The sequence below is a fragment of the Electrona antarctica genome, assembly GCF_951216825.1.
Source record: "Electrona antarctica genome assembly, contig: scaffold_112, whole genome shotgun sequence".
Classification (NCBI taxonomy): domain Eukaryota; kingdom Metazoa; phylum Chordata; class Actinopteri; order Myctophiformes; family Myctophidae; genus Electrona; species Electrona antarctica.
In genome coordinates, this window is record NW_027637690.1 from 160,001 (window position 1) to 227,500 (window position 67,500).

General features: G+C 47.4%; 1 protein-coding gene across 1 annotated transcript; it reads left to right on the top strand.

The window, feature by feature from the left end:
• Positions 1-5,056: 5,056 nt before the first annotated feature.
• On the top strand, positions 5,057-22,402 carry LOC306918233 (uncharacterized protein; the record flags this gene model as incomplete). The annotated part of the gene is made up of 3 exons (XM_079531104.1): positions 5,057-5,917; positions 21,712-22,291; positions 22,393-22,402. The coding sequence occupies exons 1-3, from the start codon at positions 5,716-5,718 to the stop codon at positions 22,400-22,402; spliced, it is 792 nt and encodes a 263-aa protein (XP_079387230.1). The 5' UTR covers positions 5,057-5,715.
• Between the last annotated feature and the right edge of the window lie 45,098 nt (positions 22,403-67,500).

Consider the following 67,500-nt stretch of genomic DNA (forward strand, 5'->3'; position numbering starts at 1 on the left):
GAGGAAACAGACCTAATGAACAGAGGTGTGTAGGGAGGAAACAGACCAGATGAACAGAGGTGTGTAGGGAGGAAACAGACCTAATGAACAGAGGTGTGTAGGGAGGAAACAGACCTAATGAACAGAGGTGTGTAGGGAGGAAACAGACCTAATGAACAGAGGTGTGTAGGGAGGAAACAGACCAGATGAACAGAGGTGTGTAGGGAGGAAACAGACCTAATGAACAGAGGTGTGTAGGGAGGAAACAGACCAGATGAACAGAGGTGTGTAGGGAGGAAACAGACCTAATGAACAGAGGTGCGTAGGGAGGAAACAAAGCTCAACATAGCTTGCTTCAACCTCTTGAAGCCCAGCATGCTTATTCTGTGAGAAGCATTCACCAAAAATATTACCGATCGGCTTTTTGTGGTGGAGCGATTTGGTGTAGAAGGAAACGAGGTGTCAGTGTGTAGTTTTAAATCAAGTCCAGTTATCTGAAGCCCAAACCACACGATGGGTCGAGAGACGCAACTAAAGGGTTTTAAAGGACCACTTCACCACTTTCCAACCTATCTTCATATAATAGGTCCTCACTAATAATCATGAAAAAAATGGCGCAATCTTTTTCTACTCGGTCTGTGTCTCATAGGAGGGATGTGGGCAGTTCAGAAACCGTCCTCCAGTGACATCATCGATGGGGAATACAAGCTATAATTCAGTATTTTAGCTGTGATGTGAGCGCCCCCTCCTGAGGGGCCTACTTCCGGGTCCTACTTTTGTGTCCCCATAGAGGGGTCAGGACGCACGTCGAACCAAATTGTGCCATTTCATCATGATTATTAGTGAGGACCTATTATATGAAGATAGGTTGACGAGTGGTGAAGTGGTCCTTTAATGTTCGTTGCAACTACATGCGTCTACTCAACCGTTTGGTTGCATGGCGACCCATTGGTGTGAAAACGCCATTTCTCTAAACTATATATACCCCCTCCATGGCCCCTCCCACATACCCATGACCCCTCCCACTAGACAGGACCTTAATGAAAAGGGATCGACATACACATGTCAGAATTTGGCAAGAAATACATTTACACACATTTGAATTCCACACTCACTCCAGAGGGCCACTATAGTTCCACACTCACTCCAGAGGGCCACTATAATTCCACACTCACTCCAGAGGGCCACTATAGTTCCACACTCACTCCAGAGGGCCATTATAGTTCCACACTCACTCCAGAGGGCCACTATAGTTCCACACTCACTCCAGAGGGCCACTATTTTTATTTATTTATTTATTTATTTGACAGGGACAAAGCTCATTAATCAACATGTCAGTTTTCACATCAATGTAAATGGGCCAGAGTTAGCCAAAGCTAAATTTCATCTGTAGTCCCTGGGCAGGCTCTTAAGAAATGAATGATAAAAAGAAAGACATAGTGTAGTGTGCCAGCACACAACACCATGCGTTGATGCCATGTGGGCATATGTGCCAGCACCCAACACTATGTCCAGACAAAAACACAATACAAAACAGATAAAAGAAAGACATAGTGTAGTGTGCCAGCACACAACACCATGCGTTGATGCCATGTGTGCATATGTGCCAGCACCCAACACTATGTCCAGACAAAAACACAATACAAAACAGATAAAAGAAAGACATAGTGTAGTGTGCCAGCACACAACACCATGCGTTGATGCCATGTGTGCATATGTGCCAGCACCCAACACTATGTCCATACAAAAACACAATACAAAACAGATAAAAGAAAGACATAGTGTAGTGTGCCAGCACACAACACCATGCGTTGATGCCATGTGTGCATATGTGCCAGCACCCAACACTATGTCCAGACAAAAACACAATACAAAACAGATAAAAGAAAGACATAGTGTAGTGTGCCAGCACACAACACCATGCGTTGATGCCATGTGGGCATATGTGCCAGCACCCAACACTATGTCCAGACAAAAACACAATACAAAACAGATAAAAGAAAGACATAGTGTAGTGTGCCAGCACACAACACCATGCGTTGATGCCATGTGGGCATATGTGCCAGCACCCAACACTATGTCCAGACAAAAACACAATACAAAACAGATAAAAGAAAGACATAGTGTAGTGTGCCAGCACACAACACCATGCGTTGATGCCATGTGTGCATATGTGCCAGCACCCAACACTATGTCCAGACAAAAACACAATACAAAACAGATAAAAGAAAGACATAGTGTAGTGTGCCAGCACACAACACCATGCGTTGATGCCATGTGTGCATATGTGCCAGCACCCAACACTATGTCCAGACAAAAACACAATACAAAACAGATAAAAGAAAGACATAGTGTAGTGTGCCAGCACACAACACCATGCGTTGATGCCATGTGTGCATATGTGCCAGCACCCAACACTATGTCCAGACAAAAACACAATACAAAACAGATAAAAGAAAGACAGAGTGTGTGTGCCGGCACACAGCACCATGCGTTGATGCCATGTGTGCATATGTGCCAGCACCCAACACCATGTCCATACGAAAACACAGTACAATACAGTAAAATACAGGAACAGATCAACATGGTACAGGGGACAGAACAACAGCAACTCCACAAGAAATGACACCGGTTGTAAATACTAAATAGTGCTGATAGTTACTCATGATTACAGATTTGAATCGTTTTTAGCCACCTTTTCAGGTTGAATTTGAAGGTCAGATAGTTGGAAGTCTATCTTACTTCTGTGGGGAGACTGTTCCAGTGATGGGAGGCTCTAACAGAGAAGACTGTTTTACCAAACACACTACGTCTGATTGGCACTTCACAGTCTCCTCTGGTAGTTGCCCTTGTTGCTCTGTCACCACTGTCCCTTCGACCTATGAACTGTTTCAGTGGTGGAGGTGCAAGTCCATTTAAGATCTTAAAAATGAGGCAGTCATCTGCAAAATGTTTAAAGCTGACAAAATTAAACAAGTTGTACTTTAGAACTATATGGCAATGGTGGTAACGGTTGGGCTTTTGATCCAGTGTTTTTAATGTCTGTTTGTAAAGTGATTCTATGGGTTTTAAAGTTGTCTGATTTGTCTGTGACCAGGTTGTGAAACAATAGGTTATGTGTGAAAAAAGCATAGCATGCATGAAGAGTTTAGCTGCATCTGTTGTTAGATATGGTCTTATGTGTCTGAAATTGGATAAATTGAATTTGATTTTATTGGCTACATTTTTAACATGCTTTTTGAATGTCAAGTTTGAGTCTAGTGTAATTCCAAGATATTTAAATTCTGATACTACCTGAATACTACTACCTTCAATAAGAATGTCAGTGTCACTATAGTTCCACACTCACTCCAGAGGGCCACTATAGTTCCACACTCACTCCAGAGGGCCACTATAGTTCCACACTCACTCCAGAGGGCCACTATAGTTCCACACTCACTCCAGAGGGCCACTATAGTTCCACACTCACTCCAGAGGGCCGCTATAGTTCCACACTCACTCCAGAGGGCCGCTATAGTTCCACACTCACTCCAGAGGGCCACTATAGTTCCACACTCACTCCAGAGGGCCACTATAGTTCCACACTCACTCCAGAGGGTCACTATAGTTCCACACTCACTCCAGAGGGCCACTATAGTTCCACACTCACTCCAGAGGGCCACTATAGTTCCACACTCACTCCAGAGGGTCACTATAGTTCCACACTCACTCCAGAGGGCCACTACAGTTCCACACTCACTCCAGAGGGCCGCTATAGTTCCACACTCACTCCAGAGGGCCACTATAGTTCCACACTCACTCCAGAGGGCCACTATAGTTCCACACTCACTCCAGAGGGCCACTATAGTTCCACACTCACTCCAGAGGGCCACTACAGTTCCACACTCACTCCAGAGGGCCACTATAGTTCCACACTCACTCCAGAGGGCCACTATAGTTCCACACTCACTCCAGAGGGCCACAACAGTTCCACACTCACTCCAGAGGGCCACTATAGTTCCACACTCACTCCAGAGGGCCACTATAGTTCCACACTCACTCCAGAGGGCCGCTATAGTTCCACACTCACTCCAGAGGGCCGCTATAGTTCCACACTCACTCCAGAGGGCCACTATAGTTCCACACTCACTCCAGAGGGCCACTATAGTTCCACACTCACTCCAGAGGGTCACTATAGTTCCACACTCACTCCAGAGGGCCACTATAGTTCCACACTCACTCCAGAGGGCCACTATAGTTCCACACTCACTCCAGAGGGTCACTATAGTTCCACACTCACTCCAGAGGGCCACTACAGTTCCACACTCACTCCAGAGGGCCGCTATAGTTCCACACTCACTCCAGAGGGCCACTATAGTTCCACACTCACTCCAGAGGGCCACTATAGTTCCACACTCACTCCAGAGGGCCACTACAGTTCCACACTCACTCCAGAGGGCCACTATAGTTCCACACTCACTCCAGAGGGCCACTATAGTTCCACACTCACTCCAGAGGGCCACTACAGTTCCACACTCACTCCAGAGGGCCACATTGCATATTAGCAAAAATTGCCGATCTACAAGCTTTTGAGCTTGTAGATCTGCTATTTCTTTCTATATTTGAATTGAAAACCTGATTTTTTTGGTATTGCTATTTTTGAATTGGAATTCTGAAAAGTAACATTTGTATTTAATTTCAAATGCCTTTAAAAAAACAAGACAATAACATTTTAATACTCGTTAAGCTCATTAAGCTACTAATTTAGAATTCTGACAGCTGAAATCAATAATGTATCAGTATTCTGATATTAACCTGAGGGCCACCAGTTGCCCATACGGTTTACATCACACTTGTAAATGATCTAAAACACAGCATGAGCCACTTGTTGTGTTCAGGTTACTTCTGGACCAAGTGGGGATCGAACCAACTGGCCAGTGATCCTAGATCTATATCAGCGACAGTTACACACCTCCTCCACCAGGGGGCGGCAGGCATTAAGGCTAACGGTGCTCCGCTGGATCCTGTGTTGTTGCGCATGCTTGACCAGTCACGTTGACCAGGAAGTAGAAGTGGTGATTGTAGTTATTCCTTCCTGTTGACGGACGCGACGCGGCGAGGTTTCTCTGGACTCACAACAAAGAAAGCAGTTAAAACGTCTCTTAAAGGAAGTGAAATATCTCATAAAAGCAGTTAAAACGTCTCTTAAAGGAGGTAAAACGTCTCTTAAATGAGTTAAAATGTATCAAAGGAAAACGTTTGATTGATTGATTTATTTATTAACAGTTTGCAGAATTACAGTACATTTCAAGTACAACTCAATACAAAAACTGTTAACTGTGAGTGGACGACACCATACAGCGTGAAATGAAATGAAATGATTACTATATTTACCCAGGGTATCTGGGCTAAGCTAAAGAACTTGTTTCCAGCCAGGCCCTGCTCATAGAACATTTCATGGTAGTGGTTCAATGCCTTGTTCAAGGGCACTTCAGCGGTGGTAATTTTAACGTGTCGGACCGCTGATTCGAACTGGCGACCTTCCGGTATCAAGACCGCTCCGCAATCCGTTCGGCCACCGCTGCCACTTACCACTTGTTTACAAGAGGGTCCACCATTTTCAATTCATTTTCAATTCATCAAAAGTCTCTCAAATTAGTTAAAACGTCTCTTAAAGGAGGTAAAACGTCTCTTAAAGGAGGTTAAACGTCTCTTAAAGGAGGTTAAACGTCTCTTAAAGGAGGTAAAACGGGTCAAATGGAGTCTGTACGGCTGGAGATAAACGTACACATGACGTCAGTGGGAGAGGACATATTGTGTGTTTTGGACAAACACACAACAAGCGGTGACGTCTGTCGGCTCAGAGTGTTTGTGTTGGAGCGCCTCAGCGCGGCCGCGCAGTTCATGTGCAGCCTCTTCCAGAGAGAGATGGACACACTACTGCTACACACCGCTGCAGGTATGTGTGCCAAAGTATATATGTTTAAAGTGGGTTAAACTGATTGTGATGCTATGTTGATTATATGGTGTTCAACCATCTATCAAGGGGCTCTACTACAACCTTTTTGACATGAAGTGCCATGTTTTAATTTTCTAGTCTGTGTGCCATGTCAACACTAAGTTTAATTATGACACAAAAAAATGTTTTATCCCACAATTTTGTAACCCATTTTTTCACCCAGTGTCAATTATCTAATGTAATCCTGGGCGCTACACTTCCTCTGCCAACCTGGGGGGGGCAGCGGACTGACCTCATGCTTCCTTCTATGCATGAGGAGTCCAAGCTGCTTCTTTTCACCTGACAGGGGAAAGTTTCCCCGGCCGGACGTAGCACGTGGAAGGAACAAGTTATTCCGACCAGTTCCTTTCCCCTCCATCAGGCGCCCCGGCTGGCCAGGGGGAGGTAGTTTAGAGACCAGGATTACGGCATGTTTTTGTGAGGGTACCTACCCTAGGGGACACGGGGAGAACATGCAAACTCCACACAGAAAGGCCCTTTCGCCAACCCCGCCTCGGGTATGGGCACTGATGACGCGGAGGAGGGAACACGCCCCCAGCGCCCACAGCATCCCCAGCGGGAATCGAACCCAGGACCTTCTAGCTGTGAGGCGACAGCACTACCGACTGTGCCACCGTGCCCCATTGGTGTTGTGTTTATAGAAGACAGAGCGCTAGTCTGGACACGTTCAGGTGTTTAGACAGATATCTGGTGTTGTGTTTATAGGAGACAGAGCTCTGGACACGTTCAGGTGTTTAGACAGATATCTGGTGTTGTGTTTATAGAAGACAGAGCTCTGGACACGTTCAGGTGTTTAGACAGATATCTGGTGTTGTGTTTATAGAAGACAGAGCTCTGGACACGTTCAGGTGTTTAGACAGATATCTGGTGTTGTGTTTATAGAAGACAGAGCTCTGGACACGTTCAGGTGTTTAGACAGATATCTGGTGTTGTGTTTATAGAAGACAGAGCTCTGGACACGTTCAGGTGTTCAGACAGATATCTGGTGTTGTGTTTATAGAAGACAGAGCTCTGGACACGTTCAGGTGTTTAGACAGATATCTGGTGTTGTGTTTATAGAAGACAGAGCTCTGGACACGTTCAGGTGTTTAGACAGATATCTGGTGTTGTGTTTATAGAAGACAGAGCTCTGGACACGTTCAGGTGTTTAGACAGATATCTGGTGTTGTGTTTATAGAAGACAGAGCTCTGGACACGTTCAGGTGTTTAGACAGATATCTGGTGTTGTGTTTATAGAAGACAGAGCTCTGGACACGTTCAGGTGTTTAGACAGATATCTGGTGTTGTGTTTATAGAAGACAGAGCTCTGGACACGTTCAGGTGTTTAGACAGATATCTGGTGTTGTGTTTATAGAAGACAGAGCTCTTTTCTCTCTCTACACTACATCTCTGGGTGCTGTCATCCACTCCCATGGCTTTTCCTACCACTGCTATGCCGATGACACCCAGCTGATCCTCTCATTCCCCCCCTCTGATACCCAAGTGGAGGCACGCATTGTTGCTTGTCTGGCTGACATCTCGGCGTGGATGTCGACAAACCACCTGAAGCTCAACCTGGACAAGACCGAGCTGATGTTCCTCCCGGGGAAGGGCTGTCCGCACCGAGACATGGCCATCACCATTGATAATGCTGTGGTGACCTCAACTCGGACTGCGAAAAATCTGGGTGTGACCCTGGACGATCAACTGACGTTCTCGGCAAACATCGCATCAGTGACAAGGTCCTGCAGATTCCTCCTCTACAACATCAGGAGGATTCGCCCCTTCCTCACGGAGAAGGCAGCCCAGGTGCTCATCCAGGCTCTCGTCATCTCCCGCCTGGACTACTGCAACTCCCTCCTTGCTGGTGCTCCGGCATCTGCCATCAGACCTCTGGAGCTTGTTCAGAAAGCTGCGGCTCGTCTGGTGTTCAACCGCCCCAAGTTCTCCCACACAACCATCCTTCTCCGTTCTCTACACTGGCTCCCCGTAGCGGCCCGCATCCAGTTCAAAACCCTGGTGTTAGCCTATAGGGCAGTGAAAGGAACAGCTCCTTCCTACCTCCGGGCTATGGTCGATGCCTACACCCCTGCCCGACCACTTCGGTCTGCCACCTCGGGGCGACTGATTGCCTCGTCACTCAAGGGTCCTTCTGGCCGATCCACACGGTCACGACTCTTTTCTGTTCTGGCCCCACAGTGGTGGAATGAACTCCCCACTGATGTTAGGACAGCAGAGTCACTGCCCATATTTCGCCGCAGGTTGAAAACCCACCTCTTCAGGAAACACTACCCTTCCTCTCTGCCTGACCTACTTGTTGTTAACTAGTTGTACGAACGTTTGTTTTCTATTGTTGTATTGTTTATTGGATCTCGTTTAGTCGATACACTTAATTGTTTTAGCTCATGCTCATTTGATTTAGCTATTTTGTCTCATCTGGTTAAGGAAATAGGTAGCTGATATATTGCACTTTTACCTTAGCGCTAGGTATACTCTTGGTTGCTTGTTTTTGCAGAAAATGCACTAAAGACTTCTGGTGATTAGTAGTTTTTGTTCCCTACCTATGTTGAATACACTTATTGTAAGTCGCTTTGGATAAAAGCGTCTGCTAAATGACTGTAATGTAATGTAATGTAATGGACACGTTCAGGTGTTTAGACAGATATCTGGTGTTGTGTTTATAGGAGACAGAGCTCTGGACACGTTCAGGTGTTTAGACAGATATCTGGTGTTGTGTTTATAGAAGACAGAGCTCTGGACACGTTCAGGTGTTTAGACAGATATCTGGTGTTGTGTTTATAGGAGACAGAGCTCTGGACACGTTCAGGTGTTTAGACAGATATCTGGTGTTGTGTTTATAGAAGACAGAGCTCTGGACACGTTCAGGTGTTTAGACAGATATCTGGTGTTGTGTTTATAGAAGACAGAGCTCTGGACACGTTCAGGTGTTTAGACAGATATCTGGTGTTGTGTTTATAGAAGACAGAGCTCTGGACACGTTCAGGTGTTTAGACAGATATCTGGTGTTGTGTTTATAGAAGACAGAGCTCTGGACACGTTCAGGTGTTTAGACAGATATCTGGTGTTGTGTTTATAGAAGACAGAGCTCTGGACACGTTCAGGTGTTTAGACAGATATCTGGTGTTGTGTTTATAGAAGACAGAGCTCTGGACACGTTCAGGTGTTTAGACAGATATCTGGTGTTGTGTTTATAGACGGTTGCGTTCCCTCTCAAACAAGCACTTGGTCGGACAACCTGAAAGCAAACTCTACCTGCCCAGAAGTTTTATTTGCCTGCCAGGGTCAGGTGGGCAACCCTTAGTGTTTTATTTAGCTGCCAGGGTCAGGTGGGCAACCCTTAGTGTTTTATTTAGCTGCCAGGGTCAGGTGGGCAACCCTTAGTGTTTTATTTAGCTGCCAGGGTCAGGTGGGCAACCCTTAGTGTTTTATTTAGCTGCCAGGGTCAGGTGGGCAACCCTTAGTGTTTTATTTAGCTGCCAGGGTCAGGTGGGCAACCCTTAGTGTTTTATTTGCCTGCCAGGGTCAGGTGGGCAACCCTTAGTGTTTTATTTAGCTGCCAGGGTCAGGTGGGCAACCCTTAGTGTTTTATTTGCCTGCCAGGGTCAGGTGGGCAACCCTTAGTGTTTTATTTAGCTGCCAGGGTCAGGTGGGCATCCCTTAGTGTTTTATTTAGCTGTCAGGGGCAGGTGGGCAACCCTTAGTGTTTTATTTAGCTGCCAGGGGCAGGTGGGCAACCCTTAGTGTTTTATTTAGCTGCCAGGGGCAGGTGGGCAACCCTTAGTGTTTTATTTGCCTGCCAGGGTCAGGTGGGCAACCCTTAGTGTTTTATTTAGCTGCCAGGGTCAGGTGGGCAACCCTTAGTGTTTTATTTAGCTGCCAGGGTCAGGTGGGCAACCCTTAGTGTTTTATTTAGCTGCCAGGGTCAGGTGGGCAACCCTTAGTGTTTTATTTAGCTGCCAGGGTCAGGTGGGCAACCCTTAGTGTTTTATTTAGCTGCCAGGGTCAGGTGGGCAACCCTTAGTGTTTTATTTAGCTGCCAGGGTCAGGTGGGCAACCCTTAGTGTTTTATTTAGCTGCCAGGGACAGGTGGGCAACCCTTAGTGTTTTATTTAGCTGCCAGGGACAGGTGGGCAACCCTTAGTGTTTTATTTAGCTGCCAGGGACAGGTGGGCAACCCTTAGTGTTTTATTTAGCTGCCAGGGTCAGGTGGGCAACCCTTAGTGTTTTATTTAGCTGCCAGGGGCAGGTGGGCAACCCTTAGTGTTTTATTTAGCTGCCAGGGTCAGGTGGGCAACCCTTAGTGTTTTATTTGCCTGCCAGGGTCAGGTGGGCAACCCTTAGTGTTTTATTTAGCTGCCAGGGTCAGGTGGACAACCCTTAGTGTTTTATTTAGCTGCCAGGGTCAGGTGGGCAACCCTTAGTGTTTTATTTAGCTGCCAGGGTCAGGTGGGCAACCCTTAGTGTTTTATTTAGCTGCCAGGGACAGGTGGGCAACCCTTAGTGTTTTATTTAGCTGCCAGGGACAGGTGGGCAACCCTTAGTGTTTTATTTAGCTGCCAGGGACAGGTGGGCAACCCTTAGTGTTTTTTTTAGCTGCCAGGGACAGGTGGGCAACCCTTAGTGTTTTATTTAGCTGCCAGGGTCAGGTGGGCAACCCTTAGTGTTTTATTTAGCTGCCAGGGGCAGGTGGGCAACCTTTAGTGTTTTATTTAGCTGCCAGGGTCAGGTGGGCAACCCTTAGTGTTTTATTTGCCTGCCAGGGTCAGGTGGGCAACCCTTAGTGTTTTATTTAGCTGCCAGGGTCAGGTGGGCAACCCTTAGTGTTTTATTTAGCTGCCAGGGTGTCAGGTGGGCAACCCTTAGTGTTTTATTTAGCTGCCAGGGGCAGGTGGGCAACCCTTAGTGTTTTATTTAGCTGCCAGGGGCAGGTGGGCAACCCTTAGGGTTTTATTTAGCTGCCAGGGGCAGGTGGGCAACCCTTAGTGTTTTATTTAGCTGCCAGGGTCAGGTGGGCAACCCTTAGTGTTTTATTTAGCTGCCAGGGACAGGTGGGCAACCCTTAGTGTTTTATTTAGCTGCCAGGGTCAGGTGGGCAACCCTTAGTGTTTTATTTAGCTGCCAGGGGCAGGTGGGCAACCCTTAGTGTTTTATTTAGCTGCCAGGGTCAGGTGGGCAACCCTTAGTGTTTTATTTGCCTGCCAGGGTCAGGTGGGCAACCCTTAGTGTTTTATTTAGCTGCCAGGGTCAGGTGGGCAACCCTTAGTGTTTTATTTAGCTGCCAGGGTCAGGTGGGCAACCCTTAGTGTTTTATTTAGCTGCCAGGGGCAGGTGGGCAACCCTTAGTGTTTTATTTAGCTGCCAGGGGCAGGTGGGCAACCCTTAGTGTTTTATTTGCCTGCCAGGGTCAGGTGGGCAACCCTTAGTGTTTTATTTAGCTGCCAGGGTCAGGTGGGCAACCCTTAGTGTTTTATTTGCCTGCCAGGGTCAGGTGGGCAACCCTTAGTGTTTTATTTAGCTGCCAGGGTCAGGTGGGCAACCCTTAGTGTTTTATTTGCCTGCCAGGGTCAGGTGGGCAACCCTTAGTGTTTTATTTAGCTGCCAGGGTCAGGTGGGCATCCCTTAGTGTTTTATTTAGCTGCCAGGGGCAGGTGGGCAACCCTTAGTGTTTTATTTAGCTGCCAGGGGCAGGTGGGCAACCCTTAGTGTTTTATTTAGCTGCCAGGGGCAGGTGGGCAACCCTTAGTGTTTTATTTAGCTGCCAGGGTCAGGTGGGCAACCCTTAGTGTTTTATTTAGCTGCCAGGGTCAGGTGGGCAACCCTTAGTGTTTTATTTAGCTGCCAGGGGCAGGTGGGCAACCCTTAGTGTTTTATTTAGCTGCCAGGGGCAGGTGGGCAACCCTTAGGGTTTTATTTAGCTGCCAGGGGCAGGTGGGCAACCCTTAGTGTTTTATTTAGCTGCCAGGGTCAGGTGGGCAACCCTTAGTGTTTTATTTAGCTGCCAGGGACAGGTGGGCAACCCTTAGTGTTTTATTTAGCTGCCAGGGTCAGGTGGGCAACCCTTAGTGTTTTATTTAGCTGCCAGGGGCAGGTGGGCAACCCTTAGTGTTTTATTTAGCTGCCAGGGTCAGGTGGGCAACCCTTAGTGTTTTATTTGCCTGCCAGGGTCAGGTGGGCAACCCTTAGTGTTTTATTTAGCTGCCAGGGTCAGGTGGGCAACCCTTAGTGTTTTATTTAGCTGCCAGGGTCAGGTGGGCAACCCTTAGTGTTTTATTTAGCTGCCAGGGGCAGGTGGGCAACCATTAGTGTTTTATTTAGCTGCCAGGGGCAGGTGGGCAACCCTTAGTGTTTTATTTGCCTGCCAGGGTCAGGTGGGCAACCCTTAGTGTTTTATTTAGCTGCCAGGGTCAGGTGGGCAACCCTTAGTGTTTTATTTGCCTGCCAGGGTCAGGTGGGCAACCCTTAGTGTTTTATTTAGCTGCCATGGTCAGGTGGGCAAACCTTAGTGTTTTATTTGCCTGCCAGGGTCAGGTGGGCAACCCTTAGTGTTTTATTTAGCTGCCAGGGTCAGGTGGGCATCCCTTAGTGTTTTATTTAGCTGCCAGGGGCAGGTGGGCAACCCTTAGTGTTTTATTTAGCTGCCAGGGGCAGGTGGGCAACCCTTAGTGTTTTATTTAGCTGCCAGGGGCAGGTGGGCAACCCTTAGTGTTTTATTTAGCTGCCAGGGTCAGGTGGGCAACCCTTAGTGTTTTATTTAGCTGCCAGGGTCAGGTGGGCAACCCTTAGTGTTTTATTTAGCTGCCAGGGACAGGTGGGCAACCCTTAGTGTTTTATTTAGCTGCCAGGGACAGGTGGGCAACCCTTAGTGTTTTATTTAGCTGCCAGGGACAGGTGGGCAACCCTTAGTGTTTTATTTAGCTGCCAGGGACAGGTGGGCAACCCTTAGTGTTTTATTTAGCTGCCAGGGTCAGGTGGGCAACCCTTAGTGTTTTATTTAGCTGCCAGGGGCAGGTGGGCAACCCTTAGTGTTTTATTTAGCTGCCAGGGTCAGGTGGGCAACCCTTAGTGTTTTATTTAGCTGCCAGGGTCAGGTGGACAACCCTTAGTGTTTTATTTAGCTGCCAGGGTCAGGTGGGCAACCCTTAGTGTTTTATTTAGCTGCCAGGGTCAGGTGGGCAACCCTTAGTGTTTTATTTAGCTGCCAGGGACAGGTGGGCAACCCTTAGTGTTTTATTTAGCTGCCAGGGACAGGTGGGCAACCCTTAGTGTTTTATTTAGCTGCCAGGGACAGGTGGGCAACCCTTAGTGTTTTTTTTAGCTGCCAGGGACAGGTGGGCAACCCTTAGTGTTTTATTTAGCTGCCAGGGTCAGGTGGGCAACCCTTAGTGTTTTATTTAGCTGCCAGGGGCAGGTGGGCAACCTTTAGTGTTTTATTTAGCTGCCAGGGTCAGGTGGGCAACCCTTAGTGTTTTATTTGCCTGCCAGGGTCAGGTGGGCAACCCTTAGTGTTTTATTTAGCTGCCAGGGTCAGGTGGGCAACCCTTAGTGTTTTATTTAGCTGCCAGGGTCAGGTGGGCAACCCTTAGTGTTTTATTTAGCTGCCAGGGGCAGGTGGGCAACCCTTAGTGTTTTATTTAGCTGCCAGGGGCAGGTGGGCAACCCTTAGGGTTTTATTTAGCTGCCAGGGGCAGGTGGGCAACCCTTAGGGTTTTATTTAGCTGCCAGGGGCAGGTGGGCAACCCTTAGTGTTTTATTTAGCTGCCAGGGACAGGTGGGCAACCCTTAGTGTTTTATTTAGCTGCCAGGGTCAGGTGGGCAACCCTTAGTGTTTTATTTAGCTGCCAGGGGCAGGTGGGCAACCCTTAGTGTTTTATTTAGCTGCCAGGGTCAGGTGGGCAACCCTTAGTGTTTTATTTGCCTGCCAGGGTCAGGTGGGCAACCCTTAGTGTTTTATTTAGCTGCCAGGGTCAGGTGGGCAACCCTTAGTGTTTTATTTAGCTGCCAGGGTCAGGTGGGCAACCCTTAGTGTTTTATTTAGCTGCCAGGGGCAGGTGGGCAACCCTTAGTGTTTTATTTAGCTGCCAGGGGCAGGTGGGCAACCCTTAGTGTTTTATTTGCCTGCCAGGGTCAGGTGGGCAACCCTTAGTGTTTTATTTAGCTGCCAGGGTCAGGTGGGCAACCCTTAGTGTTTTATTTGCCTGCCAGGGTCAGGTGGGCAACCCTTAGTGTTTTATTTAGCTGCCAGGGTCAGGTGGGCAACCCTTAGTGTTTTATTTGCCTGCCAGGGTCAGGTGGGCAACCCTTAGTGTTTTATTTAGCTGCCAGGGTCAGGTGGGCATCCCTTAGTGTTTTATTTAGCTGCCAGGGGCAGGTGGGCAACCCTTAGTGTTTTATTTAGCTGCCAGGGGCAGGTGGGCAACCCTTAGTGTTTTATTTAGCTGCCAGGGGCAGGTGGGCAACCCTTAGTGTTTTATTTAGCTGCCAGGGTCAGGTGGGCAACCCTTAGTGTTTTATTTAGCTGCCAGGGTCAGGTGGGCAACCCTTAGTGTTTTATTTAGCTGCCAGGGGCAGGTGGGCAACCCTTAGTGTTTTATTTAGCTGCCAGGGGCAGGTGGGCAACCCTTAGGGTTTTATTTAGCTGCCAGGGGCAGGTGGGCAACCCTTAGTGTTTTATTTAGCTGCCAGGGTCAGGTGGGCAACCCTTAGTGTTTTATTTAGCTGCCAGGGGCAGGTGGGCAACCTTTAGTGTTTTATTTAGCTGCCAGGGTCAGGTGGGCAACCCTTAGTGTTTTATTTGCCTGCCAGGGTCAGGTGGGCAAACCTTAGTGTTTTATTTAGCTGCCAGGGTCAGGTGGGCAACCCTTAGTGTTTTATTTAGCTGCCAGGGTCAGGTGGGCAACCCTTAGTGTTTTATTTAGCTGCCAGGGGCAGGTGGGCAACCCTTAGTGTTTTATTTAGCTGCCAGGGGCAGGTGGGCAACCCTTAGGGTTTTATTTAGCTGCCAGGGGCAGGTGGGCAACCCTTAGTGTTTTATTTAGCTGCCAGGGTCAGGTGGGCAACCCTTAGTGTTTTATTTAGCTGCCAGGGACAGGTGGGCAACCCTTAGTGTTTTATTTAGCTGCCAGGGTCAGGTGGGCAACCCTTAGTGTTTTATTTAGCTGCCAGGGGCAGGTGGGCAACCCTTAGTGTTTTATTTAGCTGCCAGGGTCAGGTGGGCAACCCTTAGTGTTTTATTTGCCTGCCAGGGTCAGGTGGGCAACCCTTAGTGTTTTATTTAGCTGCCAGGGTCAGGTGGGCAACCCTTAGTGTTTTATTTAGCTGCCAGGGTCAGGTGGGCAACCCTTAGTGTTTTATTTAGCTGCCAGGGGCAGGTGGGCAACCCTTAGTGTTTTATTTAGCTGCCAGGGGCAGGTGGGCAACCCTTAGTGTTTTATTTGCCTGCCAGGGTCAGGTGGGCAACCCTTAGTGTTTTATTTAGCTACCAGGGTCAGGTGGGCAACCCTTAGTGTTTTATTTGCCTGCCAGGGTCAGGTGGGCAACCCTTAGTGTTTTATTTAGCTGCCAGGGTCAGGTGGGCAACCCTTAGTGTTTTATTTGCCTGCCAGGGTCAGGTGGGCAACCCTTAGTGTTTTATTTAGCTGCCAGGGTCAGGTGGGCATCCCTTAGTGTTTTATTTAGCTGCCAGGGGCAGGTGGGCAACCCTTAGTGTTTTATTTAGCTGCCAGGGGCAGGTGGGCAACCCTTAGTGTTTTATTTAGCTGCCAGGGTCAGGTGGGCAACCCTTAGTGTTTTATTTAGCTGCCAGGGTCAGGTGGGCAACCCTTAGTGTTTTATTTAGCTGCCAGGGGCAGGTGGGCAACCCTTAGTGTTTTATTTAGCTGCCAGGGGCAGGTGGGCAACCCTTAGGGTTTTATTTAGCTGCCAGGGGCAGGTGGGCAACCCTTAGTGTTTTATTTAGCTGCCAGGGTCAGGTGGGCAACCCTTAGTGTTTTATTTAGCTGCCAGGGACAGGTGGGCAACCCTTAGTGTTTTATTTAGCTGCCAGGGTCAGGTGGGCAACCCTTAGTGTTTTATTTAGCTGCCAGGGGCAGGTGGGCAACCCTTAGTGTTTTATTTAGCTGCCAGGGTCAGGTGGGCAACCCTTAGTGTTTTATTTGCCTGCCAGGGTCAGGTGGGCAACCCTTAGTGTTTTATTTAGCTGCCAGGGTCAGGTGGGCAACCCTTAGTGTTTTATTTAGCTGCCAGGGTCAGGTGGGCAACCCTTAGTGTTTTATTTAGCTGCCAGGGGCAGGTGGGCAACCATTAGTGTTTTATTTAGCTGCCAGGGGCAGGTGGGCAACCCTTAGTGTTTTATTTGCCTGCCAGGGTCAGGTGGGCAACCCTTAGTGTTTTATTTAGCTGCCAGGGTCAGGTGGGCAACCCTTAGTGTTTTATTTGCCTGCCAGGGTCAGGTGGGCAACCCTTAGTGTTTTATTTAGCTGCCATGGTCAGGTGGGCAAACCTTAGTGTTTTATTTGCCTGCCAGGGTCAGGTGGGCAACCCTTAGTGTTTTATTTAGCTGCCAGGGTCAGGTGGGCATCCCTTAGTGTTTTATTTAGCTGCCAGGGGCAGGTGGGCAACCCTTAGTGTTTTATTTAGCTGCCAGGGGCAGGTGGGCAACCCTTAGTGTTTTATTTAGCTGCCAGGGGCAGGTGGGCAACCCTTAGTGTTTTATTTAGCTGCCAGGGTCAGGTGGGCAACCCTTAGTGTTTTATTTAGCTGCCAGGGTCAGGTGGGCAACCCTTAGTGTTTTATTTAGCTGCCAGGGTCAGGTGGGCAACCCTTAGTGTTTTATTTAGCTGCCAGGGTCAGGTGGGCAACCCTTAGTGTTTTATTTAGCTGCCAGGGACAGGTGGGCAACCCTTAGTGTTTTATTTAGCTGCCAGGGACAGGTGGGCAACCCTTAGTGTTTTATTTAGCTGCCAGGGACAGGTGGGCAACCCTTAGTGTTTTATTTAGCTGCCAGGGACAGGTGGGCAACCCTTAGTGTTTTATTTAGCTGCCAGGGTCAGGTGGGCAACCCTTAGTGTTTTATTTAGCTGCCAGGGGCAGGTGGGCAACCCTTAGTGTTTTATTTAGCTGCCAGGGTCAGGTGGGCAACCCTTAGTGTTTTATTTGCCTGCCAGGGTCAGGTGGGCAACCCTTAGTGTTTTATTTAGCTGCCAGGGTCAGGTGGACAACCCTTAGTGTTTTATTTAGCTGCCAGGGTCAGGTGGGCAACCCTTAGTGTTTTATTTAGCTGCCAGGGTCAGGTGGGCAACCCTTAGTGTTTTATTTAGCTGCCAGGGACAGGTGGGCAACCCTTAGTGTTTTATTTAGCTGCCAGGGACAGGTGGGCAACCCTTAGTGTTTTATTTAGCTGCCAGGGACAGGTGGGCAACCCTTAGTGTTTTATTTAGCTGCCAGGGACAGGTGGGCAACCCTTAGTGTTTTATTTAGCTGCCAAGGTCAGGTGGGCAACCCTTAGTGTTTTATTTAGCTGCCAGGGGCAGGTGGGCAACCCTTAGTGTTTTATTTAGCTGCCAGGGTCAGGTGGGCAACCCTTAGTGTTTTATTTGCCTGCCAGGGTCAGGTGGGCAACCCTTAGTGTTTTATTTAGCTGCCAGGGTCAGGTGGGCAACCCTTAGTGTTTTATTTAGCTGCCAGGGTCAGGTGGGCAACCCTTAGTGTTTTATTTAGCTGCCAGGGGCAGGTGGGCAACCCTTAGTGTTTTATTTAGCTGCCAGGGGCAGGTGGGCAACCCTTAGGGTTTTATTTAGCTGCCAGGGACAGGTGGGCAACCCTTAGTGTTTTATTTAGCTGCCAGGGTCAGGTGGGCAACCCTTAGTGTTTTATTTAGCTGCCAGGGGCAGGTGGGCAACCCTTAGTGTTTTATTTAGCTGCCAGGGTCAGGTGGGCAACCCTTAGTGTTTTATTTGCCTGCCAGGGTCAGGTGGGCAACCCTTAGTGTTTTATTTAGCTGCCAGGGTCAGGTGGACAACCCTTAGTGTTTTATTTAGCTGCCAGGGTCAGGTGGGCAACCCTTAGTGTTTTATTTAGCTGCCAGGGTCAGGTGGGCAACCCTTAGTGTTTTATTTAGCTGCCAGGGACAGGTGGGCAACCCTTAGTGTTTTATTTAGCTGCCAGGGACAGGTGGGCAACCCTTAGTGTTTTATTTAGCTGCCAGGGACAGGTGGGCAACCCTTAGTGTTTTATTTAGCTGCCAGGGACAGGTGGGCAACCCTTAGTGTTTTATTTAGCTGCCAAGGTCAGGTGGGCAACCCTTAGTGTTTTATTTAGCTGCCAGGGGCAGGTGGGCAACCCTTAGTGTTTTATTTAGCTGCCAGGGTCAGGTGGGCAACCCTTAGTGTTTTATTTGCCTGCCAGGGTCAGGTGGGCAACCCTTAGTGTTTTATTTAGCTGCCAGGGTCAGGTGGGCAACCCTTAGTGTTTTATTTAGCTGCCAGGGTCAGGTGGGCAACCCTTAGTGTTTTATTTAGCTGCCAGGGGCAGGTGGGCAACCCTTAGTGTTTTATTTAGCTGCCAGGGGCAGGTGGGCAACCCTTAGGGTTTTATTTAGCTGCCAGGGGCAGGTGGGCAACCCTTAGTGTTTTATTTAGCTGCCAGGGTCAGGTGGGCAACCCTTAGTGTTTTATTTAGCTGCCAGGGACAGGTGGGCAACCCTTAGTGTTTTATTTAGCTGCCAGGGTCAGGTGGGCAACCCTTAGTGTTTTATTTAGCTGCCAGGGGCAGGTGGGCAACCCTTAGTGTTTTATTTAGCTGCCAGGGTCAGGTGGGCAACCCTTAGTGTTTTATTTGCCTGCCAGGGTCAGGTGGGCAACCCTTAGTGTTTTATTTAGCTGCCAGGGTCAGGTGGGCAACCCTTAGTGTTTTATTTAGCTGCCAGGGTCAGGTGGGCAACCCTTAGTGTTTTATTTAGCTGCCAGGGGCAGGTGGGCAACCCTTAGTGTTTTATTTAGCTGCCAGGGGCAGGTGGGCAACCCTTAGGGTTTTATTTAGCTGCCAGGGGCAGGTGGGCAACCCTTAGTGTTTTATTTAGCTGCCAGGGTCAGGTGGGCAACCCTTAGTTTTTTATTTAGCTGCCAGGGGCAGGTGGGCAAGCCTTAGTGTTTTATTTAGCACCAGGGGCAGGTGGGCAACCCTTAGTGTTTTATTTGCCTGCCAGGGTCAGGTGGGCAACCCTTAGTGTTTTATTTAGCTGCCAGGGGCAGGTGGGCATCCCTTAGTGTTTTATTTAGCTGCCAGGGGCAGGTGGGCAACCCTTAGTGTTTTATTTAGCTGCCAGGGGCACGTGGGCAACTCTTAGTGTTTTATTTAGCTGCCAGGGGCAGGTGGGCAACCCTTAGTGTTTTATTTAGCTGCCAGGGGCAGGTGGGCAACCCTTAGTGTTTTATTTAGCTGCCAGGGGCAAGTGGGCATCCCTTAGTGTTTTATTTAGCTGCCAAGGGCAGGTGGGCAACCCTTAGTGTTTTATTTAGCTGCCAAGGGCAGGTGGGCAACCCTTAGTGTTTTATTTAGCTGCCAGGGTCAGGTGGGCAACCCTTAGTGTTTTATTTAGCTGCCAGGGTCAGGTGGGCAACCCTTAGTGTTTTATTTAGCTGCCAGGGGCAGGTGGGCAACCCTTAGTGTTTTATTTAGCTGCCAGGGGCAGGTGGGCAACCCTTAGGGTTTTATTTAGCTGCCAGGGACAGGTGGGCAACCCTTAGTGTTTTATTTAGCTGCCAGGGGCAGGTGGGCAACCCTTAGTGTTTTATTTAGCTGCCAGGGGCAGGTGGGCAACCCTTAGTGTTTTATTTAGCTGCCAGGGTCAGGTGGGCAACCCTTAGTGTTTTATTTGCCTGCCAGGGTCAGGTGGGCAACCCTTAGTGTTTTATTTAGCTGCCAGGGTCAGGTGGGCAACCCTTAGTGTTTTATTTAGCTGCCAGGGTCAGGTGGGCAACCCTTAGTGTTTTATTTAGCTGCCAGGGACAGGTGGGCAACCCTTAGTGTTTTATTTAGCTGCCAGGGACAGGTGGGCAACCCTTAGTGTTTTATTTAGCTGCCAGGGACAGGTGGGCAACCCTTAGTGTTTTATTTAGCTGCCAGGGACAGGTGGGCAACCCTTAGTGTTTTATTTAGCTGCCAGGGACAGGTGGGCAACCCTTAGTGTTTTATTTAGCTGCCAAGGTCAGGTGGGCAACCCTTAGTGTTTTATTTAGCTGCCAGGGGCAGGTGGGCAACCCTTAGTGTTTTATTTAGCTGCCAGGGTCAGGTGGGCAACCCTTAGTGTTTTATTTGCCTGCCAGGGTCAGGTGGGCAACCCTTAGTGTTTTATTTAGCTGCCAGGGTCAGGTGGGCAACCCTTAGTGTTTTATTTAGCTGCCAGGGTCAGGTGGGCAACCCTTAGTGTTTTATTTAGCTGCCAGGGGCAGGTGGGCAACCCTTAGTGTTTTATTTAGCTGCCAGGGGCAGGTGGGCAACCCTTAGGGTTTTATTTAGCTGCCAGGGGCAGGTGGGCAACCCTTAGTGTTTTATTTAGCTGCCAGGGTCAGGTGGGCAACCCTTAGTGTTTTATTTAGCTGCCAGGGACAGGTGGGCAACCCTTAGTGTTTTATTTAGCTGCCAGGGTCAGGTGGGCAACCCTTAGTGTTTTATTTAGCTGCCAGGGGCAGGTGGGCAACCCTTAGTGTTTTATTTAGCTGCCAGGGTCAGGTGGGCAACCCTTAGTGTTTTATTTGCCTGCCAGGGTCAGGTGGGCAACCCTTAGTGTTTTATTTAGCTGCCAGGGTCAGGTGGGCAACCCTTAGTGTTTTATTTAGCTGCCAGGGGCAGGTGGGCAACCCTTAGTGTTTTATTTAGCTGCCAGGGGCAGGTGGGCAACCCTTAGTGTTTTATTTAGCTGCCAGGGGCAGGTGGGCAACCCTTAGGGTTTTATTTAGCTGCCAGGGTCAGGTGGGCAACCCTTAGTTTTTTATTTAGCTGCCAGGGTCAGGTGGGCAACCCTTAGTTTTTTATTTAGCACCAGGGGCAGGTGGGCAACCCTTAGTGTTTTATTTGCCTGCCAGGGTCAGGTGGGCAACCCTTAGTGTTTTATTTAGCTGCCAGGGGCAGGTGGGCATCCCTTAGTGTTTTATTTAGCTGCCAGGGGCAGGTGGGCAACCCTTAGTGTTTTATTTAGCTGCCAGGGGCACGTGGGCAACTCTTAGTGTTTTATTTAGCTGCCAGGGGCAGGTGGGCAACCCTTAGTGTTTTATTTAGCTGCCAGGGGCAGGTGGGCAACCCTTAGTGTTTTATTTAGCTGCCAGGGGCAAGTGGGCATCCCTTAGTGTTTTATTTAGCTGCCAAGGGCAGGTGGGCAACCCTTAGTGTTTTATTTAGCTGCCAGGGGCAGGTGGGCAACCCTTAGTGTTTTATTTAGCTGCCAGGGGCTTGTGGGCAACCCTTTTTTACTAGGGGTTTTTCATGATTTGAATCCATTTAAAACATTGTTTGCACGTTTTGCACAAAAAAACACTTCTTAGGCTAAAAACGGCCATAGCCGTCATCACAAATGTGATGAGATCAGCACATTTGGGCAAGCGGCGAGTGCTAAAAATAAAGAAACATCTGGTAAAGTCTAGGGAAACTGAGTGGAACACAGACAACTCTGAAAAGAGAAACAACAGAACATGTCAAACGTTCAGTGCTTTTCTCTCATTTCATATTTTCTTTTCCCCTAGACGTTCTCGCTGTGTGCACAGAGGACCAGGAGAGGAGGAGACCCAGTCTGGACCAGGAGAGGAGGAGACCCAGTCTGGACCAGGAGAGGAGGAGACCCAGTCTGGACCAGGAGAGGAGGAGACCCAGTCTGGACCAGGAGAGGAGGAGACCCAGTCTGGACCAGGAGAGGAGGAGACCCAGTCTGGACCAGGAGAGGAGGAGACCCAGTCTGGACCAGGAGAGGAGGAGACCCAGTCTGGACCAGGAGGAACCACAAGCTCCACAACACCAAGACCAGGAGGAACCACAACACGAGTGTGTCGCTGGTGATGAGAACAGAGAGCCAGAGCCTGTAGCCGGTACCTCCTCCACCGGGTACATGAAAACACAACCTGATGTGGGCCGGCTGCCGTCACCACCAACTAGAGGTTACCACCCCCTCTCTTCAGATGGTTCTGATGTGGGCCGGCTGCCGTCACCACCAACTAGAGGTTACCACCCCCTCTCTTCAGATGGTTCTGATGTGGGCCGGCTGCCGTCACCACCAACTAGAGGTTACCACCCCCTCTCTTCAGATGGTTCTGATGTGGGCCGGCTGCCGTCACCACCAACTAGAGGTTACCACCCCCTCTCTTCAGATGGTTCTGATGTGGGCCGGCTGCCGTCACCACCAACTAGAGGTTACCACCCCCTCTCTTCAGATGGTTCTGATGTGGGCCGGCTGCCGTCACCCATACCAACTAGAGGTTACCACCCCCTCTCTTCAGATGGTTCTGATGTGGGCCGGCTGCCGTCACCACCAACTAGAGGTTACCACCCCCTCTCTTCAGATGGTTCTGATGTGGGCCGGCTGCCGTCACGACCATCTAGAGGTTACCAGCACCCCCTCTCTTCAGATGGTTCTGAATGTGATGCCGAAGACTGTGATGACTGGGAGGACGCCGAGGAAGGTCAGTCAGCTGTAAACCCATTTTAGAACTGAGGCCAGATTCTACGTTAAAAATATGTCTTCCAAATCATTTGACGGTTTTCTGAAAAAGCTATGTTTCTAAATATGTCAGTGGTTCTAAACTTTCAGTAGTCAAGGACCCCAAACATTATTATGTAATTGGCCACCAACCCCCCATCTGAAAATATGTTGTTCCAGGGACCCCCCAGAAGATTTAAGTTAAAAAAACATTTGCTGTGAAAGAATTGCATACATTTTCACGAATTTTCAAAAATAGCAGATCGACGAGCGTTTATATTCCACTGTCACGTCTAAAGTCTCTCTAGAAGCGTTTATATTCCATCTAAAGTCTCTCTAGAAGCGTTTATATTCCATCTAAAGTCTCTCTAGAAGCGTTTATATTCCATCTAAAGTCTCTCTAGAAGCGTTTATATTCCATCTACAGTCTCTCTAGAAGCGTTTATATTCCATCTAAAGTCTCTCTAGAAGCGTTTATATTCCATCTACAGTCTCTCTAGAAGCGTTTATATTCCATCTAAAGTCTCTCTAGAAGCGTTTATATTCCATCTACAGTCTCTAGAAGCGTTTATATTCCATCTAAAGTCTCTCTAGAAGCGTTTATATTCCATCTAAAGTCTCTCTAGAAGCGTTTATATTCCATCTAAAGTCTCTCTAGAAGCGTTTATATTCCATCTACAGTCTCTCTAGAAGCGTTTATATTCCATCTAAAGTCTCTCTAGAAGCATTTATATTCCATCTAAAGTCTCTCTAGAAGCGTTTATATTCCATCTAAAGTCTCTCTAGAAGCGTTTATATTCCATCTAAAGTCTCTCTAGAAGCGTTTATATTCCATCTAAAGTCTCTCTAGAAGCGTTTATATTCCATCTAAAGTCTCTCTAGAAGCGTTTATATTCCATCTACAGTCTCTCTAGAAGCGTTTATATTCCATCTAAAGTCTCTCTAGAAGCGTTTATATTCCATCTAAAGTCTCTAGAAGCGTTTATATTCCATCTAAAGTCTCTCTAGAAGCGTTTATATTCCATCTAAAGTCTCTAGAAGCGTTTATATTCCATCTACAGTCTCTCTAGAAGCGTTTATATTCCATCTAAAGTCTCTAGAAGCGTTTATATTCCATCTAAAGTCTCTAGAAGCGTTTATATTCCATCTACAGTCTCTCTAGAAGCATTTATATTCCATCTACAGTCTCTCTAGAAGCGTTTATATTCCATCTAAAGTCTCTAGAAGCGTTTATATTCCATCTAAAGTCTCTCTAGAAGCGTTTATATTCCATCTAAAGTCTCTCTAGAAGCGTTTATATTCCATCTAAAGTCTCTCTAGAAGCGTTTATATTCCATCTACAGTCTCTCTAGAAGCGTTTATATTCCATCTAAAGTCTCTCTAGAAGCGTTTATATTCCATCTACAGTCTCTCTAGAAGCGTTTATATTCCATCTAAAGTCTCTAGAAGCGTTTATATTCCATCTAAAGTCTCTCTAGAAGCGTTTATATTCCATCTAAAGTCTCTCTAGAAGCGTTTATATTCCATCTACAGTCTCTCTAGAAGCGTTTATATTCCATCTAAAGTCTCTAGAAGCGTTTATATTCCATCTAAAGTCTCTCTAGAAGCGTTTATATTCCATCTAAAGTCTCTCTAGAAGCGTTTATATTCCATCTACTGTCTCTCTAGAAGCGTTTATATTCCATCTACAGTCTCTCTAGAAGCGTTTATATTCCATCTAAAGTCTCTCTAGAAGCGTTTATATTCCATCTAAAGTCTCTCTAGAAGCGTTTATATTCCATCTACAGTCTCTCTAGAAGCGTTTATATTCCATCTACAGTCTCTAGAAGCGTTTATATTCCATCTACAGTCTCTCTAGAAGCATTTATATTCCATCTAAAGTCTCTCTAGAAGCGTTTATATTCCATCTAAAGTCTCTCTAGAAGCGTTTATATTCCATCTAAAGTCTCTAGAAGCGTTTATATTCCATCTAAAGTCTCTCTAGAAGCGTTTATATTCCATCTACAGTCTCTAGAAGCGTTTATATTCCATCTACAGTCTCTAGAAGCGTTTATATTCCATCTACAGTCTCTAGAAGCGTTTATATTCCATCTAAAGTCTCTCTAGAAGCGTTTATATTCCATCTAAAGTCTCTAGAAGCGTTTATATTCCATATAAAGTCTCTCTAGAAGCGTTTATATTCCATCTAAAGTCTCTCTAGAAGCGTTTATATTCCATCTACACTAGTCTCTCTAGAAGCGTTTATATTCCATCTAAAGTCTCTCTAGAAGCGTTTATATTCCATCTAAAGTCTCTCTAGAAGCGTTTATTTTCCATCTAAAGTCTCTCTAGAAGCGTTTATATTCCATCTAAAGTCTCTCTAGAAGCGTTTATATTCCATCTACAGTCTCTCTAGAAGCGTTTATATTCCATCTAAAGTCTCTAGAAGCGTTTATATTCCATCTAAAGTCTCTAGAAGCGTTTATATTCCATCTAAAGTCTCTAGAAGCGTTTATATTCCATCTAAAGTCTCTAGAAGCGTTTATATTCCATCTAAAGTCTCTCTAGAAGCGTTTATATTCCATCTAAAGTCTCTAGAAGCGTTTATATTCCATCTAAAGTCTCTAGAAGCATTTATATTCCATCTAAAGTCTCTAGAAGCGTTTATATTCCACTGTCACGTCTAAAGTCTCTCTAGAAGCGTTTATATTCCAAACGAGATGCTTCCTGAAGTCAGTAATGAAGCCCTTTTGGTCAAAACCATGGAGAGCGTCGTAGATTTAGAGTTATGAGCCATTCTATGAGCCTTGGACGTGTATAGACGTCTTCAGGTCTTATTTATTGATATAAAAAAAAATCTGATCGTTTTGGGAAGGGTGTTCCAAATTTTAGGGGCACGAACGGAGAAGGCTCGCTCTACCTTGGGTTTACGAGATGGCATTTCTCTGGAACCTTTAGGCCTCACTCCTGACACATTGTGTCTTGGATGTTGCGAGTGTCATGGCCGTCTGAATGCATTTCCAATGGGAGTCACATGGTTTGAAGACACAACCTTGTTGGGGGGGGGGGGGGGGGGGGCAGAAGACAGCAACAATGTGTGTCATGACACCATGTGACTCCCATTGGAAATGCATTGAGGCGGCCATGACACACAGAAGACACTGGACACAAGTGTGTCTTGCGTGTGTCTTGCGTGTGTCTTGACATGGTTTGACAAAACATTTTTGTTTGATGGCTGTGTTGTGCCCCCCTCCCCATCCCCCGCATCAAACACAAATGTTTTGTCAAACCATGTGACTTCCATTGGAAATGCATTGGGGCGCATTAGCCACAGCTGTCCTCACAGTCCCACCATATGAAGCCAGACATTGACCTTTGTCCAGTCCTTGGTGGGTGGAGGGGTGTTGATGGATGTCAAGTTCTGGAGGAGGTGGCGGTGGTCTGGAAGCTCAGAGCTTCTCTTCTCCAACTGAGAGATTTCCTGTTGCAGATCTTTGACGAAGCCTTCAGCCTGTTTCTCTGTTTTCTGCTGCTCTTCAATCGCATCGATGAGTTCAGCCTGGCTTCTCTGAATACAGCTGATCAGAGCGGTGAAGACCTGCACACTGTCTGCATCTTTCCTGCTGAGCTCTACTGAGCGTTTGACCTCCTGGATCTTCACTCGTCTCTCCTGGATCATCTGCTGGATTCCAGTCTCTGTCTTTCTGTCACACTGCTCTTCGGAATGGAGAATGGACTCCATTTAGACACCCCAACAATAACCGGAGATATGACTGTAAATACTTTAAAGCGATTAATGAGGAACTGTACCGTGACGTCTAAGCAACTCACACTGCGGGTAATCATCTTTTAAATGGAGCTCCTCAAATCTTCAGTCATCAACTATTACGTCAGCTTTGGGGTTTGCCCCGTCAGCTTTGGGGTGCGTGCGTGCGTGCGTGCGTGCGTGCGTGCATGCGTGCGTGCGTGCGTGCTTGCGTGTGCGCGTGTGCGTGAATTGAATAAGGCTGCAGACCATCAGTAATTGGCAGATAGAGAGCCGTTCACTACTGGTTGCCACAATTGAATGGGTTTTTGCCCAACATAAGTTCACAACATCCGGTCTAGATTTTTGGCTCTTCAAAATAAGAGCTGAACAGGGAAAAATGCTGCCGTGAATGATATCATAATTTGTCAATAACAACAACATGATCATTGATGTATGTTCATTCATAAATTCACTGGATAGACATACTGTGCTTTGACATTTACTTACTATTTATTGAAAGACTATATGATATCTAAGTCTGACCAAGTAGCCTACAGTATAATTAGTGCAATGTACTACATTTTTGGTGTGGTATTTTCTCTTCATCCCCCCCCCCCCAAGCAGGACCCGCAAATCCGCGGCGGGACTTCCCCCATTTTTCTGCCTGCGAAAGCTGGCACTCTAAAAACATACATTGATTTGTTCTCTGATGATGTTTCCTCCTCTGTCCTCCTTATAGATCTCACACTCCTTCCTGGGTGTGAAGAGGAGGAGAGGAGTCCCAGTCTGGTCCAGGAGGAACCACAACCTCCACAGATTAAAGAGGAACAGCAGGAGGAGCTAATTCAAAGACCAGAGGAGGCTGCAGGGTCGTCTCTGAAAGAACACATGAGGACTCATGAAAATCCGGTTGCTTGTTCAGTTTGTAGCAAAATATTTAGCCGATCTTATCACCTGAAAGAACACATGAGGACTCATACAGGGGAAAAGCCATTTGCTTGTTCAGTTTGTAGCAAAATCTTTACTTACACTATACAGCTGAAAAGACACATGAGGACTCACACAGGGGAAAAGCCATTTGCTTGTTTAGTTTGTAGCAACAGCTTTAGCCACACTCACCAGCTGAAAACACACATGAGGACTCATACAGGGGACACACCCTTTCCTTGCTCAGTTTGTGGAAAAAGCTTTAATGAAATTGGTCAACTGAAAGGACACATGAGGACTCATGAAAAGCCAGTTGTGTGTTCCGTTTGTAGCAAAAGCTTTAGTCAATCTTTTCACCTGAAACAACACATGAGGACTCATACAGGGGAAAAGCCATTTGCTTGTTCAGTTTGTAGCAAAAGATTTAGGCGATCTTATCACCTGAACCCACACATGAGGACTCATACAGGGGAAAAGCCATTTGCTTGTTCAGTTTGTAGCAAAGGATTTAGCCAAACTTGTCACCTGAAACTACACATGAGGACTCATACAGGGGAAAAGCCATTTGCCTGTTCAGTTTGTAGCAAAATCTTTACTCGCCCTCAGCACCTGCAAAGACACATGAGGACTCATACAGGGGAAAGGCCATTTGCTTGTTCAGTTTGTAGCAAAAGTTTTAGTCGTAATCAAATTTTGATAAGTCACATGAGGACTCATACAGGGGACAAACCCTTTGCTTGTTCAGTTTGTAGTAAAAGCTTTAAATACCATCAAAGTTTGAAAATTCACATTAGGACTCATACAGTGGAGAAACCCTTTGCTTGTTCAGTTTGTAGCAAAAGCTATAGTCACACTCAACAGCTTAGAAGACACATGAGGATTCATACAGGGGAAAAACGCTTTGCTTGTTCAGTTTGTAGCAAACGCTTTTACCAATCTGGAGATCTGAAAAAACACATGACGACTCATACAGGCGAAAAGCCATTTGCTTGTTCAGTTTGTAGCAAAGGTTTTGGTGACACTCGACAGCTCAAAAGACACATGATGACTCATACAGTGGAAAAGCCATTTGCTTGTTCAGTCTGTAGCAAAACCTATAGCCACACTCAACTGCTGAAAGCACACCTGAGGACTCATACGGAGGGAAAGCCATTTGCGTGTTCAGTTTGTACCAAAAGCTATGGCACCAATACACTGCTCAAAAGACACATGAGAAGTCATACAGGGGAAAAGCCATTCGCTTGTTCAGTTTGCAACAAAAGCTACAGGTACTCTCAACAACTGAAAACACACATGAGGACTCATACAGGCGAAAAGCCATTTCTTTGCTCAATTTGTAGCAAAAGCTTTACTCAATCTGGAGATGTGAAAAAACACATGCTGATTCATACAGGGGAAAAGCCATTTATTTGTTCAGTTTGTAGCAAAAGCTTTCGCCAAGCTGAACAACTGAGAATACACATGATGACTCACACAGGGGAAAAGCCATTTCTTTGTTCAATTTGTAGCAAAAGATTTCGCCAATCTGAGCAACTGAAAAAACACATGAGGACACATACAGGGGAAAAGCCATTTCTTTGTTCACTTTGTGGCAAAAGCTATAGCCAAACTGTCAATCTGAAAAATCACATGAGGACTCATACAGGGGAAAGGCCATTTGTTTGTTCAGTTTGTGGCAAAAGCTTTATTGAAAATGGTAATCTGAAAAGTCACATGAGAACTCATACAGGAGACAAACCCTTTGCTTGTTCAGTTTGTAGCAAAAGCTTTAGTCATAATAATACTTTGAAAATGCACATGAGGACTCACACTGGGGAAAAACCCTTTGCTTGTTCAGTTTGTAGCAAAAGCTATAGCGACGTTCGAGTTTTGAAAAATCACATGCGGACTCATACAGGGGACAACCCATAGACACATGAGGACTCATACAGGGGACAACCCATAGACACATGAGGACTCATACAGGGGACAACCCATAGACGTAGAAAGCCCCATCTAATAGAAGAGTTACGATATTGAGGGGGCAGAAACCGAGCGCTGTTCATGCAGCCTGAACTGAGACAACCTGGAGTTGGAAATACATTGTTTTCAACGAGGGCGGCGCAAATAAGAGCTATCTTAAGCATGTGTGACAACTGTTTTAAAGTATTGTACAGTAACAACTAAAGTCTGTAATGTTTATGTTGTACTATTACTACAAAACAATCTAAAATAAAGGCTGTTGCCTGGGACTGGTCCAATGCATTTCTGCCTACTTCCGGTGCAGGACTTGTTAACCTATTTGTTGTCCCCATTCTCAATAGAAGTCTATGTAGGAGAGCCTACTAACAAAGGTAATAGAGCATGCACCTCCACTCTAGCCCAGGTGCTGGACAAAAGACAGTACAAGAGGAAAAAATAGACTCCGCAACACTGGTATGAAAAACTTTGATCACTGGGATCTTCTTCAGGAATAGTGTGTGTCACACTATTCCTGAAGAAGATCCCAGTGATCCAAACGTTGAATCAATAAACCAGTGGTGCTGAGTTTTTCATTCCAGTGTTGCGGACTCTATTTTTTTCCTTATGTAGGAGAGCCGCCATTGGACTGACGCCCCATGAAGTGAACGCAGTTTGCGTAACTGTCTATATCTAAGGCTCTGGATCGATCTATCTCACACAGAGATGTGAGATAGATCTATAGATTCATAGATATCTATAGATTAATAGATAGATTCATAGATTTCATAGATAGATAGATTCATAGATCGATAGATTCATAGATAGATTCATAGATAGATAGATTCATAGATTGATTCATAGATAGATTCATAGATAGATAGATTCATAGATTGATTCATAGATAGATTCATAGATAGATTCATAGATAGATAGATTCATAGATAGATTCATAGATGGATAGATTCATAGATGGATAGATTCATAGATAGATTCATAGATAGATAGATTCATAGATAGATTCATAGATAGATAGATTCATAGATAGATTCATAGATAGATTCATAGATAGATTCATAGATAGATAGATGCATAGATAGATTCATAGATAGATAGATTCATAGATAGATAGATTCATAGATAGATTCCATAGAGTAGCCACAGTGGCAGCGGTGGCCGAACGGTTTTGATACCGGAAGGTCGCCAGTTTGTATCCCCGGACCGGCACGTTAAAATTACCACCGCTGAAGTGCCCTTGAGCAAGGCATTGAACCACTACCATGAAATGTTCTATGAGCAGGGCCTGGCTGTAAACAAGCATCTGATGCTTAGTCCAGTTACCCTGGGTAAATATAGTAACTTTTCTTTGCTTAGCCCAGGTGAAAATTATACTTTGTTAATGATTCAAGGTCAAGTTGACCACCTCTCACACACACGCATACGAACGCACATGCTGTGAGGGCTGTGATCCCAGCCCCACAGTGAGATGAGACTCCTCTAACCCACACTCACATGTGCATTCTACTCTAACCTCTAGTATGGACATTTGCAATGATTAGATTATATTATAATGCATAAAACACAATCAGTATTTGGAAATGGCTTGGTGACAATATGCACTGTTGTACTAATGTTCTGTTCTTTATTTAGTTCCTGAAATGGCAACATATGGGGCAGGGGGTGGAGTCAGCTGTGATGCAGAGGACCATACCAACATACTTGATTGAGAAGGGGGGAATTGGGAATTGTTTAGGGATTCCAGTTGGCTCTAATTGCTGTCCACCCCTTTGTGTATTTATTGGTTTGGTCCACCACTATATAAGTCTCCCTCATGTGTCATTTGGACAGGTCTGTTGGTTGAGTTAATTTCCTGTTTGGTTCAACATTATTTTCATGTAAGTTATTTTCATTTAAGTTATGTTATGTTGACCTCAAGGGCCCTACCACTTCAGTTGTTGAAACTTCTGTTATTTATTTTTACTTTTGAAATTAAAACAAACGTTGAGTTTGAAAACCTGTGTCCCCCTTTATGGCCAGTGACGTAATTGACGTAATGAATCACGTAATCCATCATGGCCGTTGACGTAATTGACGTAATGGGTTTTTTTGGTGCATTTGCTAGGTGGGGGTCTTACCCAACTTAACCCAACTAGGTGGGGGTCTTACCCAACTTAACCCAACTAGGTGGGGGTCTTACCCAACTTAACCCAACTAGGTGGGGGTCTTACCCAACTTAACCCAACTAGGTGGGGGTCTTACCCAACTTAACCCAACTAGGTGGGGGTCTTACCCAACTTGTCACAAAGTGTCGTGTTGCTGTGATCAATGGTTGGTTCACAACAAGGTTTAACCAAAAATAAAGAGCATTCAAATGCCTCCAAAAGTGAGTGTAAATCACAACATGCTTCAGTAGCCCTGAAACATGAGCGGCAGCCGTCGTGTGAACCGTGGCTAGCATATCACAGTCATTCAACACTTCGACACCTCCTTTCAATAACCTCAATGTCCCAAGCCAACAAACAATGATCAAAGGACCACACAATGCCAGCACAACAGCTCCGGCCATCACAACAACAGCTCCAGAGAGGAGGGGGGGGGGCTGTTCCGGTAACCCATTCCACATCAATGGCCCACGATCAAAAAAAAAAAAAAAAACTTTAGCTCTCCATTTATTGTATTTGTGTCACTCTGACCCCAGGTCCCAAGCCAACGAACGATAGGAAAAACGCTGATCAAAGCTATATGTTTATACACAAGACATCATCACATCAAAAGAGAAAAAAAACAATAACTTGTGTTTATAACTCCGGGGGTCGAGTCGCCCTGCAACACAAAACAAGCGCCCCGATCACATACACAACGCCCAGACATCAAAGAAAACCAATCACAACACACTAGCATATATAAGGTGTGTTATTTTCTCACCTTTTTGTGGGAGTAGTCTATAGAGCGTCGCAGTCCCGCCTCCTACCCTGGACCAGGAAATGATTCTCCGTTCATTTTCCTCATAGACATTTCAGAAAGTATTTATTTAAAGACGTTTACGCCGCGGACAAAGACAACTCGAGTCGTGACAAATCATGACAACAAACACAATTTTTGGGGAAAAAAATGGCAGGTTACAACACTTTTTGTTGTTTTTCTTCTTTGTAATTATTTGTTTGGTCCAAAATATTGTTTGTGTTGTCATGAGTTGTCACGACTCGAGTTGGCTTTGTCTGCGGCGTAACCGTCTTTAAATAAATACTTTAAGAAATGTCTATGGGAAAAATGCATTGGGAATCATTTCCTGGTCCATGGTAGGAGGCGGGACTGCGACGCTCTATAGTGAAGAGAACCAGAGAGGACGTGTTTCAGAGAGCGAGAGAGAGTTGCAGTGAGTTTTGTTCGAGTTTGTTGTCCAATTTCAGTGCGAAATGTCGTCTCGTAAACGTGTGTGCGGTGGTGGAGGAGGAAGAGGAGAAGAGAAAGTTCAGAAGCCTGGAACGGCATCGGCTCGTAAAGGTCCACAGGGCCGCGGTGGTGGAGGAGGAAGAGGAGAGAAAGATCAGCAGCCTGGAACGAGTGGGGGTCCGGCGTCGGTTCGTAAATGCGCATCGGGGCGAGGAAAGGTTCCACCGAGTGGTCGTGGAGGAGGAGTGAAGGAGGAAGAGCCAGAGCAGCCTGGGACGAGTGGTGGGGGTCCGCCGACATCCGCTCGTAAAGGTCCATCGGGTCGAGGAAAAGGTCCACCGTGTGGTAAATTATATACCATTCACCATACAAAAAGACTGTTAAAACTGGAAGCTGGGAGATCACCGGAGAAAATGTGAGACAGCACGACAGAGCAGATTAGATGTTTGTCCTGATGTTTATTTAGCAACACAGCACAGCAAACAGGTTAAATGCTCACGCCAGCCAGAATGGCCTGACGATCACGCATGGGCTGACGCCCAACTGACAAAGTAGTCGTCTTTGGGTTAACCTTTTAAGCATTTTACATGAGGGTAGGGTGACGACAGAAAGATGCATATACTTTAGTGAAGTCCTTTGATCAAACAGTCTGTTCCTTCATGTCAACAAACTCCTTTGTCATACAAATAGCCACAGGAAGGCACATAGCAAATGGCCAGGCCCTCACCACATGGGACCGGGTGTGGAAAAGACAGTCACAGACACCTCCAAATGCCAACATGCAAGTCAAGATGAGCACAGTAGCACACATTACTTAGAATTATGGATTCCAGATTCCACACGCGTAAACGGCGTGCATCGTTGAGTACTACCAGGGTAGGTTGTAAATGCGCAACAGAACCCTGGCCACTAGGGGCGCGGCCAATGTTCTGTTGCGCATTTACAATAGAGGAGTATGGACGGAGTGGATTAAAATATTTTTTTTATTGAAAACTACGGTCCCTACGGGTGTAATTGTTTTCCGGACACCCGCCGGACATGTGGGGCAAACCTATTTCGATTTTAGATTTTGCATTTGTACAAGGTAAGAGTGATTTTGAGGCACAAACGTAAACACGAGACTTTTTTATTGAGGGACTAGTCTTTTAGACTCTCGTAGAGAGATTCGTCAGAATCGAAAAAAACCTCTACGAGAGTCTAAATGTTTGGGCTATATGGCAACTGTCTGACTGTCTGAATTATGTTATTCAAGCTGGTCGTGTAAAATGGTGTGCATAGCTGCATATCCCAGATTTATCTAAATGTATGTTTGTTTGTTTTTTTGTTTTTTCAGATCTCGAGGTGTGTGAAGCAGCCCCGTCACCACCAGATGCCGCTGTTGGCAGGGGTAGGTTTACATTTCTTCATAGACTACATCACACTTGCAGCTGCGACGCGTTGTGAGCTTGTAGATATGCTATTTTCAACATGCTGAAAATGGCAGATCTACAAGCTCACAACGCCTTTATTGTCTTTATTTTTAAAAGCATTTTTGAATAGTTCAAATAGCCAATCTAGCAAATCTACGAGCTCACAACATGTCAATGTAGATCAGTTTTTTTATAGACTACCTTATTTCACTGACAAACTAAATGGAAACTAAATGAAAACTAGTTTCCATTTAAATAGCAAATCTACAAGCTCACAACGCGTCGACGCGTTGTGAGCTTGTAGATTTGCTATTTTCAGCATGCAACCAAGTGTAAAATGACTTATACTGGATCTCTTGTCCACTAGTCCCTCCCTAACATTTTAGTCTAGTTTTTATTTGTGATGAAATTGTCAATTATATTTAGTCTTAGTTTCAGTTGTCATAGCGTAGTTTTCATTTAGTTTCCATTTAGTTTGTCAGTGAAATAAGGTATACAAAAAAACTGATCTACATTGACATGTTGTGAGCTCGTAGATTTGCTAGTTGAACTATTCAAAAATGTTTATCAAAATAATAAAGGCAAAGAAGTTTAGGGAGGAAGATAAAGATGTATTATGTCATTCAAGCTGGGCGTGCACAGATTGTTATCTAAATATATATTGTACTGTTTTCAGGTAACAGGGAAGCAGCTCCCGAACCACCAGCCACCCGACCATCAAAGGCAGGCAGGGGTACGTTTATTGTTTTTTGCTTATCACACTTACACACAATTTGTCCATCCATCTTCAACCGCTTATCCATAGTCGGGTTGCGGGGCAACAGCTCCACCAGATAGCTCCAGATTTCCCTCTCCACTTTACCATGTATGTATTGGTATTGTAATTGAGCACATACTCATTCTAGCACATACCTCACCTCTAGCACATATAATAATAATAATAATATCTCAAACTTATATAGCGCTTTTCTGAGTACCCAAAGACGCTTTACATGGGGGGGGGGGGGGCTTTACAGAGGTAACAACAAAATAAAAACAACTTTATTAGAAAAAGGAAAAACACTAAAAGCTAAAAACATTATATGTTTATTGGTAAGTAATTCTGTATTTCTATCATTTTCAGGTTGAGGCAAAGGGAAACCAGGTCGTGTTGCTCATGTGTGGCGTCTTCTGGATGCAGGTGGTTGGCAGCCCCAATCCTTCCCCTTCACGGCAACACCAGGACTTCTGAACCAGGCAGCGGCTCTGCAGTCCAGCAAGCCATCGGATTTCCTGGAACTCTTCCTCACAGAGGAGTTGCTGCTGGTCATCATGAGGCAGACCAACCTCTATGCAGCTCGGTGCATCGCCTCTATACCACCAACGTGTTACTCCAGGCTCAACGCATGGAAGGACGTCAACATAAAAGAGGTTTCAGCTTTGCAACCATACTCCCCCCGGAACCCAAAGACTTTGGTTTCCCGGGCGCTGCCCGGCGGGTCATGGGTGTAACGCCGCCGGATCGCGAGTCGGCATCGTTTATGGTCGGAACTACGACGGTATCTGATCGTCTTCGAACCTCCGACTTTCGTTCTTGAATAAAAGAGCTCAAAGACTTTTTTGGTCTCTTCTTCCTGACCAGCCTCATCAGGAAACCAGAGTTGGCAGACTACTGGTCTACGGATGAAGCCCTGTGTACGCCATATTTCGCCACGGTGATGTCTCGGAACCGCTTCCAGCTGATCCTGAGATTTCTCCATTACACAGACTGTCGGGACGACCCATATGACTCTTCAAGATCCGCCCCATCTTGGAGTACCTCATCACGAAGTGGCAGGAGATGTTCCAGCCGTCACAGGAGATCTCCATAGATGAGGGGACGTTGCTGTGGAGGGGACGTTTGGCCTTCCGGGTCTCGGTACGGCATCAAATCTTACATCATGGCGGACTCGGCCACAGGATATTGCCACAATATGCGGCCCTACTGTGGCGTGTACTCGTCCTTGGTCGATACTGTCACCTCTCTCCTTGGTGACTTGGCAGGTAAGGGTTACATCCTGTTTATGGATAACTTTTACAACAGCGTGGACTTGTGTGACCACCTCCTCCAGTTGAAGGTCCATACATGCGGAACCATTCGCAGAGGCCGAGGCCCACCCCCAGAGATCAACGATGTCACAATGGCCACCTTGAAGGAAGGTGACAGGATCGCCATGACTACAGGGAGTGTGATGGCTGTTGCATGGAGGGACTCCAAAGTAGTATGCATGGTATCGACCTACCACCAGGACACAGTGGTGAACAAGCAGAAGTGGCAGAAAGGCGGCACCCAGTACAACTTCGAGAAACCTCAGGCGGCGGAGGACTACAACCAGTACATGAACCTCAGGCGGCGGAGGACTACAACCAGTACATGAACCTCAGGCGGCGGAGGACTACAACCAGTACATGAACCTCAGGCGGCGGAGGACTACAACCAGTACATGAACCTCAGGCGGCGGAGGACTACAACCAGTACTTGAACCTCAGGCGGCGGAGGACTACAACCAGTACATGGACCTCAGGCGGCGGAGGACTACAACCAGTACATGAACCTCAGGCGGCGGAGGACTACAACCAGTACATGAACCTCAGGCGGCGGAGGACTACAACCAGTACTTGAACCTCAGGCGGCGGAGGACTACAACCAGTACATGAACCTCAGGCGGCGGAGGACTACAACCAGTACATGAACCTCAGGCGGCGGAGGACTACTGGCCTACCGGCATGTGCACTTAAGCCCCTCCAACTGATCCAAAATGCCGCAGCCCGCTTGGTCTTCAACCAGCCAAAATTCTCACACGTCACCCCCCTTCTCCGCTCCCTCCATTGGCTCCCGGTCGCTGCCCGCACAGAATACAAAACTCTGATGCTGGCATTCAAAGCAACCAAAGGCATGGCCCCCCCATATCTCACAAGTATGATCGTACCCTACAAACCCTCCCGCACACTCAGATCAGCCAACGCAGGGAAGCTGGAGGTACCTTCACTAAAAACGCCGGGACAACGCTCCACACGTCCCAAACTCTTCTCCCTTCTGGCTCCAAAACTATGGAATGCACTTCCCATCACAGTCAGAACTGCAGCCTCACTCCCAATCTTCCGCCGTAGTCTGAAAACCCACCTCTTCAGACTCCACCATGGCCCGTAGCACTTGCCCTAGCCTAGCCCCTTAGATAGCACATTATGTAGACTTAGATAGTATTTTAAACAGACTTATAGCTTGTTACGTAGACAGCTCTAGAATTGCACTTTATGTAGTCATAGCACTTTATAGTACACATGTATAATATATTATATAGTATAGTATGTATAGTTTACATAGATACTCCACTGTTACGTTCTTAGTCTACGCATGATTCATGATAACTACTTTTTATATATGTGATGTATGCCATGCTTTTGTTATTGCTTAATGTAAATCGCTCTGGATTAAGAGCGTCTGCTAAATGCCTAAATTGTAAATTGTACTACAACCAGTACATGAACCTCAGGCGGCGGAGGACTACAACCAGTACATGAACCTCAGGCGGCGGAGGACTACAACCAGTACATGAACCTCAGGCGGCGGAGGACTACAACCAGTACATGAACCTCAGGCGGCGGAGGACTACAACCAGTACATGAACCTCAGGCGGCGGAGGACTACAACCAGTACTTGAACCTCAGGCGGCGGAGGACTACAACCAGTACATGGACCTCAGGCGGCGGAGGACTACAACCAGTACATGAACCTCAGGCGGCGGAGGACTACAACCAGTACATGAACCTCAGGCGGCGGAGGACTACAACCAGTACTTGAACCTCAGGCGGCGGAGGACTACAACCAGTACATGAACCTCAGGCGGCGGAGGACTACAACCAGTACATGAACCTCAGGCGGCGGAGGACTACTGGCCTACCGGCATGTGCACTTAAGCCCCTCCAACTGATCCAAAATGCCGCAGCCCGCTTGGTCTTCAACCAGCCAAAATTCTCACACGTCACCCCCCTTCTCCGCTCCCTCCATTGGCTCCCGGTCGCTGCCCGCACAGAATACAAAACTCTGATGCTGGCATTCAAAGCAACCAAAGGCATGGCCCCCCCATATCTCACAAGTATGATCGTACCCTACAAACCCTCCCGCACACTCAGATCAGCCAACGCAGGGAAGCTGGAGGTACCTTCACTAAAAACGCCGGGACAACGCTCCACACGTCCCAAACTCTTCTCCCTTCTGGCTCCAAAACTATGGAATGCACTTCCCATCACAGTCAGAACTGCAGCCTCACTCCCAATCTTCCGCCGTAGTCTGAAAACCCACCTCTTCAGACTCCACCATGGCCCGTAGCACTTGCCCTAGCCTAGCCCCTTAGATAGCACATTATGTAGACTTAGATAGTATTTTAAACAGACTTATAGCTTGTTACGTAGACAGCTCTAGAATTGCACTTTATGTAGTCATAGCACTTTATAGTACACATGTATAATATATTATATAGTATAGTATGTATAGTTTACATAGATACTCCACTGTTACGTTCTTAGTCTACGCATGATTCATGATAACTACTTTTTATATATGTGATGTATGCCATGCTTTTGTTATTGCTTAATGTAAATCGCTCTGGATTAAGAGCGTCTGCTAAATGCCTAAATTGTAAATTGTACTACAACCAGTACATGAACCTCAGGCGGCGGAGGACTACAACCAGTACATGAACCTCAGGCGGCGGAGGACTACAACCAGTACATGAACCTCAGGCGGCGGAGGACTACAACCAGTACATGAACCTCAGGCGGCGGAGGACTACAACCAGTACATGAACCTCAGGCGGCGGAGGACTACAACCAGTACATGAACCTCAGGCGGCGGAGGACTACAACCAGTACATGAACCTCAGGCGGCGGAGGACTACAACCAGTACATGAACCTCAGGCGGCGGAGGACTACAACCAGTACATGAACCTCAGGCGGCGGAGGACTACAACCAGTACATGAACCTCAGGCGGCGGAGGACTACAACCAGTACATGAACCTCAGGCGGCGGAGGACTACAACCAGTACATGAACCTCAGGCAGCGGAGGACTACAACCAGTACATGAACCTCAGGCGGCGGAGGACTACAACCAGTACATGAACGGGGTCGACCTGTTGGACCAACACATCAACTATTACCCCTGGGCCAGGAGATCGTCCAAGTGGACCACCAAGTTCATCATGTACTTGTTTCAGATCTCCATGTACAACGGCTTTGTCCTCTACAGACAGCGGAATCCTGAGGGCAGCTGTAAATGCCTGAAGTCCTTCATCCACAAGGTCATCCTGTCTTGGTCCACGCCCACACGAGTCCAACGGAGAGTGCCACACACAGACCCAAGGATCAGGGGAGTTGCACCACTCAGTTCACACAGGTGTGATTTGTTTATGTCAAAAAGGCTATTTTTATGTTTTTATGTCAAAAAAGCTATTTTTATGTTTTATTTTGTAACAGTATTTCTCCAATCTCTCTAAGTGAAAAATAAATTCATGTTTGAGAGATTCAAAAGTGGTTTTCTCAAATTCTTTTCTCAAACCAAGGTGTATGCAACTAAGTAAAGAACTGAATATGCTTATGCTATGACACTTTTCCTTTTTCTGGGTAAAGTAGAGTCCTTGATGTTTCATTTGAGCTATTTTGTGTCTTGTTCATCATATCACATGAGTTTATATTGGCCTTGAAAGAGTTCATTCACAAATACCTGGATTTCTCAAAGGGCCTTTTTGCTCAAAATATTGTGTATTCAACTGCCTAGTAAGTAAAGAACACAACATTCTAGAAACTTCTTTTTTTCCCGGTGTAAAGTAGAGATTTGGAGCTTCCAAATGAGCTATTGTGTGTCACTGTAGTCATATCACACAGTTTTTTATGGGACTTGACAGATTAGTGTAAATAGGGCCTTCTTTAGTCGGAGCATGGTGTTTTCAACAGCCTACAAAATAAAGAATGCAACATGCTGGATTATTATAATTTTTTTCTGGGTAAAGTAGAGATTTAAAGCTTTACAACGAGCTATTGTGTGTCACTGTAGTCAAATCACAGAGTGTTATATGGGGCTATAAACAGTATCAAACAAACGGCTTGTAACTAAAAACTACTTAAAAAATGTAACATAATTCTTTTTTCTGTGTAAAGTAGAGACTTGCAGCTTTGAAATGAGACATTTCGTGACATTGTGGTCATATCGCACATTTTTCTATTGTCATTCAAAAAGTCGTCCAAAGCTGGCAAAAGGCACAATAAGATATTATTATGGGTGGCCATAAAAGGGTTAAGCTTTGACTGCTCGGTCCCTCACACATGCACACATGTGCACGCACACACACACATTGAAAGTCAATGGAGAAAATCGGGGAAACACGTAACACGTAAACACGTAACACGTAAAAAATCAGTTTATCAAGCGAATCGAGCGAGAGAATCGCCTAAGGGTGGCGCCATTTCCATGGCGTAAACACATTCCATATACTCACAAAACAATATTTGATTGGGTCGTGCAACTGTCTGTCACGGTGTGGCTGCAGGTTCCGCCCGGAGTCCTTAAAAGCAGCCCACCAACCGGAAGACATCATTCCTATCAACCAGTCTTTTTTTTGTGCTCTTTCTAAGCAAGAAGGGTAGTAAGGGCGATTCTCTCGCTCGATTCGCTTGATAAACTGAGGTTACTGAAGTAACCCAGAGTTTATCTAAGCTCATCTCGCTCAAGAATCGCCTAAGTGTGTACATAAACCCCCCGTATTACTACCACCAGTTGAAAAGGAGGCCCGACCCGGGATCCCTTCCCCAGAAAACGCAGGGACACAGAGTTCCCTGCCCGTGGGGAGAAGGACAGACAAGGAGGCTATCTGGACCACAGGCCCAGTAGTCTTACTTGAATATATATATATATAATTTATTTTTGAGTGGTGCAAACCACTCCAACAACCAGCTTTGTCTGTATGTTTGTGTACCTTTATACATACGTGTCCGTGCAAAGGTGAGCATGGTTACTATGGTTAGTGTGTGACGTCACTGACATAGCTGATCAGACTATATAAGACCTTGCACCACTCAGTTCACACAGGTGTGATTTTTTATATAAGATCCTATCTAAGGAGCCAGCCAGTGTAAACTGTCTAAACACTCCAACACGGGCTGATGGTTTCCCATCTCATGTGCCCTAGGATCTACCTCTTGGAGCGCGCGCGTGTGACCGTTATCCCTTACTGTCCCATCGCCTAGCGGCAGCTCCCAGAACCGCGTGAGCAATCCCAGAAGATGCCACGTCCAAGTTATAGTACGTGGCGAAGGTCGAAGGGGACGACCAACTCGCCGCCGTACATACATCCTGAAGTGAGGCTCCCCTTGCAGAGCCCAGGATGCAGACATGCCCCTTGTAGAGTGAGGCTCCCCTTGCAGAGCCCAGGATGCAGACATGCCCCTTGTAGAGTGAGGCTCCCCTTGCAGAGCCCAGGATGCAGACATGCCCCTTGTAGAGTGAGGCTCCCCTTGCAGAGCCCAGGATGCAGACATGCCCCTTGTAGAGTGAGGCTCCCCTTGCAGAGCCCAGGATGCAGACATGCCCCTTGTAGAGTGAGGCTCCCCTTGCAGAGCCCAGGATGCAGACATGCCCCTTGTAGAGTGAGCCTGCAAACCCTCTGGGGGTTGCGCTCCTCTCTCGGCATAGGTCAACTGTAAGGCTTCCACAACCCATTGTGAAAGTCTTACCTTGGTTATGGGATTCCCTCTTCTCTGAGGGTCCCATGCGACAAACAACTGATTGCCCTTCCTAAAGGCAGCAGTCCTGTCTACATACAGTTTCAGCGCCCTGACTGGACAGAGACAGTTCAGCCTCTTGTCCTCCGCCGATGCGAACGGGGGCGGGTGGAATGCTGCCAAGTCCACCGGAGCACATCCGGAGGGAAAGTTCTTAGGCAGGAACGACAGGTTTGGCCTGAGCAAAACCCTGGTATCGTTTCCACTGAACCTCATGCAGCTTGGACTCACTGAGAGCGCATGCATGTCACTAGATCGCTTCGCTGTAGTCAAGGCGACCAGCAGGGCGGTCTTTAGTGAGAGAAACTTCAAACCCACTGTGTCCAGTGGTTCGAAGGGGGCTCTCAACAGGGCATCTAGCACCAAACTCAGATCCCAGGACGGAACCAAGGATCTAGATACCGGCCGAGCACGTCTGACACCCCTCATGAACTGACGAATCAATACGTTTTCACTTATTGGTTTGTTGTCCATACCCACATGGTAGACCGAGATGGCCGCCAGATTGAGTTTGACTGAGGAGTTTCCCAAATTTCTATCCAGCAATTCCTGCAGGAAAGTTAGGATAAGAACCACCAAGGCTTGAAAGGGAACAGCCCGTTCCGGCCTCGCCGCGCACCAGCGCATGAACACGTTCCAGGCAGTGTTGTACCGCTGTCTAGTCGAAGGTGCCCTGGCTCCCAAAATCATCTCAATGACTCTAGGGGGCAAGCCTGTGGCTTCTAGGGTCGACCCTTCACCGGCCAGACCCAAAGGTCTAAGTCCTTTGGGCGCGGGGGGAATATCTCGTGACCCGCCTGGGTAAGCAGATCCCTCCATAGAGGGAGCTGCCAGGGCTGGTCGTAGAGGAGGGGAAAGATGTCCTGCCTCCAGGACCCTCGGGATGGAGCCACTAGGAGCACGTTCGAACCCTGAACCCTCACCCTGGCTAAGGTGAAGGGAATCAGTTCGAGTGGAGGGAATGCATAGAGTAGGCCCCGAGGCCACAGCTGTGCCATCGCGTCCAGTCCCAACGTTGGTGAGCCTGTCAGGGAGAAAAAGAGTGGACACTTCTTGTTCTCGTCTGCAGCGAACAGGTCTGCTACCGGCGTCCCGAACCTCTCCCAGATCTGTTCCGCTACACCCGGGTGTAGGGACCAGTTTCTGTAACGGAGAGGACCTCTGGATAGCAGGTCTGCGTTCAGTAGTCCCAGGGCGTGGCAGGCTGTCAGAGACAGAAGACGTCCGTCGCACCAAGTCAGAAGCCTGTATGCCAACGTGTGCAGGCGTAAGGACCTCAGTCCTCCTTGCCTGTTGATGTAGCACATCGTTGTCGTGTTGTCGGTACGGACGAGGACATGACAATCCCGTATGAGCGGCTCGAACGCTTTCAACGCGAGGAAGACCGCTAGGAGTTCCAGATAATTGATATGGGCGGACTTCAAGGTTCCATCCCATATCCCACTCAGGCTTGCATCCGTGGTGACGACTTTCCTGACCAGCGGTAGACCCAGAGGGACTCCATCCATCAGGACCCGTCTGTCCGACCACCATCTCAGGGCGAGTGTGCAATCCCTGGAGACCGTCGCTCGCTGCGAGAGGAATCTGGTGGGCACCCGTAGAGACCTCAGCCAGCGCTGAAAGGGTCTCATGTGGAGTCTGATGCCATCTGATGCCATCAGTCCCGCCATACGTAGGCAGATCCTGAGTGGCAGTCTGTGCCCTCTCTGGAACAAGGCTACGCACTTCAGGAAGGCGTCGATCCTCTCCGGACTCAACTGAGCGGTGAAGTAGACTGAATCCAATGCTATGCCTATGAAGTTGATCGACTGGGCGGGCACCATCACACTCTTCTCGTGATTGATGGTGAACCCTAAGGAGGACATGTGGGACACCACCCGGGCGGTGTTCCTAGTGCCTCCTGCGGTGAGTCTGTGTTCAGAAGCCAGTCATCGATGTAGCTTGCCACACGTAGACCCCGCCGCCGTAGCGGGGCTAGAGCCGCCTCGGTGCATTTGACAAACACCCTGGGGCTCAGGGACATCCCGAAGGGGAGAACTGTGTACTCGTACACCTTCCCCTTGAAGCCAAACCTCATGAATTTCCTGTGAGGTGGGTAGATAGGGATGTGAAAGTAGGCGTCTTTCAGGTCTATCGATGTGAACCAGTCGTTTGAGCGTATAGAACGCACCAGAGACTTGGCTGTCAGCATCTTGAAGCGGAAGGTCTTGAGGTACCGATTGAGAGCTCGTAGGTCCATGATTGGACGCAGCCCCCCCCCCCCCCCCCCCTTCTTCTTGACCAGGAAGTAGCGTGAGTAAAACCCGCTGCGACTCTGGCTCAGGGGTACCTCTCTGACAGCCTTCTTCTCCAACAGAGAGTTGATCTCCTGCTGGAGAACCTGACCCGCTTGACCGCATGCATCGGAGTAGAGGACTTCTCCGAATGCGAACTGGAGCCTGTAACCTCTTGCTATAGTGCGGAGAACCCAAGGAGACGCTCCGCACAGTTCCCACTGTGTCAGGCGACGCGCAAGGGGGTTCTCCATCGCCAGGTTAGCGCGTAGTTGCGCAGGGCTGGCGCCCCCTGGTGGACCAGAGAAAATTTCGGCATGACCCGTCCTGCCAGTGGCGCTTAGGCCCGCCACGAGGCCAAGGTCCCGTCCCACTGTTTCGGAGAGCCCCGGGGCTACTCCTGGCAGTGGGTTCATGTCCCCCCGATGTTGTTGTTGTTGTTGTTTTGTTTTTAATTACAGGAAAAAAACATTTCACAACATTGGAAACAACATTTGGACAATAGGTTGCAGGGCCACCCGTGGTGGCGGCCTGCGTCGCAAGCCTCCGCCTCTTCCTGGGCGGTCTGAGTGTGAGATCCGTGGCCACAACACTCAAATCCAGGCTTGGGGGGAGGGGAGACGTCTGGTCTCGTCTCCCCTGAGACGGGGACGGTGTCACTTGCTCTGCGGCTCCCTACGGCCCCTGCCCTGGCCTCGTCTGGGGCCATGAGGTGGGGGCCCGCGACGGCCACGCCCCGCCAGGCGTCTGTCACGGTTGGAGGTGTTGGCCGGGGCACCGGAAGTTACCTGCTGGCCTCCTGCCCTCTCCTGGCGGGGCTTGGAGCCAGAGCGGCCACCCCTACCGCCGCCGGTGCATTGGGGTTGGCGTGCAGGTGGGCGGGAGAACTGGCGCAGGGGCTGGCGCGTTGTCTGAGCAGGAGCGGCGTAGGCAGCAAGGGTCTCATGACCCTTCTTCTGGCCTTCCCAGGTCAATGCCAACTCTTCCAGTGCTCCCTCAAAGAGGCCACCAGGCTTGATGGCCGCCTTCCGGATCTTCGCTTTGGTCTCTGCTGGTAGGTCTGGAGAGACCTTGAGCCACCTGTCTCTTTCTGCCATGATGGAGAAGGTCATGGCTCTTCCCACCTGCTCTGTGACGGTGTGGACGAAGTCCACGGACTCATCGTGGAGACGGCGAATATCGGCCAGCTGCGCTGGAGATGGGGAGTCCCCCATTTCCAGCAGTAGGCTTGTAAGGGACCCCTGTAACAGGAGGGTGGCATTAAGGTGCTTGCCGGCCGATGCCATATGAGTGTAGAGCCTCTCATTGGCTGCGGAAGCCTCCCTGTCCTTCCTATCTGTCAGGACCGGGTCCTTAGACAGTGGGGTGGCTCGCGGAGCCGGCTTGACGGTCTGTCTGAGGCGTGCTCCCCATTCTTCCTCCTCCGGTGGTGGGGGCGCTGCTGTTGGCCCTGGACGGCCACACCTGATGGCCGCCACCAAGAACACCTCCACGATGTCCGTCTTGTCCAAAGGGAGGAGATCTAGTGGAGGAAGGTTGTCTGGGTACGCTCGGTCGGTGTCCGGCATGGTCACCGAAGGGCATGCCACGGTCCAGGATGACATCGGGGTCAGGGAACCCGAGATTTCCTGTCCCGTCGTAGTCGTCCTCTTCGTTGGACGAGTACACTTCGTCCAAGACCGTGTAATCCTCCGGGGGGTCCTGGTATGAAGGCAGGTCGTCCCAAGGGTCCACCTCTTCCATCTCCTCGCCCCAGTTGTCACTGAGACGCTGTGGAGTATAGACATCACGGGCGGGGCTGCGGGCCGTTCCGGCTCTAGCAGCGCCAGTGGAGCTGTACTAGGTAACAGGACTGCGGGCCCTTCCGGCTCTGTCAGTCCAAGTGTTGGTGAAGGGCGGGGCTCCCTCTCGTAACGGGGGGATGGGGCCCTCTTCATCGCCGTCCTGGACGCCTTCCTGGCTGGTGATTTAGACCCACGGTCCAAATCACGCCTTGTGACTGTTGCCGTGGGGCAGGCCCGAGGCTTGGTCACAGTGGAGCTGGACTTGGCAGGGATCCTACCACTGGGGGGAGGAAGGGAAGGCCAAGGGTCAATGACCGGGCGGGAGAGACTAGCTCTGAGGTCGAAACCTCCATCGCCGTCGGGACCCCGGATGGGGTCATCAGAGCTGAGCATGGACAGTAACCATGTGTTTCAAAGGCCTGACGAGCATGCTCAAGGCCCAAACAGAACATGCACGAGGTGTGCGGGTCGTCTGCTGCCAGGGTTCTGTCGCAGTTGTGACTGAAACACACACGCTGACGGTCCTCCTGGGCCTGGTTGTGCTGTGTAGCGTCACCACCAGTAGCCATGTTGCCTAGTGTAGTTTTTCAACCGTCCACTGAGGTGTAGTTAAGGCTAGAAAACTAACCAGGGTCTTCTGACACAAGGAAAGGGTCGTGTAGGCCAAGCGCGGTGTTCCCCAGAACCCCAGAGGGAAAAGTAGCTAGAAGTAGCTAGGACATAGCTACAAAGGTGCTAGATGTGGCTTAGTGGCTAGAAGCAGCTAAGAAATAGCTACAATTAGCCACAAACAAAGCCAAAGGTAGCCAACAGTAGCTAGAGGTAACAGAAGTAGCCAAAAGTAGCTAGGGAGGCTAGAAGTAGCTAAAAGGCCGCTAGATAGTAGCTAGCTAGTAGCTAGGGTCTTCCGACACAGAGCAGCGGCACATTGCCAAACTAGCGGTAGGCCGCAAGGCCGTCTGGAAGCTTGTGGTCGCGTGGGCAGGGCTTCCGAGCTAACGGGGTCTCGCGACACAACGTAGCGGGAAAGAGCGTGGTTCAGCGTGGGCTGAGAGAGTCTGTAAACCGCGTGTTAGCTAGTAAGGTTCCTAAGCAGTTTCCGACGGTAGAACGGAGAAACAGGGGAAAACTGAGCTAACGACCTGAGGTTGCAAAACGGAGGCTTTTCAACTCACCATGGCAGAGCAGCACGGGTTGAGAGACTTCTGCAGGCCGCTGGGCCGAGGGCTTCTTTCCGACGAGCGGCTGTGGCTCGTCTATTGCCGGCTGGCTTTTCTTCCGAGGGCCAGACGGAGCTTTGCGGCTAACGTACGGTCTTCCGACACTGGTTAGGCTAAGCTAAAGCTAAGCTAGCGTTTGTAAACGTTAGCAGGGCTATGTTCAAGACGGCCTCTCGGCTCTGCTAAAAACAGCCCTAAAGGAAACTTACTCGTTTCGTTTCTGTGTTCGTGAGTATAAGACCACCGGGTTTTCACCGCGAATTCCAGGGTACAAGTGAGAGCACTCGTCCAAGGGGAATACAACTTTCAACGGAGTATGGTAGTCTTAGAAAGAACGTCTGTATTCACACACAGAAAAAAGCAGGAATGATGTCTTCCGGTTGGTCGGTTGGTGGGCTGCTTTAAGGACTCCGGGCGGAACCTGCAGCCACACCGTGACAGACAGTTGCACGACCCAATCAAATATTGTTTCGTGAGTATATGGAATGTTCTGTGTTTACGCCATGGAAATGGCGCCACCCTTAGGCGATTCTTGAGCGAGATGAGCTTAGATAAACATCAGTTTCTACATGCTGGGGGACCCATACTCGACATTTATAACATCAGTTACCCATACTCGACATTTATAACATCAGTTTCTACATGCTGGGGACCCCTACTCGACATTTATAACATCAGTTTCTACATGCTGGGGACCCATACTCGACATTTATAACATCAGTTTCTACATGCTGGGGACCCCTACTCAACATTTATAACATCAGTTTCTGTAAAGTTCAACTCAGTTCCACTCCAAAGGACATACAAGGACGCAACTCCAATTTCCAACTCAATCCAATGGTTTTTTATTTTCCAACTTTTACACTCAGTGTTGGCTTCATTGGTGATTGGCTGGTCATTTCAGTTAGGTTGAAAACCTTCGAACACAAGGAAACAAAGATTAACAACATTGCCAACAACAAATGATAATCCTTTCAAACCAGGTTCTCTTTTTAACCACTTGATTTTAAACATTACATGTATTTTCAAATAATGAAGTCTTTTAAACAGTGTTTAAACAATGAACACCTTAGTCAACATTTTAAACAAATTAAACATTTCAAATTACTTTACCCTTTAAGCTTGGATAAAGGAATAAGGATTCAAGTTAAGTAAGCATCTAGCATTTTAAATTGAATAAGTAGATAAAGAAAATAGCTGAACTTTAAGCTCTAATTGAACAAGGCATTTTAAACCTTTAACATGAATTGTCCATATTTTAGTAGTCTTTTAAATTCTTAAATCATTTTAACATTTAACTTATTTTGTAAAGAGATACTATTAAACATAAATGAAATCCAGCTCTCAAGCAAGTTAATGTGTCCTTCCCCACTTCAGACTGAAGCAGTTGAAGCTACTAAACACAATTAGCCAGATGTTAACCACATCAAACAGTACTGCAGTGCATACATAAGTATAAATAAAACAATATCACCGACCATTGGCGTCTTTGGAGGTAGAACCCAAGAGTTGTCTTTGCTGTTTGCATCTGGTGTTTGTTTGAATGACTGACGCTCCATTCCTTTTAAGGTGCTCCTAATCAGGTAACGAGCAGCCATCTTGCTGCTGCATTCTGGGAGATGTAGTTTCTGAGGTGTGAGATGTCATGCTGACCAGATTTTGTCCATTTCTGAGTTTTGACTCAACACCTCCCACTTGAGCTCCTGGGTTTCCAAACACAGAGAGGTCACAAGTCTTCACACCTTTGACTCTGGTTCCTTTCTTGAGTCCGTCTCTTCTTGAACTTGAGAGAAGCGATGCATCACATCCTTTGTCAGTCGGCGCAGGTTGCTTTGGTGATGTTGCCTCCCACTTTGATTGGTTTGGGCCTCCCACTTTCATTGTTTTGGGGCCTCGCACTTTCATTGTTGTCCCCATGGAGCGAGCAAAGTGTGCATTTGATTTGTATGCTGCCACCTCCACCTCTTCAAGCAAGTCAGGATGTGCTCCACCCACCGTCTTGCCAAGTGGACTTTCCCACAAGACGAGGTCTCCAATGACCTTTACCCTCTGGGGAGCGAGTCTTCCCTCTCGATGGCTAATGAGAAGCTCAACTTCTTCTGGCCTTTCCAATTCTTCAAGTGTGACCTCTGGGAAGAACTTCTGCAACTTCTCCGGTTCAATTACTTGGTGTACTTTGGCAATTTCATTCAAGCCGTAGCAGACCATTTCATGAGCTCTCACTGTTCCTTTGGGAGTCTTGACTCTGACTTTGAGGAGATATCTTTGCGTTTTCACCTTCGTGGTCATTCCACCAACTCCATGGACAACTAAAGTTATCTTCTCTTTTCTTAAATTCAGTCTTTTTGCAGCCTTGTGGGTAATATAATTTGTGTCTGATGCAAGGTCAATTAAGGTCCCAATCTTCTGCCCTGCATTTGCAGTGACTTGCATCAACATCATGATGACCGGAAGTTCAGAGAGCCCATTCTTCTGCAGAAGTTTAGACTTAGCTGAAGTGCTGCGTGTCGCTGTCGTCTTGTTGGTGAAAGCCCTTCTGCCGCGATATGCCATTTCTGGGGAAAGTTCAGACAGGAATTCCTCTTGTTCCTCTGTCAGTTTGAATTTTCCCTCTTCACCTCTTTTGCCTTCTGCTTTAGGACAAAGGAAATAATGGTGGTCCGGAGCACAGCTGCCTCCCCTCTCACAGTCTGTGTTTCTGCAAAGGAAAGTGTCTCTGCAGTATCCATCTTCATCATGGCATCCTAGACACTTTGTGCATGCTCCCATCTTTTCCAACACATCTTTCTTCTCAGGTAACTTCAGTCCTTTAAATATCTTACAGAAGAATATTTTTTGGTTGTGCCCACTCTCACCGCAGACACCACATACCCCATCAAGGTCTGGTCTCTTTGTGGTTCTTGTTGAGGCAAACTTCCTCTCTGAATGATATGAACGATCTGGTTTGTCCATCTTCTCCACGTTTCGGAGCTGTTCGAGTCTCTCTAGGATTTCTTCTTGGTTTGTCAGGAACTTCAAGAGCATGTCAAAGTGATTGTCTGACGTGACATTGTTTGTGGGTTCAACCATGAACATCAGCCAGTCTCTTAGTATAAAGTCAGGCAACTTGCTTTCAAGTGATCTAATTACTAGTGGGTTGTTAATAGCTCCCGAGTTTCCCAATTCTGTGAGATCCGCTAGGGCCTTCTCCACCGTCTGTATGAGGTCAATGACGTGCCTTGGTTGGTCCCCCTTCACATGTGGCATCTTGTCCAGCTCTTCAAGTATTTCTATAGTGATGGTTGACTTGTTGCCATATCTGTTCTCCAATACTCTGAAAATGTCATTGGCAGCGGGGTATGTTGACAGTCTGAGGTCTTTTGAGATCTTGCCATCCACGCTTTCCAAGAGTTGAATTTTCTTCACCTCCGGTGATCCGGATGGCTCCCCCTGCTTTTGCAGGCTTTCCCAGTCTTTCCTCCATCTGTGGTATTCTCTCTTGCTTCCATTGAAGATAGGTAGAGTGGTTGGTTTGATTCTCACCACTGGTGCTGTCGGTTGGGGTGGTGCTGTTGGTCCTGTGCCTTGCTCGGCGATCCTCCTTGCAGTGACAAGTTGAGCTTTCTTGAATAGAAGCTGGTTGTTGGATGCTCTTAGGTCCACCATCCTTCTATCAATCTCCTCCTTTGGTTCCCCAGGGATCCACCTCTCCCATGTGGACATGGCTGAGACATGTGGACATGGCTGCATTCAACTCCTTGTCCCAAACAGTGAGGTGTACTTCATAGCCTTCTAGGTTGTTACTTTCCACAGCTACCCTTTCCGCTGCCTCGTTAGCTCTCTCCGCTTCAAGGATTGCCCTTCCCAGCTCATTTCTTCCATACTTCAACCACAGATTAGTCTGAATAATGTCTTTGGTCTCAGCCAGCTTTGTCTCAGCTTCTTCTAAAGTGTTCCTGATGTCGGCCTTTTGCTGCTCATCAAGATCAGCTTCTTCATCCTCAGCTTTCATTTTAGCTTCCAGCCCAATCCTGACATCTTCATTTGAATCGAGCACCGCTCGGAAACAGACTGAAAGGGTTTTGAATTCTTCAATCAACTCGGATTGCAGCATGCCGTCTGCTCTCCTTAAAATATAGTTTGCTGTTCTGGTGAAGCGGCTCTTCGCCGTGGTCCTCTCCTTCTTGAGATCCTTGACCGTCTCTTCAGCCATTCTTTATTTCCTTCCACGTCAACAGGATATCTGGTCGGAAGCCGTTTATCTCCCTCCAGCTGCTAGCTGTGGTTTTCAACTGTAAAGTTCAACTCAGTTCCACTCCAAAGGACATACAAGGACGCAACTCCAATTTCCAACTCAATCCAATGGTTTTTTATTTTCCAACTTTTACACTCAGTGTTGGCTTCATTGGTGATTGGCTGGTCATTTCAGTTAGGTTGAAAACCTTCGAACACAAGGAAACAAAGATTAACAACATTGCCAACAACAAATGATAATCCTTTCAAACCAGGTTCTCTTTTTAACCACTTGATTTTAAACATTACATGTATTTTCAAATAATGAAGTCTTTTAAACAGTGTTTAAACAATGAACACCTTAGTCAACATTTTAAACAAATTAAACATTTCAAATTACTTTACCCTTTAAGCTTGGATAAAGGAATAAGGATTCAAGTTAAGTAAGCATCTAGCATTTTAAATTGAATAAGTAGATAAAGAAAATAGCTGAACTTTAAGCTCTAATTGAACAAGGCATTTTAAACCTTTAACATGAATTGTCCATATTTTAGTAGTCTTTTAAATTCTTAAATCATTTTAACATTTAACTTATTTTGTAAAGAGATACTATTAAACATAAATGAAATCCAGCTCTCAAGCAAGTTAATGTGTCCTTCCCCACTTCAGACTGAAGCAGTTGAAGCTACTAAACACAATTAGCCAGATGTTAACCACATCAAACAGTACTGCAGTGCATACATAAGTATAAATAAAACAATATCACCGACCATTGGCGTCTTTGGAGGTAGAACCCAAGAGTTGTCTTTGCTGTTTGCATCTGGTGTTTGTTTGAATGACTGACGCTCCATTCCTTTTAAGGTGCTCCTAATCAGGTAACGAGCAGCCATCTTGCTGCTGCATTCTGGGAGATGTAGTTTCTGAGGTGTGAGATGTCATGCTGACCAGATTTTGTCCATTTCTGAGTTTTGACTCAACAGTTTCTACATGCTGGGGACCCCTACTCGACATTTATAACATCAGTTTCTACATGCTGGGGACCCCTACTCGACATTTATAACATCAGTTTCTACATGCTGGGGGACCCATACTCGACATTTATAACATCAGTTTCTACATGCTGGGGACCCCTACTCGACATTTATAACATCAGTTTCTACATGCTGGGGACCCCTACTCGACATTTATAACATCAGTTTCTACATGCTGGGGACCCCTACTCGACATTTATAACATCAGTGTCTACATGCTGGGGACCCCTACTCGACATTTATAACATCAGTTTCTACATGCTGGGGACCCCTACTCGACATTTATAACATCAGTGTCTACATGCTGGGGACCCCTACTCGACATTTATAACATCAGTTTCTACATGCTGGGGACCCCTACTCGACATTTATAACATCAGTTTCTACATGCTGGGGTCCCCTACTCGACATTTATAACATCAGTTTCTACATGCTGGGGACCCCTACTCAACATTTATAACATCAGTTTCTACATGCTGGGGACCCCTACTCGACATTTATAACATCAGTTTCTACATGCTGGGGACCCCTACTCGACATTTATAACATCAGTTTCTACATGCTGCGGACCCCTACTCGACATTTATAACATCAGTTTCTACATGCTGGGGACCCCTACTCAACATTTATAACATCAGTTTCTACATGCTGGGGACCCCTACTATAACATCAGTTTATACATGCTGGGGACCCCTACTCGACATTTATAACATCAGTTTCTACATGCTGGGGACCCCTACTCGACATTTATAACATCAGTTTCTACATGCTGGGGACCCCTACTCAACATTTATAACATCAGTTTCTACATGCTGGGGACCCCTACTCGACATTTATAACATCAGTTTCTACATGCTGGGGACCCCTACTCAACATTTATAACATCAGTTTCTACATGCTGGGGACCCCTACTATAACATCAGTTTCTACATGCTGGGGACCCCTACTCAACATTTATAACATCAGTTTCTACATGCTGGGGACCCCTACTATAACATCAGTTTCTACATGCTGGGGACCCCTACTCAACATTTATAACATCAGTTTCTACATGCTGGGGACCCCTAACATCAGTTTCTACATGCTGGGGACCCCTACTCAACATTTATAACATCAGTTTCTACATGCTGGGGACCCCTAACATCAGTTTCTACATGCTGGGGACCCCTACTCAACATTTATAACATCAGTTTCTACATGCTGGGGACCCCTACTCGACATTTATAACATCAGTTTATACATGCTGGGGACCCCTACTCGACATTTATAACATCAGTTTATACATGCTGGGGACCCCTACTCTACATTTATAACATCAGTTTCTACATGCTGGGGACCCCTACTCAACATTTATAACATCAGTTTCTACATGCTGGGGACCCCTACTCGACATTTATAACATCAGTTTATACATGCTGGGGACCCCTACTCGACATTTATAACATCAGTTTATACATGCTGGGGACCCCTACTCTACATTTATAACATCAGTTTCTACATGCTGGGGACCCCTACTCAACATTTATAACATCAGTTTCTACATGCTGGGGACCCCTAACATCAGTTTCTACATGCTGGGGACCCCTACTCAACATTTATAACATCAGTTTATACATGCTGGGGACCCCTACTCGACATTTATAACATCAGTTTATACATGCTGGGGACCCCTACTCGACATTTATAACATCAGTTTATACATGCTGGGGACCCCTACTCTACATTTATAACATCAGTTTCTACATGCTGGGGACCCCTACTCAACATTTATAACATCAGTTTCTACATGCTGGGGACCCCTACTGAACATTTATAACATCAGTTTCTACATGCTGGGGACCCCTACTCAACATTTATAACATCGGTTTCTACATGCTGGGGACCCCTACTCAACATTTATAACATCGGTTTCTACATGCTGGGGACCCCTACTCAACATTTATAACATCAGTTTCTACATGCTGGGGACCCCTACTCAACATTTATAACATCAGTTTCTACATGCTGGGGACCCCTACTATAACATCAGTTTCTACATGCTGGGGACCCCTACTCAACATTTATAACATCAGTTTCTACATGCTGGGGACCCCTAACATCAGTTTCTACATGCTGGGGACCCCTACTCAACATTTATAACATCAGTTTCTACATGCTGGGGACCCCTAACATCAGTTTCTACATGCTGGGGACCCCTACTCAACATTTATAACATCAGTTTCTACATGCTGGGGACCCCTAACATCAGTTTCTACATGCTGGGGACCCCTACTCAACATTTATAACATCAGTTTCTACATGCTGGGGACCCCTACTCAACATTTATAACATCAGTTTCTACATGCTGGGGACCCCTACTCAACATTTATAACATCAGTTTATACATGCTGGGGACCCCTACTCAACATTTATAACATCAGTTTCTACATGCTGGGGACCCCTACTCAACATTTATAACATCAGTTTCTACATACTGGGGACCCCTACTATAACATCAGTTTCTACATGCTGGGGACCCCTACTCAACATTTATAACATCAGTTTCTACATGCTGGGGACCCCTACTCAACATTTATAACATCAGTTTCTACATGCTGGGGACCCCTACATGCTGGGGACCCCTACATGCTGGGGACCCCTACTCAACATTTATAACATAAATCAAACCAAATCAATCAGTTATTTGGGCGCATAAACAAGAATTTGAAGAATACAATTAAGTATGTAATATTAATGATGTCAGTGACCTGACATCATACTTTACATTATTACTTAAAAGAACATATAAATAAAAATAAAACACGCACGCACGCACGCACGCACGCACGCACGCACGCATGCACGCACGCACGCACGCACGCACGCACGCACGCACGCACACACACACACACACACACAATGAATTGAAATTCATTCGTCCACTCACAGTTAACAGTTTTTGTATTGAGTTGTGCTTGAAATGTACTGTAATTCTGCAAACTGTTAATAAATCAATCAATCAATCAAAAACACACGCACGCACGCACGCACGCACACACACACACACACACACACGCACACGCACACGCACACGCACACTACACAGTGCCCACCTATCCTTCCTATCCCTGCTGTTTGCTTGTCACTCCGGGTCAGCGGTTGGTTGCCTGTCAACCGAGCTGTCCAATCACAGCCGCGGAAACGAGCTGGCCTATGGGAACATAAGAATACAGTCTCTCTCTCTCTCTCTCTCTCTCTCTCTCTCCCCCCCTCCTCTCCCCTCCCTGCCGGTCAGCGGTCTCGGTCGGTTGCCTAGACAACGGACCCCTCCATCACCAGCAGCAACCAACCAACCAACCACGGCGTGGTGGTGGCGCGAGTCGTCCCTCCGGCCCATGGGACCGTAAGACCCTGTGTGTGTGTCTCGACTACCGTGTTGCGTCGCTGCGTGGCAGCACACTGCTCACACACACACACACACACACACACACACTGCTCACACACACACTGCAGCGACATGTAACAACATCAAACACGCACATTTTAACGCCTATTATTATTTTAATAATAGCAATAACAATAAGTTAACGTGTTTGTTATTCTCGTCATGGAGGAGAAGCGGCTTTACGGGACTCGGCGGTGAGACGGACACGACGCGGCCGCCTGTGAGGCTCCTCACAGCGGGTAGGTTAGGCAGCTAGGGACGGTAGATATACGGTGTGTGTGTGCGGCGGCATAGTAGTGCGTGCGTGTGTCACCGTATGTGTGTGTGGGGGAAACAAAACACGGACTGTCCTTTACAGACAGCGTGCACGTACATACACACATATAGGTTTTTCCATACATACACAGATATATATATATATTCTAGGAAGTCATGGATTGTAATCTGTGGAGTGGATCTGGACTGAATGGAACTGGACTGAATGGCGTCTGGAGGAGGTGGTGATGCGACGCAGAACAGCACAAGGTACAGATATAATATAAATAGATATGTTGTTAAAACACTAAGAACATCTTGTGTTTATTATTATTATATTGCTGCTGGGGGGAGGGGGGTAAAATAAAGCCCATGGGCGACGCGCTGTCATCCAGTTCTTTTTGGGTGCAAGAAGGTCGTTAATTTATTGTGTTGCTTTTTCATCCTGAATAATCTTTCTGTTTTAATCATATATTGTCTCGGCTTGTAGCTCATTGTCCCAGCATGTGTTATTGTTGTAAAGCCTCTGTCTGTCTGTCTGTCTGTCTGTCTGTCTGTCTGTCTGTGGTCCTGTTGTTGTTGTTGATGCTTTTGTTGTTTTTCGTGTGATTTCTGCTGCTGAGGGAGAAACGGATTGATTAGGATAGGAGGAGGAAGGCTGGTGTTCAATTAGCTCTGATGAGGATGATGAGGATAACATCTATTCTATTCTACACCTTTTACAATGAATGCCATTCATTCATGATGTCTGCCTCTCCTCTCCTCTCCTCTCCTCTCCTCTCCCTCTCCTCTCCTCTCCTGTGAGACTGACTGGCAGCCTCTCCTCCTCCTCTCCTCTCCTCTCCCTCTCCCTCTCCTCTCCTGTGAGACTGACTGGCAGCCTCTCCTCTCCTCCCCTCCCCTCTCCTCTCCCTCTCCCTCTCCCCTCCCCTCCCCTCCCCTCCCCTCCCCTCTCCTCCTCCCCTCCCCTCTCCTCCTCCCCCTCCCCTCCCCTCTCCTCTCCTCTCCTCTCCTCTCCCTCATGTCATTCATCTGCATTTAGAATAGATTATAGGTTTCGTTGGAGAAAGAAGATGTGTTGCTTGGGACAGGGGATGAATGATATTGGCTTTAAAGTGTGTGTGTGTGTGTGTGTGTGTGTGTGTGTGTGTGTGTGTGTGTGTGTGTGTGTGTGTGTGTGTGTGTGTGTGTGTGTGTGTGTGTGTGTGTGTGTGTGTGTGTGTGTGTGTGTGTGTGTGTGTGTGTGTACTGTACTTATACTGTATATAGACATGAGATTATTACAATTACAGCACAGTGGTTCTCAACCCTTTTTCATTTCAATGAACCTCCAGTTTGATAAACATTTTGACCACAGTCACCCATTTAATAGAAACAATATATACGGACCCCACTTTGAGAAGCAGTGAATGAAGTAATGCCAGATGAGGGGAGGAGGGGAGGGGAGGGGAGGGGATGGGAGGGGAGGAGGAGAGGGGAGGGGAGGGGAGGGGAGAGGAGAGAAGCAGTGAATGAAGTAATGAGATGTTTAACAATAATTGAACTCATGAAAGACCAAATCACAGTTTGTTTTCTTAATCACATGCTTTTCATTGACTCCAGTGTATTTTATATATAAATAGAGCTGGTCACTGAGCTCTCATTGACTCCAGTGTATTTTATATATAAATAGAGCTGGTCACTGAGCACTCATTGACTCCAGTGTATTTTATATATAAATAGAGTTGGTCACTGAGCTCTCATTGACTCCAATGTATTTTATATATAAATAGAGCTGGTCACTGAGCTCTCATTGACTCCAGTGTATTTTATATATAAATAGAGCTGGTCACTGAGCTCTCATTGACTCCAGTGTATTTTATATATAAATAGAGCTGGTCACTGAGCTCTCATTGACTCCAGTGTATTTTATATATAAATAGAGCTGGTCACTGAGCTCTCATTGACTCCAGTGTATTTTATATATAAATAGAGCTGGTCACTGAGCTCTCATTGACTCCAGTGTATTTTATATATAAATAGAGCTGGTCACTGAGCTCTCATTGACTCCAGTGTATTTTATATATAAATAGAGCTGGTCACTGAGCTCTCATTGACTCCAGTGTATTTTATATATAAATAGAGCTGGTCACTGAGCACTCATTGACTCCAGTGTATTTTATATATAAATAGAGTTGGTCACTGAGCTCTCATTGACTCCAATGTATTTTATATATAAATAGAGCTGGTCACTGAGCTCTCATTGACTCCAGTGTATTTTATATATAAATAGAGCTGGTCACTGAGCTCTCATTGACTCCAGTGTATTTTATATATAAATAGAGCTGGTCACTGAGCTCTCATTGACTCCAGTGTATTTTATATATAAATAGAGCTGGTCACTGAGCTCTCATTGACTCCAGTGTATTTTATATATAAATAGAGCTGGTCACTGAGCTCTCATTGACTCCAGTGTATTTTATATATAAATAGAGCTGGTCACTGAGCTCTCATTGACTCCAGTGTATTTTATATATAAATAGAGCTGGTCACTGAGCTCTCATTGACTCCAGTGTATTTTATATATAAATGAATATGATATGAATATTGCAGAATAATATGCTGTAAAACTTTCTCTTTCTTTATCTATATGGTCCGGTCCTGTATGGTCCGGTACTCCGGTCCTGTATGGTCCTGTATGGTCCTGTATGGACCGGTCCTGTATGGTCCGGTCCTGTATGGTCCTGTATGGTCCGGTCCTGTATGGACCGGTCCTGTATGGTCTGGTCCTGTATGGTCCGGTCCTGTATGGACCGGTCCTGTATGGTCCTGTATGGTCCTGTATGGACCGGTCCTGTATGGGCCGGTCCTGTATGGACCGGTCCTGTATGGGCCGGTCCTGTATGGTCCTGTATGGTCCTGTATGGTCCGGTCCTGTATGGGCCGGTCCTGTATGGTCCGGTCCTGTATGGTCCTGTATGGGCCGGTCCTGTATGGTCCTGTATGGTCCTGTATGGTCCGGTCCTGTATGGGCCGGTCCTGTATGGACCGGTCCTGTATGGTCCTGTATGGGCCGGTCCTGTATGGTCCTGTATGGTCCTGTATGGTCCGGTCCTGTATGGGCCGGTCCTGTATGGTCCGGTCCTGTATGGACCGGTCCTGTATGGTCCTGTATGGGCCGGTCCTGTATGGTCCTGTATGGTCCTGTATGGTCCTGTATGGTCCTGTATGGTCCGGTCCTGTATGGGCCGGTCCTGTATGGTCCGGTCCTGTATGGACCGGTCCTGTATGGTCCTGTATGGGCCGGTCCTGTATGGTCCTGTATGGTCCTGTATGGTCCTGTATGGTCCTGTATGGTCTGGTCCTGTATGGTCCTGTATGGACCGGTCCTGTATGGTCCGGTCCTGTATGGTCCGGTCCTGTATGGGCCGGTCCTGTATGGTCCGGTCCTGTATGGTCCGGTCCTGTATGGGCCGGTCCTCTATGGTCCGGTCCTGTATGGACCGGTCCTGTATGGTCCGGTCCTGTATGGTCTGGTCCTGTATGGTCCTGTATGGTCTGGTCCTGTATGGTCTGGTCCTGTATGGTCCTGTCCTGTATGGACCGGTCCTGTATGGACCGGACCGGTCCTGTATGGTCCGGTCCTGTATGGTCCGGTCCTGTATGGACCGGTCCTGTATGGACTGGTCCTGTATGGTCCGGTCCTGTATGGGCCGGTCCTGTATGGTCCGGTACTCCGGTCCTGTATGGGCCGGTCCTGTATGGTCCGGTCCTGTATGGTCCGGTCCTGTATGGGCCGGTCCTGTATGGGCCGGTCCTGTATGGGCCGGTCCTGTATGGTCCGGTCCTGTATGGTCCGGTCCTGTATGGTCCGGTCCTGTATGGTCCTGTATGGTCCGGTCCTGTATGGTCCGGTCCTGTATGGTCCGGTCCTGTATGGGCCGGTCCTGTATGGTCCGGTCCTGTATGGTCTGGTCCTGTATGGTCCGGTCCTGTATGGTCCGGTCCTGTATGGTCCTGTATGGTCAGGTCCTGTATGGTCCGGTCCTGTATGGTCCGGTCCTGTATGGGCCGGTCCTGTATGGTCCGGTCCTGTATGGTCCGGTCCTGTATGGGCCGCGGTTGGTGCTGAGAAATGCACTCTCTTGAGTCTTGCGAGATCAAATGAATGATTCTTAATAGCCACATTTTTGTATAATGTTTTAGTTTACGTGGCACAGAGTCTCGCCAGAACTCACACAGCAATTTTATTGTTATTTTTTTAATTTGAATTTAAATTAAAATATTCGATTATTCTTTTATTTTTTACATTCGAATATTCATTCGACGCAACTCTTTCGCCTTAGCTTTGAACCAACTTTAACCATCATGTTTTTAAACTTTAGCATGTTGAAAAATAGCAGATCTACAAGCTCGTAGCTTGTAAGGTCTGGTATTTTTGAAAATGCGGCGCAAATCTTTGAAGACATTATTCTTTCAACGGCGAACGTTTTTAACTTGGCGGCCGATTACATATATTCTTGGGGGTCCTCCTTGACGTGAAATAGTTTGAGCACCACTGACAGAAATATGGGTTTTTTTCAGAAAACTGTCACGATTTAGAAGACAGATTTGTCTTTTGGTGTTTTAAAGGATTATGTTATACTTTAGCTATTGAGTGGAAATATGGGAGACAATAAAAGACAATACATTCTGAACAGAACAACTATCTGTTACTATTAGGGCCTTCAAATACATTACAATACAGCGCTGTTGGCAGGTATCAATACGCTTTTAGACCCACATGTTTGTGCCAGCGTGGACGATTACATTTATGTATTGATCGCCTCTTGTCTTGATTGTTTAAACGTCATGGGTCACTTTTGGGGCAGCGGTGGCCTAAGGGTTAGAGGAGTGCCCTTGTTGCCGAAAGGTTGCCGGTTCGATTCCCCCGAACGGGCAGGAAAAATCTGGGTCGGGAAGTGATTGGTCATCACTCACCCAACACCACTGAAGTGCTCTTGAGCAAGGCACTGAACCCCCAACTGCTCCAGTGGAGCTGCTTAGTGGCCGACAGTATCAGACTGTGGTTGTACTGGTCAGTACAACAGTATCAGACTGTGGTTGTACTGGTCAGTACAACAGTATCAGACTGTGGTTGTACTGGTCAGTACAACAGTATCAGACTGTGGTTGTACTGGTCAGTACAACAGTATCAGACTGTGGTTGTACCGGTCAGTACAACAGTATCAGACTGTGGTTGTACCGGTCAGTACAACAGTATCAGACTGTGGTTGTACCGGTCAGTACAACAGTATCAGACTGTGGTTGTACCGGTCAGTACAACAGTATCAGACTGTGGTTGTACCGGTCAGTACAACAGTATCAGACTGTGGTTGTACCGGTCAGTACAACAGTATCAGACTGTGGTTGTACCGGTCAGTACAACAGTATCAGACTGTGGTTGTACCGGTCAGTACAACAGTATCAGACTGTGGTTGTACCGGTCAGTACAACAGTATCAGACTGTGGTTGTACCGGTCAGTACAACAGTATCAGACTGTGGTTGTACCGGTCAGTACAACAGTATCAGACTGTGGTTGTACCGGTCAGTACAACAGTATCAGACTGTGGTTGTACCGGTCAGTACAACAGTATCAGACTGTTGTTGTACCGGTCAGTACAACAGTATGATACTGTGGTTGTACTGGTCAGTACAACAGTATGTACTGGTCAGTACAACAGTATCAGACTGTGGTTGTACTGGTCAGTACAACAGTATCAGACTGTGGTTGTACTGGTCAGTACAACAGTATCAGACTGTGGTTGTACTGGTCAGTACAACAGTATCAGACTGTGGTTGTACTGTGGTCAGTACTACAGTATCAGACTGTGGTTGTACCGGTCAGTACAACAGTATCAGACTGTGGTTGTACTGTGGTCAGTACAACAGTATCAGACTGTGGTTGTACCGGTCAGTACAACAGTATCAGACTGTGGTTGTACCGGTCAGTACAACAGTATCAGACTGTGGTTGTACCGGTCAGTACAACAGTATCAGACTGTGGTTGTACCGGTCAGTACAACAGTATCAGACTGTGGTTGTACCGGTCAGTACAACAGTATCAGACTGTGGTTGTACCGGTCAGTACAACAGTATCAGACTGTGGTTGTACCGGTCAGTACAACAGTATCAGACTGTGGTTGTACCGGTCAGTACAACAGTATCAGACTGAGGTTGTACCGGTCAGTACAACAGTATCAGACTGTGGTTGTACCGGTCAGTACAACAGTATCAGACTGTGGTTGTACCGGTCAGTACAACAGTATGAGACTGTGGTTGTACCGGTCAGTACAACAGTATCAGACTGTGGTTGTACCGGTCAGTACAACAGTATCAGACTGAGGTTGTACCGGTCAGTACAACAGTATCAGACTGTGGTTGTACCGGTCAGTACAACAGTATCAGACTGTGGTTGTACCGGTCAGTACAACAGTATCAGACTGTGGTTGTACCGGTCAGTACAACAGTATCAGACTGTGGTTGTACCGGTCAGTACAACAGTATCAGACTGTGGTTGTACCGGTCAGTACAACAGTATCAGACTGAGGTTGTACCGGTCAGTACAACAGTATCAGACTGAGGTTGTACCGGTCAGTACAACAGTATCAGACTGAGGTTGTACTGGTCAGTACAACAGTATCAGACTGTGGTTGTACAGGTCAGTACAACAGTATCAGACTGTGGTTGTACAGGTCAGTACAACAGTATCAGACTGTGGTTGTACTGGTCAGTACAACAGTATCAGACTGTGGTTGTACTGGTCAGTACAACAGTATCAGACTGTGGTTGTACTGGTCAGTACAACAGTATCAGACTGTGGTTGTACCGGTCAGTACAACAGTATCAGACTGTGGTTGTACCGGTCAGTACAACAGTATCAGACTGTGGTTGTACCGGTCAGTACAACAGTATCAGACTGTGGTTGTACCGGTCAGTACAACAGTAATAATAATAATAATAATCTTTATTGTTCCGAAGGATATTCATCTTCACAGGTCTGTTCAACACCAACAACAAGAACAACACATAGTACAGAGAAACATAACACCAAGACAAACAAAAACATGAGTTCCCCACAGTATACATCCTATCGGCGGGGCAGTTTGTTTAATGCCGCGATGTCTGAGGGGACAAAACTCCTACTGAAACAAACCTTTTTCCAGGGTAAGGTTCTGTATCTTTGTCCTGATGGCATGAGGTTGAAGAAGCGATACCATCAGTATCAGACTGTGGTTGTACTGATCAGCTCCAAGGTTTTAATGTGTGTGTGTGTGTGTGTCTGTGTGTCTCTATGTGTGCACGGCGTTGCTGAAAATGAGCACTTGTGCTCAGCTACTACCCTGGGTAAATAAAGGATAAAAAAACAAAAAAAACTATGCTCCATAAGGCTTGATAAGCTCTGTCTCTCTCGTGGGTTTTGTATGAGTGTGGTGATGATGATGTTGATGATGATGATGATGAGTGGCTCTGGTTGGTCAGCTGGCCTCGGTCGCTGGCGTTCCATTGGTCAGCTGACCTCGGTCGCTGGTGTTCCATTGGTCAGCTGACCTCGGTCGCTGGCCTTCCATTGGTCAGCTGGCCTCGGTCGCTGGCGTTCCATTGGTCAGCTGGCCTCGGTCGCTGGCGTTCCATTGGTCAGCTGGCCTCGGTCGAAGCTGCAGAAAAAAGACCCTCCTCGTCCTCACAGCTTTTCTCTCAGTGCAGTGACATGGACGAGTTTCTGTTCTGTCACACTCAACCTCTCTCTCTCTCTCTCTCTCTCTCTCTCTCTCTCTCTCTCTCTCTCTCTGTTCTCCTGCCAGTCACAGACTCTCTATCATAAATAGAATGTGGTTTCACTGCACACACACACACACACACACACACACACACACACACACACACACACACACACACACACACACACACACACACACACTCTTCAGATTCTGTTTTTTGGTCTTTGCACTTGCGTTGGAATCATAGTAGTATACAGCTGTGTTGATTTCGTCGACTAAAACTAAGACAGAAAAATGGGAGTGAGTGATCTCGGGAGTGATCCCGAAAATCCACTGTCCCTTAATGTCTACCCTCCCTGTGTACAGACTCTGTCGCTTTGAGAGAGAGAGAGAGAGAGAGAGAGAGAGAGAGAGAGAGAGAGAGAGAGAGAGATCACTGCTTATCTCCGTATGCTGGGGGGGGGCGGGGGGTGACAACAAGGTCTTGTTTTCCACAGCCTGGGCCAGTTGTTAGGCCCCTCCCCCCCCGTCCCAACCAACCACAGGGACAGTGACAGAGGTGCAGGTTTGGGACACTAAACTCTACCCGCAGGGAGGCAGCGCCACAGCACACTCATCCTATACTTGCTTTTAGTTAAAAACCCATTCTGGGCGGGAACCCCTTTTGGTGTTAGCATTGTGTTATGCTTTAGCTATTGAAAAATAGCAGACCTACAAGCTCATAGCGCGCCACCGAGTGGCGCGCTACGAGCTCGTAGGTCTGCTATTTTTTGAAAAATCGAAGAACCAATGACATAGAAACATAGCTTTTTCAAGAAAACTGTCAGGATGTAGAAGACATTTATAGAATCTGATCGCAGGTCAAAATGGGTTAAAGAAAGGTCTCTAGGACAGGTATAGTGTCTTCAGTACAGTTACACCATCAGCCCAGGGCTGGGCCACAGAAATCAATATCTCCTACTGTAGATGTGGTGATAGATACGAGATATGGATACAGATATAATCATCTGGGATTTCTGGAGGACAGCACAATGATCATGTGACAGAGGACTGTGCTGTGCTGTGCTGTGCTGTGCTGTGCTGTGCTGTGCTGTGCTGTGCTGTACTGTGCTTTACTGTACTGTACTGTACTGTACTGTGCTTTACTGTACTGTACTGTGCTTTACTGTACTGTACTGTGCTTTACTGAGCCGTGCCGTGCCGTGCCGTGCCGACCCAGTGCTTAGAGACTAGTTTTGTCCCGATGCCATTTTCTTTCAGACCGAGTACAAGTATTATTAGTATTTCAATTTTAGTACTCGCCTATACCGATACGAGTACTTTTTTTATTTCCGTTGAGTAACCACTTATTTTACCCCCTTTTTCCACAATTTAATTTCATTGTCATGCCTTTACACTTGTTGTCATTGATGCTTGTAGATCGTCTGGTTCTGGTGATCTGCTGCAGTGTTGGGTCAGACCTGCTGGTTCTGGTGATCTGCTGCAGTGTTGGGTCAGACCTGCTCCCGTTGCATTGATCGTTCAGCCTATAGTGTCAACTGGATGTTTTGGTACTCGGGTCAGAGTATCGGGGCCGGTACCGAGTACGAGTACTTGAGGGTGGTATCGGCCCGAGTAACCCATACCAGAACATGGGGCTAAATAACATTATACAGCGCTTTTTCCGACGGTTTTCCGAAAAAAAGGACCTTAACTTTTTGAGACGTTCTGTCTGTCTGTCTGTCTGTCTGTCTGTCTGTCTGTCTGTCTGTCTGTCTGTCTGTCTGTCTGTCTGTCTGTCTGTCTGTCTGTCTGTCTGTCCTGTCTGTCCTGTCTGTCCTGTCTGTCCTGTCTGTCCTGTCTGTCTGTCTGTCTGTCTGTCTGTCTGTCTGTCTGTCTGTCTGTCTGTCTGTCTGTCCTGTCCTGTCCTGTCCTGTCCTGTCCTGTCCTGTCCTGTCCTGTCCTGTCCTGTCCTGTCCTGTCCTGTCCTGTCCTGTCCTGTCCTGTCCTGTCCTGTCCTGTCCTGTCCTGTCCTGTCCTGTCCTGTCCTGTCCTGTCCTGTCCTGTCCTGTCCTGTCCTGTCCTGTCCTGTCCTGTCCTGTCCTGTCCTGTCCTGTCCTGTCCTGTCCTGTCCTGTCCTGTCCTGTCCTGTCCTGTCCTGTCCTGTCCTGTCCTGTCCTGTCCTGTCCTGTCCTGTCCTGTCCTGTCCTGTCCTGTCCTGTCCTGTCCTGTCCTGTCCTGTCCTGTCCTGTCCTGTCCTGTCCTGTCCTGTCCTGTCCTGTCCTGTCCTGTCCTGTCCTGTCCTGTCCTGTCCTGTCCTGTCCTGTCCTGTCCTGTCCTGTCCTGTCCTGTCCTGTCCTGTCCTGTCCTGTCCTGTCCTGTCCTGTCCTGTCCTGTCCTGTCCTGTCCTGTCCTGTCCTGTCCTGTCCTGTCCTGTCCTGTCCTGTCCTGTCCTGTCCTGTCCTGTCCTGTCCTGTCCTGTCCTGTCCTGTCCTGTCCTGTCCTGTCCTGTCCTGTCCTGTCCTGTCCTGTCCTGTCCTGTCCTGTCCTGTCCTGTCCTGTCCTGTCCTGTCCTGTCCTGTCCTGTCCTGTCCTGTCCTGTCCTGTCCTGTCCTGTCCTGTCCTGTCCTGTCTGTCTGTCTGTCTGTCTGTCTGTCTGTCTGTCTGTCTGTCTGTCTGTCTGTCTGTCTGTCTGTCTGTCTGTCTGTCTGTCTGTCTGTCTGTCTGTCTGTCTGTCTGTCTGTCTGTCTGTCTGTCTGTCTGTCTGTCTGTCTGTCTGTCTGTCTGTCTGTCTGTCTGTGACAACAAGCTCTATATGGGGGTATTTGGCCTCCTTTGGAAAAAAGGTATCCCATGGTAAATAAATGGTGCATTTATTTAGCACTTTTATCCAAGGCGCTTTACATAGATTGTGCATTACATTCACCCCCCCCCCCCCCCCCCCCCACACACACACACACACACACACACACACACACACACACACGGCGCGTGGCATGGCGGAGGAGTGGAAACGGCTTCACGGTCCTTCACGCCTCTTTAATCAGGAAGGGCAGTCGAGGAAACCGGAGATGCCGGAGTCGGATTTCATGGACATAAAAGGCTGCTGCGGTGGGTAGTTTTTTTTGCGCGTGCGTGCGTGTTTGCGTGCGTGTTTGCGTGCGTGCGTGCGTGTTTGTGTGCGTGCGTGCGTGTTTGCGTGCGTGCGTGCGTGCGTGCGTGTTTGCGTGCGTGCGTGCGTGCGTGCGTGTTTGCGTGCGTGCGTGCGTGTGTGTCCGGGCTATACACAAACAGTACATGCACGTGTATGCAGTCTTGCAGCATATAGCCTGTCACCCCCCCGCCCCCCCCCCCCCCCCCCCCCCAGCATATAGCCTGTCACCCCCCCGCCCCCCCCCCCCCCCCCCCCCCCCAGCATATAGCCTGTCACCCCCCCACCCCAGCATATAGCCTGATCCAGAGTCATCTAGTAAGAGAGCGACTAGCATTGACTCCCATTGTAACAATGGAATGCGGACGTGCTCATTCTATCTCAATGGGATAGTTCCAATGTGTGGAACTATAGCCCACAGCACCCCGCTTTGTCTCAATGGGATAGTTCCAATGTGTGGAACTATAGCCCACAGCACCCCGCTTTGTCTCAATGGGATAGTTCCAATGTGTGGAACTATAGCCCATAGGCACCCCGCTTTGTCTCAATGGGATAGTTCCAATGTGTGGAACTATAGCCCACAGC